The sequence below is a fragment of the Prunus avium genome, chromosome 2 (assembly GCF_965620075.1).
Source record: "Prunus avium chromosome 2, drPruAviu1.hap1.1, whole genome shotgun sequence".
NCBI classification, from domain to species: Eukaryota; Viridiplantae; Streptophyta; class Magnoliopsida; order Rosales; family Rosaceae; genus Prunus; species Prunus avium.
This window is the reverse complement of record NC_142285.1, coordinates 3,839,473-3,894,921: the sequence shown is the minus strand read 5'-3', so window position 1 is coordinate 3,894,921 and position 55,449 is coordinate 3,839,473. Positions and strand designations below refer to the sequence as shown.

Genomic DNA, 55,449 nt, shown 5'->3' with positions numbered 1-55,449 from the left:
AATTAAAGTGGATTTTAAGGATATGGGTTACCCAATTTATTAATGAAATGTCGTTCAACAATAAATAATGATAAGCAAGAATATATACCTCCTTGACCTTAACTAACGAGGAAGGCTGGTATAAATACTAGCCCTCTCTAACAAGGAAAATAAAAGTGAGGGGATACTTGACGTTTTCTCCTCATTGATAACTCTAACAAAGAAATATCACTTTTTGGTTTCATATAGACAGAAAATTAACCCAACTCAAGTGTCAAATATTTCTTCAAGCGAATGGGATCCTGCTACCCTTTTCTAAAAGATGGTTTTAGAATATTTAAAAGCTAAACCTAAATATTTCCCTGAACATCCAGCTCGAGCGTATATGCTTGCCATGCCCAAGTTTTTGTAGCACATTTTTTTGATTTATCAACTTTAAAGAATATATATATATATATATATATATATATATATATATATATATATATATATAATTTCACTATAAATATCAAAATATGCTGGGAAACAAAAGGTAGGCAGTAACAACACACATCTCCACCAACTCAATTTCCTCTGAAACGTGCGAAGGAATTTTCAAATAATTAACTTGGATTTTAAGGATATTTTTGTTACCAGTTTTATATTAATGAATTTCTGCGAGATACCTTCTTAATGCACGAGGAAAAGAAAAGTGCAGGGATACTTGAAACTTGACACATTCTTCTCACTAGCCTCTTCATAAGTGTTTTCACGCCTTTGAGAGGGTTTTAAAAAAAAAAAAATTATTTTGAAAAGTGCTGAATTAGATCCAGATATGAGATTATCTTCAAGAACGAAAGAGAAAGAGAGAAGTAGGAGGAGGCGGTGTTCTCGCCGTCTAGGTGGAGGCGGTGTTCTCGCCGTCTAGGTGGAGGCGGTGTTCTTGCCTTCAAGGTGGAGATAGTGTTGTCACCGACGAGGTGAAGAAGGTATCGCTGCCGGCAAGGTGGGTTGGCTGACGGTGTTGGGTGGGTGGGAGTTTGGTGGATGTTGGTTTTTTTTGTTTAATTTTCAATTTTTTTATGCTTAATTTATTAAAAGTTAACACTATGTATTAAGAGTTGAGTTTGATTAACAAGAAACAGAAAAAGAGTTCAGTGAATAGAGAGGCGTCAAAGAATTAGATAGGGGACAGGTGGGTACAGGAAAAAGAGGGATAGAAGATCTGGACTCCAACAACCCACCCATTGGATAAATCTTTCGCTTCCTGCCTCTTACTCTTAAACCGCAACGTCTATAGTGCACCCGGTGCGCAATTGTTTTAGGGTTAATGATAGTTTAGTACTTTGTAGTTGCACCTTAAGACATGTTAGTTCTTATTTTCTCAGTTTCCGTTAAATCTCTCTTTTAGTTGCTTACGACATGTTAGTTCTTATTTTCTCAGTTTCCGTTAAATCTCTCTTTTAGTTGCTTACATGTCATTGTGAGTTCTAATTTTCGCTTTTTTGTAATTTTAAAATAATTAAAATATTAAAAAACAAATTAAAAAATTAAACAAATAAAAATAGAACCCCATCATCTCTTTCTCTCTCTGCGCTCTACCTCTCCCTTTGTATTTTCTTCTCCCCAACAACCCAGACAACCCCCAGCGTCAGTCGCAACCTAGACCCCACCCCCACCCCAACCGCAACCACAGTCTCACTCCCACCCAGGGCCGGCCCTGAGCCTGGGCACCGAGGGCGACGGCCATGGGCCTCCAATTTTTGGGGCCTCAAAATTTTTTTTTAATATTACTGGAGCCCAAACTTAAATTTTTTTTTATTTATAAAAAACACATATTCTCTTTGCCCATAAAGAGCTTTTCTGCTTCCAAAAATTTTGTCCCTTTCCCACCGTGTTCTCCTCTCTTTTTAGTTGTTAATATATTCCCTCTCCCACGCTCTGTTCTTTGTCTTTGCCCATAAAAAGCATTTCTGCTTCCAAAAAAATTGTCCCTTTCCCACCGTGTTCTCCTCTCTTTTTATTTGTCAATATATAATATATTACCATTTTCTTTTCATTAAAAAAAATATATTACCCTTCTCCTCCCATGCTCTGTTCTCCCAAGTTATATTTTCCCTTCTCTTCTCCGAAGCTCTCTTCTTGTCTGTCTTTGACCCAAAAGAAAAGCTCTCTTAAATTTATTATTTCCAGTTTTTCTCTCATCCCTCTTTTATCTTTGTCTTTGAATTGATCTATCCAAAGAAATATTTGTAGATTTCTTTCTTCTACACTACAGACTCTAAAAGATTATCTGAGTGAGTGAGGATGAGGTAGGTTCGTCAACAATAAATAACCCCATATTTGAATTATTTCCATTATCTTTATACATATTTTTTATATAGATTTGAATTCTTTATACATGTCTTTATACATATTTGTTATATTATTGCAGATGTGCAAGTGCAATATAGATCAATTGAAGTGAAAGCTCTGCAAGAATGAAGCAGTTTAATACAACTTAAGCATAAACCAGGTTGTATTGCTTTTTTTTTTTTATTGCTTAAAATCAGTTTTTTTCCTTTGCTGGTTGAGTTTGGTTGCTTTGTTGGTTGTGTTTGGTTGGTTGCTTTGCTAGTTGTAGTAACAAAAATGGTTAGGAAACATGAATCTGGAAGTCAGAAAAGAAATAAAATGAGAAAAATAGAAAAAATGATTCAAACTCAAAAAGGAGCTCTTGATAAGTTTTTTAAAACTAGTTCTTCAATTGAAGATCCATCTGATGAATTAGTTAATGAATCTCAACAACCAATTAGTCAGGAAGAAGATATGATAGAAAATGAAGAGGTTGATGCCCTCATTGAGAATGAAAATAATCATGCTTTGAATATCTATGATCCAAGAATTTGGGATAACATTGATAACAAAACAAAGGATATTTTAATAGAAAAGGGTCCTGTAAGAGAAAGTAATCTAAAGTTTCCTGTTGATGGGCTCTCTAGGCATTTTTCATATTCTTATTTTACAAGAAAGTTATCAAATGGGGAGGGTCATGATAGAAAATGGCTAGTGTACTCAAAAGATGTGGACAAAGTATATTGTTTTTGTTGTAAGTTATTTAAATCTGTGAAAATTAAAAGTTTGTTGGCAAATGAAGGGCTTAATGACTGGAAACGTTTAAGTGAGAGGCTTAAACAACATGAAACTAGTAGTGAGCATAACAATAACATGACAACTTGGATTGACATGCAAATTAGATTGAAAAAGAATGAAACAATTGATAAAGAGCTACAAGTGCAAATTAAAAAAGAGAAGGAACATTGGAAATTGGTTTTAGTAAGAATAATTTCTGTTGTGAAATGTCTTGCTAAAAGAAATTTAGCTTTTCGTGGAGAGAATGAGAAAATTTACCAAGATAACAATGGTAATTTTTTGGGGCTGCTTGAATTAATTGCGGAATTTGATTTGGTATTGCAAGAGCATTTTAGACGTATTCAGAATGATGAGATTCATTATCACTATCTTAGTCATAAAATTCAAAATGAGTTTATTGGTATGTTAGGCTCCAAGGTTAGAAGTGCTATCATTGAAAAAATCAAAGAGGCAAAATATTTTTCTGTAATACTTGATTGTACTCCGGATGTAAGTAACCATGAGCAAATGACTTTAATAATTCGATGTGTAGATATGTCAAATGCTCCCATAAAGGTAGAAGAGTATTTTTTAGAGTTCTTGAAAGTGGATGATACATCTGGATGTGGGCTTTTTAATGAGTTACAAGCTGTATTACAGTGTCTTACACTTGATATTAATAATGTAAGGGGCCAAGGTTATGATAATGGAGCTAACATGAAGGGGAAAAACAATGGTGTGCAAACAAGGTTTCGGAAAAAAACAATTTGATGAAAATGACCATAAAGAGACATTTCAATCTGCTGAAGAATCTTTTAGGGTTAATTATTTTCTTGTTGTAGTTGATGCTGCAATTTCTTCTTTGAGGAGTAGATTTGAACAATTAGAAATATTTGAAGGCATTTTTGGTTTTTTGTTTGATCCTCAGAATTTATTTCAAATGAATTATATTAGATTGCGTGAATGTTGTAGAAATCTTGAAGCTGCATTAACACATAATAATGAATCTGATATTAATGCTGATGATTTGTTTTCTGAATTGGAAGTGTTACAAATGTATTTACCGAAAGAGACAAAGACAGCCATTGAAGTTCTTGAGTTTGTAAAAGTTGTGGATTGTTTTCCAAATGTCTCAATTGCTTATAGAATTATACTGACTCTGCCAGTAACTGTAGCATCTGCAGAAAGAAGTTTTTCAAAATTAAAATTACTAAAATCTTATTTGCGATCAATTATGTCACAAGAAAGGTTAAATGGATTGGCAATCTTATGTATTGAAAAGAATATGTTGGAAAATATTGATTTTGAAGAGGTTATTGATGATTTTGCTTCTCAAAATGCTAGAAGATCAAGAATTTTTAATGTTGGAAAATATTGATTTAATGTTACTGCTTTTGTGTTTTGATTTATAGATGATGGAGTGGAAGTCAAAGCAGCATTTTGTTTACAATTGAGCCATTTGAGAACTAAGCCCTATTGAAGAGCCACTAAGCCACTTGAGAAGCATTTTGTTGTTTATGGATCATGTACCTAAGCCACTTGAGAAGCATTTTGTTGTTTATGGATCATGTACTTTTGGTTTTTTTTCGTTAGTTGAATGAAATTATTACATTTAGCAACCTTAGTTGTTTTCGGATACTTTGCCCCCCTATTCATAAAAAGAAAAATGAATGAACACATTCAAGAAAAACATATATCTAAGGGCCTCATTTAATTTTTGGCCATGGGCCACCAAAATGTCAGGGCCGGCCCTGATAGTAATCATCAGTAATAATAAGAAATAATATAAAGTAATAATATCAACAGGAAAACGATACATTACAGAACAAAGGAGAGAATCAATGGAAGCATGCATTCTAATATTGAGTTCCAGAATCAGATATTCAAACGACATATATTAAATTAATCAATTCTATTAGATATCATGAAGTTGTAGACAAATAGAAAAAACAGAAGCATTGTTTCACAAAACCAATAGAATAAAGCCTTCAAGGCTTAATGTTTGGGTGCCAGCAGACCTCAATGGAGCGTAATTTCAGTGCCTGGTTTTCATCATCAGACTGTTTAAGCTTTTGTAGTCTCCCCTGCTCTAGATTCAGAGCACTTTCTGCTGCCTTGAGTATGTTACCTGCCATTAAATTGCCCAGTTCATGTATCAGATGGTGGAAAACTTTTGGAAAGAAACAATTGAAAAGCCCATGAAAAGAAAGAGGTGCAAGAAAGTTCTTTTATTTCCCATTTATAGGAGAAATACCTGCCTGGGAAGTGGGAACCAGTTATGGGGTATCAAAGACAGGATACATGCCTAAAGAGGAATTCAACATGAATTCAAGCAAAGAAAAATTTTGCATCGCAAATGAGTAGAAATGGTTAACCACGATTAATTGAGATAGCATAGGTTAGTAGTCGAGCATGTAAGACAAATGCAATGAAAAGTATATACAATGAGCATGTTGGGGTGGAACAACTTACTCAAAGTTCACTGGAACAGCTTTTACTTGAAATGCAAAAAAAACCTTTCGGACACATCAACAAAGAATATTGAAAGCAGTACCATAAAGAGGCCATTGCAGGCACACCATATCTAGAAACTTACCAACAAAACAGTAATTATATAAAAAGGCCAATCAAAAAGACCACAGCTTCTGCTTTAGCTCGTTCTTGTCTTGTCGAAGTTTTTCCTCTTGCAGAGAGTTTTCCTTTCTTTTAGCATCTTCATAAGCTCCATCAATTCTTATTTTTCTTTCTTCTATTTGAGATCTGACTTCATGGTCTCGCTGGACAGCAGCCAAGTGATTATTAAGTGCTTCTGCTCTGCCAGTGATTTAATAATTGTATTATCAATTAGATTAACCTGCAGAGATATTACTGAAACCAAGAAAGAATAAATGAAAGTTGAATTAAGCATTCAGATTTTAAGTTCTCCTTCATATAAAATTTTATATTATGTCCCACAAAAAATATGTTTCCAAACAAAGCTGATCACAAGTAAAGTTATAATGTGGCCAATGGCCAGAATAAATGAAAGTTGAATTAAGCATTCAGATTTTAAGTTCTCCTTCATATAAAATTTTATATTATGTCCCACAAAAAATATGTTTCCAAACAAAGCTGATCACAAGTAAAGTTATAATGTGGCCAATGGCCAAAAGAAAAAAAGAACAATTTTAGTAACAATATGTAGATAGACATTTAAAAGACGCTCCCACAGGATTTCAGAACAGAACAGAATCAAAAAGCTTAAAGAGTGATATGAAGACTTGCTTATTATTGTTGTCCGAAAAAAATCAAGATTTCAAACATAATAAAGCATGGGCTTCTCTACTACCTCTAATAACTGAACTAAACTGATCATCATCCACGATGCAAAGCTGTATATGGAAACATCTACTTACAGAGGTTCCTATCTTGTCTTTGAAAACAAGGTCATCATCCACTAAACTTTGGATCACATCTTTTACAGATTGAGAAATAATACCTTTCTTTGGGCCTGACTTCTCAAGCTCCTTTAGCTAAAATCACCAATAAACATATAAACAGAGCTGTAGAAGTACAATATAAGCTGAAACAGAGCTGTTCACAATGACAAAGAGATTAACCACATTTGAAATTACAGAACTCAATTGAAATCAATTCGAATAGGGTTCGCAAATTAAAATTACAAAAAATTGAATGAATTCATTAAAATTATAGCATTAGGGCGTGATAATACTCACAAGGAAGAAATCTTGAGAGTCGTAAAAGATTTGAAGCATCTTCTCACGCTTCTCATCCACTAGAGAGATGGCGAGCTTGGCAAGCTCGATGAGATGGATGGGGCGAGCTCGGTGACCTAGATAGCGCAAGGGAGATGGCGATCTCGGCGAGTTCCATTACGTGGATGGCACGAGGGGAGATGGTGCTTCAGATATGTAATAGAGATATGAGATTGGAGGCAGAGCTCGGAGACGACGACAACCAAGGGGCTAAAGATGGGTCGCAATCAGTGACCTGTGTCGGCGAGCTCGGTGACGACCACAGAGAACAAGTGGGAGGGAGATTCAGAGAGTTGAGGGTTTCGATTTTCAGAAGGAGGGAGATTCAGAGAGTTTAGGGTTTCGATTTTCAGAAGGAGGGAGAGAGAGGGATGTTCCATTTTCAAAAGGAGGGCGAATTCTGAAATGTTTTGGTCGAGGGTGAATAACTTAAGTGTCCTTTTGTTTTAGCGTGTTTTCAAAGGACGACGTTTGTCAATTCCACACCGTAGTGTTTTTAAAATCAACTGCTTTTAGTGGTGTACTAGATTACATACCACGACTGTTTTTTAAAAAAACCGTCGTTTTTTGAAATACAATGACGGTTTTTAGGTTAACTGTCGTCTAGCTTGTGTCGTTGTTTAACAATTTTGTAGTAGTGCCAAGAATTAACAGAAGATAATATTTGTTTTAATTAGTATTATTTGTTATTATTACATGAATAATATAGATGAATATTCATACATGTAGGAAAATGAAATTTTGCTATTTTTTTGCTTTCAGTATAATGTATATTGGGACAATTATTTGCTATTATCTACTTCTCATACTCAACACATATTGCTTTAGTAAGGATGGGAAAGAATGTGGGAAGTTCATCAAAAGCTCCAGCTACATGGCTTCATAGTAAGGGTGAGGATGTTGATGTACAACAAGAACTTCATAGTCTTCATGACAATGGAACACAAGAGATGGAAGCATTGAGAAATAGAATCGCTACAAGTTTAATGAATGCATCTAATTAGCTTCTTTGATATTGTAGTGATCTATTTGGGCATGTTAAAATTGAACAAGTTTTGTATATTTGTTATGCTAACCCTCTCCGAAGCCCTCAAAACACATTGTTATTATTAATATAACAAGGCTTATTATCACAAAACGTCCCTGATGTTTGCGAAATTATCACATTGCATCTCTAATGTTTTTTTGTATCATTAATGGTCCCTAACGTTAATACATGTACTCTTAAATAGTCATTCTGTCAAAAGAACCGTTAAATCTAGGGGTATAATCGTCAAATCAATCCAAAATTTTATAAAAAAAAATTCTTCCCTTCTCTCTCTCTCTCTGTTTCTCTTTTTTTTTTTCTCCTCTCTTTCCTCCTCTTTTCTTCTTCTTTTCCTTCGCTGTTTCTTCTTTTCTCTCCCTTTTTTTTTCTTCTTTCCTTCTTTGTTCCTCATTTTTCTTTTTTCCTTCTTTCTCTTTTTTTTTTTCTTTTTTTTCTTTTTTTTCTTCCTCTTTCCTTCTCTCGGGGTGGTGATTTGGGTGGCTAGAGTGCTAGGTTGGTGGGCTGTGGAACAGGGCAGGGAGAGAGTTGCAGAGAAAGTACATAGAGGGGCAGCGGTATAAGATCCCACGGTGGTGGTTATGGAGGTCGAGGTGGTGGTTTGGGTGGCTAGAGTGGATGGGTTGGTGGGCTGTGGGAGGGGGCAGGGAGAGAGTTGCAGACAGAGTGGTGGCTTTGGTGGTCGGGGTGGTGGTTTGGGTGGCTAGAGTGGTCGGGGTGGTGGTTTGGGTGGCTAGAGGAGACAAAGAGAGAGAGAGAGAGAGAGAGAGAGAGAAGGGAAGGAAAAAAGAAAGAAAGAAGAAGAGTGAACGGGGCAGGCGGAGAGAAAGAAGAAAGAAGAAAGAAAAGAAGAGAGAAGGGAAGGAAAAAAAAATTGTAGTTTTGGATTGATTTGACGATTATACCCTTGGATTTAACGGTTTTTTTGACAGAGGGACTATTTAAGAGTACCTGTATTAACGTTAGGGACCATTAATGATACAAAAAAACATTAGGGATGCAATGTGATAATTTCGCAAACGTCAGGGATGTTTTGTGATAATAAGCCATATAACAATATTTAGAACTACTTTTGTTACAATATTGATTTATTATTTATGGTAATATATGTGTGCTAATTGTAGATTACAATTTTTGATAAGAAAAAAGTGTAAATTAAAAAAAGAAAAAAAAGTTATGTAGTGAAAGTTGTTTTCTTTTGTTTAAAGTAGAAAAAGAATGAAGAAAAAAACAAAAAAATTTCATCATCATGCCCTTTTCGGTCATTATACATACTAAAAATACTTCTGATAAAAATTTACCAAACACTTTGACTTCTCACAGCAGTTTTTCAAATACAATTTACCAAACGCCTAGCTGCTTTTTTTCACAACTGATTATTTTCGCAGCACAGCAGAAGCAGTTTTTTTTAAAAGCACAGCAATGCCAAACTAGCCCTAAGAACTACCAGATTATGGAAACTCAATCAACAAAGCATTGTCTGAGATACTTGTGGTCTGCCAAGCAAATTATTTATTACGTTTGCGATCATAGTAACTGTTAATTCATGGGATAGCATGTCTCACTACAACAAAATAGTTAAACCACGACACAAAATAGACGACGGTGCATCTTAAAACCGTCGTTATGTTTTAAAAGACGACGGTATTTTTAAAACCGTCATGATATATCATCTTATACACTACTAGCGTTAGATTGATTTTTAAAAGACGACGCTTGTCACTAACAAGCGTCGTCTTTTAAAACACGCTGAACAAAAAAAAGGCCACTTCATTTTTAAAAGACCCGTTACATGGGTCTTATAGAAAGCTTGATAAAGTTAGCAATAAAAAAATAATAATAATAAAAAAGGGTGAAAGTGGTGACCTCAGTATGCATTTTGTATGTGTTTATTCTATGTTCTTGGCTTGTTCTTGGTTGGATTTTTTCTTTGTTATTCACCAAGTTTAGTCACATAACACGAGATTGGGCTTTGATATTGGCTCATTTGATGGACTTTATTTCTTACAAATACTTTTGATTCTCCATTTTATAATCCTTGTATTTGATAAAACCTCTATGATTTGATATGCCTTAGATCCTGAAAGGCTTTGCTTCAAATGCTTCTAGATAGATATTGGTATTGGCCTTGGTTGTCCATCCATATGCATAGCGTTGGCACGTACTCATGAATTTTTTTTTTTTTTTGACATGTATGAAGGAGGAGTCTTGGTATAATGTTGGCATAGTCATTGATGTTTAATTATGTTTCTTTTATTTTCTTGTTTCAGTTTATTCCCTTTATTTTTCATCTTTTCTTAGATGCTATAATTGTCTTTTATCCTTGGCATATCTTTAGGGGGAGAATTATTGTTCAAGTGCACAAGATGATATGATCATGTTTATTATTTTTCTTTCAGTGGTAGCTTTTAGTTTTTGTTTAAGTCCTTAAAAATAAAATAAAATAAAATAAAATTCTTTTGTTTTCAAACATAGTGTCGTTTTGTGCTTCTTGTTTAATTGTGCAGCTAGGCTCTACTTCATGTTACATCTCAAGCTTCGCATGAATATCAGAATTACTAAGATGGACGTATGATAAACTGAATAAGAGGATTGCAGTGTCATTATCAATCCTATCAGTTGCAGACTTGTAGCACAGCATGTTTACAAGAATATTTCTTTGGAAATATGTATGACAAAATGAAGAGCAGAAGACACATAAACAAAGAGGTAACAATCATATATTGTTTATGTAATTGAACCTAAAATTGTGTATGTTGCTCTTGTAGATGACGAATGGATCTTGGCTATGCACGAGGAGACTTTTGCACCCTTTCAGCATCTAGAATCAGACACAGTGATCTTTTCAATCTGTATCTCCTTTAGTCACGACAAGACAAAGTTCCTCAAGGACTTCAATGGTTAATCTTTCTGATTTTTGGTGATAATCATTCTCTCATATTTTTGCCACTTTAATGCAAGCTACTGTTATCCCTCTCTTTTTGGCTTCGGACATCTTGCTATTTCTTGGGCATTAAATTGGTGATTTCATTATGCTATTATATATGCTCCCTTATGTTCTTTCCTCATCCTTTGGATTTCCTGACAAAAAAGGGGAGAGATGGTTGTGTGAAATTATGATAAGAAGGGGGAGAGATTGTGCTGTAGAATTAAGAGGGAGTGATGTTGTAATTTTGTTTTGAATTACATTTCTTTTCCCACATGCTTCACTGGTTTTGTTGTTTCATAATGTGCAGGGATTCAGAACTTCGAGTTTAAGAGTAGGATTTCATTTGTTAAATCCCATGCAATTTCTTTTGAGTTGTAATAGGTGTTTTGTCTAGGAAATGCCAAAGGGGGAGATTGTTAGTATGAAAATTGTGTTGTCATTTCCTAGATTCTAGCATAGGTTGAAAATTAGTGTGTGGAGAATTGTTACTGGACGTTTTGGCACAACTCATTCAACCCCATACTTCCGAGGCATGACTTGACCGATATGAGGAAACTGATTTCAGGTAAATCATGACATAATCATGCTTTCATTTTAGGATTCCTAGTTTGAGTTATTTTCAATCAAGTATTTTTATGTTAATCCTATTTTTATCTCTTGAGATTACTTTCCTAGTTGGACTCTATTTTGATTTAAGTTAAAATATTCCTTTTTATCTCAAACTTGGAGTGCACGTCCTATATCATTCATTGTTTGCTTCATACTATAATTGGTTTCCTTATATTAAGAGATAGGATTGGAAGGTAATTTGAGGCATGCATAAAAGCTGGCGCAATTGATAGAATCAATCAGGTTATATGCAATAATTAATCTCTTAGGCTTTAAAGCAATTCCCTTGACAATGGGTATAAAGATGGCGTGACCTTCTTAGTTTTTATTACAGCTTTCATATTTTGTTTGAGCATCTTAAATTCTTACGAAAGCTGCTGTGCATATATTTGAGATAAATCATCAAGTGTTCCATGTTTACTTGGTGATTTATCAAACACTTTAATCATTCATATTGCATTCATTTGCATTGTTCAGTGACTCATACGGTTGAGGGCATCAAGACCGTGGTGGTAGTTTTCCTCCGGCGCTCTTGAAGTGTTGCGTTCAACATAAGGAGTGTCGAAGATCATCCCGTGACAGAAGTTGAGTTACGAAGAAGTCGGTAAACATTATCTAGAATGTGTCTAGGATAAGTGTGTGAGTACTTCTTATAATCATCGTTCTATAGTGGATTTGTGTTGGACTGAGGAGTCCCGTGGATTTTCCCCAGAGGTGGGGTTTTACCACGTAAAATAATTCTCTACAAATTTCTTTATTTTACGTTCAGCACGTTTCATGATTGATAAGCCATATCAATCCTACTACCGAAGTTTATTTTTTGTTTATTGATTACAATCTTAAATTGGCATATTCACCCCCCTCTAGGCTTTTTTGGTCATCCTACAGGGTAATTTCAGAGTTCTTCCATGGAGAAACTAACTAGGAGAGGAATCGCCTTCCTCAAGCACATGCTGTTTTTGTTTCTGCATGGGAAACGAACAAACCTTTTGGGAAGAGGAAACGAAGAAACCTAATTTAATCGCATGTTGTTTCTGGTTTTTTTATTTATTTATAATAAATTAGACAATGGTATATATATATATATATATATATATAGTTATTCTCTTATCCGGATGTCCGCACGTTATTATCGTGCGGATCCTATTGTAAACAGGCAGGAAAACAGAGATGGGTAGTACAAAATACACTGCGTCCGCACGATAATAAAGTCCGGATGTCCGCATAAGAGAATTTCTGTATATATATATATATATATATATAAATAATATATAATATATAAAAAATTTGGGGCCCCTTAATTGGAGGGCCATGGCCAAGGCCCCTCTTGCCCACCCCCAAGGTCGGCTCTGGTTGGTATCGTTGTTCGGGATTCTGATGGGGACCTTGCTGGTGCAGTGGCTTTGGCTGCCCCTAGTATGCTCTCTGTGTTGGCCACTGAGCTTTATGCTATGGAATCTGGTTTGTCCTTTGCGGCTGATGCTTCATTTGTGCCGTTGATTCTTGAGTTGGACACTCTTATTGCCGTTAACGTTGTGAATTCTGATGCCGTTCGTTTTGCTGAGGAGGGTGGACTAGTGGAAGAAATTCGCACACAACTCTCCTTTCTACCTCAGGTGACCGTTAGACATATCTCTCGCCAAACGAATAAGGTTGCCCACCAAAATTTCAGATTCAGTCTTCGAGACCCTAGCCTTGCGTTTTGGCTGGAGGCCGGTCCTCCTTGGCTCATGGATTGTGTGCGGGCTGATGCTCTATAACATAATGTACCCCTTCTGTCTTTGTGTTGTTTTGGTATGCATGGCATTCTTTCCTACCCGAAGTTTTGTCCCACTGAATTTTATTTGGGAAGGGTTTAACAATGCCACGTATTTAGATATTGTTTCCTTGTAATTGATGGTTGGTGGTAATGAAATCTTAACTTTCCTTTTAAAAAAAAGATATATATTTATAGTTATACACTCAACTACGTACTGCAGTCATGTCAATAAATTAACGTCTCCAAAAGAAAAATTAATTAAAAGGACAAAATAGTAACAAATTGCATGGCTTTGTTTGCTGAAATGATGAATAGACGCTCAATGGTGATAAATTCTAAGGAAATTAAAGCCATTATCGCAAGGACTATCAGCTGACCTATGAACAAGAGCAACCTGATAATCCACAACTCCCTTGAATCCATGAATTAATCGTTGAATGACTAATTACTCACTTTGTAAAAGAGTTCATTGTTTAGATTAACTCTTTCGATAGCTATAATTAATTTTATGAATAATTACAAAACGAATATTATAGAACTATCGATGAATCCAGAAAAAAAAAATACCATTGCTGGAGCAGTGTTGTATGTTGTAACTTGTAAGTGTAACTTTATTGCATGGTTTGGTAATCTTGTCTAGTTGGTTATGTGAATATGTTGCGCACTCACGTATATATTCAATATATATAATCTACACGAAAAAAAAAACATTTGAGCCCAGATTTGAGTCATCAAATTGTGATGTCATGTTAATTGTGGTTCATAATACTTGTTGCATTGGATTATTGCACATTAACTGTTTAATAAAATGCTTGTGTGAACTTCTGATAATTTTGTTATATGCATTGTGAATGATAAAGTTACCTGATACAATGTGTGTTTTGTATAATTTACAAACACCATGTTGCTCAATTGGAAAGCTCTTGTTGAGTTACCAACCAACTTGGGAAGGCTAATCAACTTGCGTCGTCTTAAGTTAAACTATATAAGTTAAAACTTTCATGCTTGTAATTTGATTAACTAGATACCAAAAGTTGAGCCAAACATCCAAAGATTCAATATGGTAATATTACATATGAAAAGGAAGGTCCAAATAAATCCAGTTTTATAATACAACTAAAGATAATAACTAAATTATCTGATCAAAGAGATGCATTGGCAGGATATGAGGCACATATATAATCAGTGATGAAAGCGACGGTAACGAAATTGGTATGGCATGGTATCTTGTAGATGTGCACCGCAACATATCATGTAGTCCTGTCCCTAGCTTCTTGACTTCTGATGATATTCTTCTCAAAGATTATGCAAAATAAAGAATAACAAATTACTATCTATGATTAAAATAGAAAATGCATGTAATGGATATTATGCAAATATTAATGGTTAACTACTACTTTAAAAAATGATGCCATCCTTAGAAGCATTTTAACCAGCCATATATAAATAAGCATTTTCACTAGCCATATATATATATAGACATTTCAAATAAATTCAATTTTTATTTTATTTTTTATTAAATAGTTCATGAGAGTTTAGATTTAAGCGTTTATTATGATTAGAGATTATTTTGTATTATAGTCCATATGATGGGCGTATATCATGGGAATGAGCTTAGGTAAATTAGGGTAATTTTTATTGAGTTACATTTGTGTTATCAGGGTACGTAGTATAATCTTTAAGAACATAGAGCTTAGGTATCAGGGGTTTATGGCTTCTCTGTGCCATTTAGAGACAAAATTATGGTATATAAATTATTCTCTAATGCTTAAACAATAGTAAATCCTGAAAAGAAGTTTAATAATAATAATAATAATAAAATGTGGAGATGGACTAATGACATAAGAAAGATAAGGCAAGGAAAAATAAAAAGCAACGCCAATTCATGAAAATATATTAAGCTATATATATCTTCTACTGATTTTATAGTGACCGACCATAGTGCTTGGTTCAATTGAAAACATACCTTCTTTTCTTTCCACGTGGACGCTTTATAGACACATATCGGCTGCTTATACATATAGAGACTCAGGAGCAAATGCTTTTAATTTGGACACTCATCAACTTCGACTTTCTCCAAGGTTGGCCACTTCAAAGTATAAGCTTGAGAGCAGAAAGATTCAAGTTTGGGTAAATTCTTAAGTTTGATATCATTCAGATGCGGAAATGTCAATTCATCCTCAACACTTTCTCCTCCTCCTTCTACCTCTCCAACAATTTTCTCCATCACCCTACAACTGGAAACTTTTATTGTCTCAAGGCAGGTAAGAAGTTTGGCTATGTACAGTGAAAACAAGTATCTCAAATTGTCACGGCCCATACATACAGTGATTTCAAGTTTCCAAAGCCTGAGCTAACTTGTAAACCCTTTTCCCATATGTGGCTCAGCATTGGTAACGACCCCAACTCCAATTCGCTTAGCTTATCAAATGCTTGAGTAGAAGGGGTTTCCTGAACCAAAAATATCACTTCCAATATATCGCAACTTTCTACATGGAGATTTTCTAGATTGTGGCTAGCACTTGAGGTCTGAAGATTTGCCGGCGTAACCTGCCAAAAGGGTAGAAAAGTAATTGTATATTAATTTGTTAGTGTTTCAATCATAAACATATGGGATATTATATCACATTCTAGAAATCAAGAACGTTGTTTAAAAAAGAAAAATGAATTGTTTATTGTTGAGCTAAGCTAGTTACCAGTATTCGTATAAAAAGAATGTACCAGTATTGTTTATTGTTTAACTAAGCAGTTTAAGTATTGTATATTATCACATTCTAGATATCAATAAGACTGTTTGCGAAAATAATGGTGATCATTTCCCAAATGAAAATGAACAAGTGTTTACAATTGTCATGGGCCGTGCTTAGGCCAAGCCCATTTAACTTTTCTTTTTTATTTTATTTATCATTTATCTTCTGTTTGCGCTAAAACTAGACAGGTAGTATGTAGGCCAACTTAAAGATGAGGTGGATGTTGAGGGTGAGGACCCTCAGTATGTAAGAGCAATCGGTAAATAAATGGACATGCATACAGAAGACAAATGTACGTGGTTCACCCGAATAATGGGCTACGTCCACAGAGAAGTATGTTCTCATTATAATAATGTGTGTATACATTGTACATAGGGTTAGACCCAAGGGGAAGAGGAAGAATACCGAAGGCCGAAGGCAGATGCCGAAGGCTGAGGGCAGATGCCGAAGGCTGCTGGCCGAAGGCTGATGGCCGAAGGCAGATGATCTGGCTGATGGCCGATGATTCGTGGGCTTGTAAATGGGCTCATGGGTAAGCCCATGAGGCCCTAATAGCCTGCCCAACCTCTTTCTTCCTCTCCCTCCTTTGAAGGAGAGGGGTCTTCTTTTATAGGGAAGGGAGAGTCCCCTTCTCTTGTGTTTTGTCGATGTGGGACTCCCTTCCCTTTGCTTGGATTAGCTTGGAAATGCTTGGCCAGATATTGTACAAACAGGAGTCCCCCAAGTTCCCGATTAAGGAGGTACTTCTTGATTGGGGACTTGTAGTCATTAATGCACTGGCCAAGTAATGCTTCAGCTCATTCTTCAGCAGGCTGATAGCTGATGGCCGAAGGCCGAAGGCTGAAGCTGATGGCCGAAGGCTGATGGCCGAAGGCTGAAGCTGATGGCGCCGTCAGGGAGAAGTGTCTCCTGGAAGGTGCCGTTCGGCATGGCTTTGAGAAAAGGCGCTGGAGAAGTGTCTCCTAGAAGGTGCCGTTCGGCTTGGATGAAGGCTAATGCTGATGGCTGAAGGCTGATGGCTGAAGCTGATGGCCGAAGCTGATGGCCGAAGGCTGATGGCCGAAGGCTGAAGCTGATGGCCGAAGCTGATGGCCGAAGGCTGATGGCCGAAGGCTGAAGCTGATGGCGCCGTCAGGGAGAAGTGTCTCCTGGAAGGTGCCGTTCGGCATGGATGAAGGCTGATGCTGATGGCCGAAGGCTGATGGCCAAAGGCTGAAGCTGATGGCCGAAGTTGATGGCCGAAGGCTGATGGCCGAAGGCTGAAGCTGATGGCGCCGTCAGGGAGAAGTGTCTCCTGGAAGGTGCCGTTCGGCATGGCTTTGAGAAAAGGCGCTGGAGAAGTGTCTCCTAGAAGGTGCCGTTTGGCTTGGCTGAAGGCTGAAGCTGAATCATTGGGGGGATGTGAAAACATCTCACGCGCCAAATGATGATGGGTGCCGAAGGCCGAAGGCAGATGCCGAATCATTGGGGGGATGTGAAGACATCGCACGCGCCAAATGATGATGGGGTGCCGAAGGCCAAAGGCAGATGCCGAATCATTAGGGGGATGTGAAGACATCGCACGCGCCGAATGATGATGGGTGCCGAAGGCCGAAGGCAGATGCCGAATCATTGGGGGGATGTGAAGACATCGCACGCGCCAAATGATGATGGGGTGCCGAAGGCCAAAGGCAAATGTCGAATCATTGGGGGGATGTGAAGACATCGCACGCGCCGAATGATGATGGGGTGCCGAAGGCCAAAGGCAGATTGTAGGGGGTTCCGAGGGCATGGCTCAAAAGGGTGCCGAGAGCACTCGTGAAGGAGAACGACATAGCGTTTTGTGTCGCTTCCCACAGACGGCGCCAATCTGTTTGCGCTAAAACTAGACAGGTAGTATGTAGGCCAACTTAAAGATGAGGTGGATGTTGAGGGTGAGGACCCTCAGTATGTAAGAGCAATCGGTAAATAAATGGACATGCATACAGAAGACAAATGTACGTGGTTCACTCGAATAATGGGCTACGTCCACAGAGAAGTATGTTCTCATTATAATAATGTGTGTATACATTGTACATAGGGTTAGACCCAAGGGGAAGAGGAAGAATACCGAAGGCCGAAGGCTGAGGGCAGATGCCGAAGGCTGATGGCCGAAGGCAGATGCCGAAGGCTGCTGGCCGAAGGCTAATGGCCGAAGGCAGATGATTTGGCTGATGGCCGATGATTCGTGGGCTTGTAAATGGGCTCATGGGTAAGCCCATGAGGCCCTAATAGCCTGCCCAACCTCTTTCTTCCTCTCCCTCCTTTGAAGGAGAGGGGTCTTCTTTTATAGGGAAGGGAGAGTCCCCTTCTCTTGTGTTTTGTCGATGTGGGACTCCCTTCCCTTTGCTTGGATTAGCTTGGAAATGCTTGGCCAGATATTGTACAAACATCTTCAATGACATCTGTACCTAAGACCAATTTTCACAAAATAGAAACTAAATATCTTTAGAATAATGACGTACCTCTCTATTTACAGGGCGGGGCAATATTTGAGTAAAGTTGCGAGTAGATGGACGACTTTGTAAGCAAACTAGTGGCACACATCCAAATCCAGATCCAGATCCAGTTGATGATGCACATCCAAATCCTGATTCTTCTCTATCTCTTACATGATCATCACTCAAATTCTTTGCAACTGCTGCAGGCAACTTTTTGCTTACTAGTGCAAAACCCAATGTCTTTAATTTGGGACAATTTCTCAAGTGCATACTTCTCGTGGAGGAGGACCATGCAAAAGAATAGGCATCAGGGCAAAATCTCTCTAGTCTTGGCAACCTATATAGTGCGAAGCTATTGAGTAGTTTGGGAAACAAAGTCATCGCACCACTGCCACCTGTCTCTTTCCCTTCTTCATGGATATTGTCCTCTGTGGAAGCAGCTGCCAGTACTATAGTTTCCATATTCTCACATTCATCTATTTTGAATTCTTGGAGATTCACAAGGAGCTTGTAAATTTCATAGGGGCATAGATATTTCAGACTCGTACAAAGGTGAATTGTTAAAGATCTTACATTTTGAAAACCTTGGAATCCAGGTCGAACGCTCTTCCACAAATGCTCCTTGTGATGTAAAAGAAGAAAAATAGTGTTATTTGATGACAGCTCAATAAATCAATGAGCGGCTTCAGCGTATTACTCACAAAGGCGACAACTTCATGTTCGACTCCTTTGCTCTTTCTACAGAGAAATTATTATATGGTACTTCGTTCACTCATGTGTTATGAGATTAATCGACGACATATAACTTAAAATTTGAGTAATGCATAGAATTAATATTATAAATAATGTCTAATATCCTAAAGCTGTGGCATATGGGTCATATCATAAAGCAATAGTATTGTTATTTTTTTATTTTTAGTAACAAGAAAACAAGTAGCACGGCGCATGGGTCATATCATAATAAAGCTGTTTTTATTTTATTTTATGGTCTGAATAAAGCTGTTTCTGATGGCGTGGCTAATTGCTTATCATGAATTTTAGCACGTGATATTTGTGCTATGGGTACCTACTATATTTTACTCACAGAAGGTAGAATCTCTAGTTGTACATGCTCTAAACTTCAAGTTACTTACCTCCATGCAATCCAAGGCACTCTAAAATCGCTATAAAAATCACATGCAAACAAACACATACATACCTCATTTAAATACCACACTTCAAATGTCTGTAATTGAGAAAATGCTGAGTCATGCCCTTCTAAATCAAATACCACATTGACTACTGGTTCATTGTTTTCTTTTGACCCTTGCTCGCTTGTCAAAGAGTCCTCTGATTGTTGCTCTCTTCTCAAAGAGACCATTTCTAGCTCCTCTAGATTTGGTAACCATGAAATGCAATTTGAAGGAAATAGTGCATTACAACTTGCTCTCACTTGTGCTACTTTTGATTTAAACGAGGTCGACCCAGCAACTTGATTGTCATTCCTAGTCTCTTTCATCTTGTTCACACTTTTATCATTGGGCTTTATAATCTGTACATTAATTAATTCTACATAAATAATGAATTTATACATGAGCCAAAAAGAAAGAAATACATAAGTAATGAACTTCCACCATTTGTCTTATTTCCAAATTGCCTTAATTATATTCCCACATCCTCTGTCATAAATTTTGAGAAATCCTTTTCATACCCACTATTTCCCTCAGTTACTATTTACCAATAAACATTTTTCCCACCACTCAAGATTACCAAGAAACATTTGTCTTATTTCCAAATTGCCTTAAAATCACAATATTTTAATTGAGCTATCAAATGATATCCGATTCAAGTGACTTTTTCAGAGATAATTTTTTATTTAATATCTATAAAATAGTTGCAAAAATTTAAAACATATCTAAAATCTCCAACAGACCAAAAATGATTAAGTTCAACCCAAATAAACTTCGAGAACTGGACCGACAATATCAAGCACAACAAAAGCAGCATATTCCAAAGAGTAACATGTATATACCATTCAAGCATCAAAAGTGTATACATGCATACCTCATAGGCGGAGTCCCTTTGGTTTCCCGTGTAGAAACCACGAAGCTTTCGTAGATAAGAAAACTCCAAAACAGTTAATCTTGGGAAAGTTATCCTGTGAGATGCATCATCATCTTCCATTCTCTCCTTTGATATGATCTCTTCCACTTTAGCACAATATTCAACCTTTAAGCTTTGAAGTTGTACCAAGTTTTGTGCTATGGATAGTGAACATACATATTTTAACTCATCACAATTGTCAATTGCAATGGATCTTAGGTTCATAAAGGAGTGCTTGTCTGGCAGTTTGTCACGACACACAACTTTTAGTTTGTAAACATTGTTGAAGGTAGCTGACTTTAAGATGGGGAAGGCAGGTTGACGACGACGAGTCCAATCTGTTCCATTCATAAGATACTCTATGTTGTTGTCATACATGATTGATAACACTTTCAAGTGTTGAAAGCCCCCTTCATCATCTAACTCCTCAATGACATACTTTAAATTGTATGTGTGGTATAGGCGTAAGTCTTCAGATTGCTTCAAGAAGTATCTAACTGCTCCAATCTCCAAATATTCCTTTACATCACCACGAAGCATCAAACTATTTTCGAATAGATAACCAGGCATTCGATTCTTGAAACTATCTTTTCTGTATGACCAACTAATATTGATAGATACATGAAATCTTATAGGCTGGCTTTTTAAAAGAAACTCATCATTTCGCAACATCTGAACATCAGGGATTTTTATGGCTACGACATTTAAATGATCAGACAGAGACATCACCTCATCAAGGCTTGCCATACTCGTTTCATCCTTGCTTTATATTGCTTGCCCCCAATTGAGAAAGCTTTCGGCCAAGTACAACTCTTCTAATCTCCTCAAGTTGGATAAGACACCATGAGGAATTTCTTCAAGTCCTTTACAATCTGTTGCATCTAGCATCCTTAACCGTTGAAGATGTCCGATTTCTATAGGTAACTTACTGATTTTAGAGCGAGCAAAGCTGAGGATCTCCAAACTCTCCAATCTTCCAATAACATGAGATATGTCTCTCAATTTGCAATCCTATAGACACAAGGTATGAAGGTACTTGGGTTCTCCAAGCGGTAGAGATCTTTTCGAGGCCAAGTAACCTGACATATCCATCCCCAATAAAGCTAAAACCTTGAGTTCTCTCAACCCTTTAAAATGGTTGGAATATTCGGAACTACTGGAGGAATTTTTCAGTTGCAGAAGCTCAAGTTTTGGGCACTCCAAACCATTATTAATATTTTCATCCAATGTAACATCAATTAACGAAATTGCACTACAATGTTCTTGGTTTGTAACTTTTTGTACTCCTAGCCATCCTCCACCTTCACCTTTCGCATCAAACGATCTTACCATAAATCTGTGAGGATCTTTTGAGGAAATTGATATAGCAACATCACGAACTACGTCATGCATTTTGATACATTCTTCCTTTTCACTATCCAGCAACAAAAATCTTCTTTTTAATTTTTCAACAAAAGAATGCACTTTGTCTCTTACATCTTTGACTGTGTTGGTGTTTCTAAAAGTTGCTCGCCCCAACCCATACCTCACCAAATACTCAATCGGAACATCATAATCTTCTGGAAATAAGCAACAAAGTAAAAAGCATGACTTGACTTCATCACTATCCAATTTATCATAACTCAATTTTATGCAAGAATAAACCTCACGTTCCATTCCAGTGATGTTTTCAGGGAGGGAATTTTTCAGTTCTTGCAAGGCAGTATTCCATTCATGCTTGCCATTACTTGGTAGAAGAGCCTTCCCAACAGTTATGATAGCGATGGGTAAACCTTTGCATTCATCAACAATCAATTTTGCAACATGCGACAAATCATGATTATTGTCCAAGGATTCACCTACAGTCGCCCTGAAAAGCTCCCATGCTTCTTCTTTATTTAAGGCTTGGACTTTAAAAATGTCTTTACACCCCATTACTTTACAAACTTCTTCATTCTGAGATTTCAACAAAATTTTGCATCCTTTATAAACTTCATTAGTTGTAGGTCCAACACCAAAAGGGATTCCTACATCCTGTAATTTAAGCTCTGGCCATACATCATCTAATATAATCTGGATTCTTTTACTCTGCTTGATTCTCTCATGTAGACTTGGTGCTCTTCTAGATTCACTTTCCTCGACAAATTTCATACCCAGTGAATCTGCAATGTCAGTTTGAATTGTCCTAATGTTTACAGCTGCGGAGATAGTTGTTATCACAACATCATCAAACAAACTCGTTCCTTCTAATCTCTTGATGATTTCTCTCACCATTGTGGTTTTACCCACACCTCCCATCCCGCAAATCCCAATTATTCTTGTCTTTTCATTCCTCAAAGAACTAAGCACATCACTCATGACATCTTTTCTGGATTCAAAACCCTTAAAACCTTCACTAGAGATTATTAACCCTAGCTGTTGAGGATTGGCAACATTATTGCTCAATTCTTCGCCTAGTTTGAGATCAAGTACACGCTGAGCAATCTTCTTGGCTTTCCTACTTAGCGAATACCGCGATTTCAAACTTGGGCACCACGTTTGCACGTAGGGATCGGCAATGGGCCGGGCTGGGCTAGCCCGGCCCAAGCCTAATGGGCTTGGGCTAGGCCGGGCCGGGTTTATTAGATTAATTAAAATATACGGGCTGGGCCGGGCTAGGCTTTTTCTACAAAATCAAAGCCCGAGCCCGCCCCATGGGCTAGGCTTTTACGGGCTTCATCGGGCCAGGCCAAATGGGCCAAAATGGGCCGGGCCAAATGGGCTAACAATATAAATAAATAAACAGTTTTTTTATAAAATAAATAAAAATTAAAAATTAAAAGAATCTAATTATTTATTTAACCTTGGAGCCCATCATCATGAAGAGCACTTTTGTGCTTTGGATCTCATAAACCCAAAATTGCCCGTGACTAGAAACTCAATAAACAACAAGCTAAGAATGGTCCCCATCCATCAAGCAAAAGACTTAAAAAAAAAAAAACCATTGGAAAGAGAAAGTCATTTCCTTTATACCTGAGGAGGCAGAGAGAGTCGTGGTCAGTGCGGTGGAGAAAAAAAAACAATATAAATATTATAATAGATTTAAATAAAACAAAAGAAAATACTAACAAATATAAATTTAAGGATAAAACTTGTATTAATTTTGTGTTCATCAAATACCCCCAAACCTATATTTTGCTAGTCCTCGAGCAAAAGAAAATAAAAACTAAGTAGAAAAGAGGGAAGGGACGTGTTGGCGCGCAGAGGCAGCTTTCAACATTGAAGCAGAAAACATGGAAAGTAAAAGTAAAGGTAAAGAATTTCTCCCCTCTAAAAACACGAGGTTGCAAAACGCTTGGGAAACAAAGGGATCCGAGAGAAAAGCAAACTCATAAGCCGAAGTCTATATAACCCGTCTCGGTTGAGTTGAGGTTGCATCTGTATTTCATCCTGAAAACTCAGAGTAAAGCATCAATAAGCAAGAAACACAAATCACAATGGCAACCTCACCCACTTCCCTCGATGATCTAAATCTGGAGTTGGCCCTTGCGCCACCATTGGCTCAAGTAAGTGCTCCTCCGAACTCTGTCTTCCCAAACTCCACATATTATCATGGCTCGGCCTCAACCTTTGTTGAGGCCATACCGAACAAGGCAATGCTACTAGGTGGCATGATTGGCACTGGGCTCACACCGGCGGAGCATTGGCAAATAGCACACAGGCCTGATAGGGTTGCGGTAGAGGAGACCCACACGCTGACCATGCACCATGCGGCCTCAGCTACAAATATAGGCCTGCGACTACTGGAGAGGACGCGAGAGTGCGCAGCACTAACTAATGAAGTTGCATCCCTGAAGGCCCAAGTGACAGAATTGCAGAGAAGGCTCTACTTTACCAACCAGCATATAGAAGCACTGCAGAAGAGGAATGCAGATCATGAGGAGCTACTGCAAGTGTTACAAGCTATAGCACATAGAGGCAATTAGCTGATGCCTCAGGTGGCTCAGAATGCAAGTGTTACTACCGTTGTAACTCCACTGTAAATTACTACACCCGTTGTAACTCCACCCATAGTCCACTATAATAAATTATAATTATAATTATACATTATAATCATGGGCCAAGCGGACTGGGCTTTGATGGGCCAAACGGGCCGGGTTTTTATGGGCTTCTCTGGGCCGGGCTAGGCTTTAGACCCCTTAGCCCAAGCCTAGCCCACTCTTTGATGGGCCGGGCTGGCCCATGGCCCATAACGGGCCGGGTTGGGCTTTTTCTCGATGGGCTGGGCCGGGCCTCATGGGCCCGCGAGCCAAATGATGATCCCTAGCTGGAGGAGATAGAGCTAGGGGAAGGGGCGATGTGTTGATGGGGTCCCATAAAAACCCGGCCCGTTTGGCCCATCAAAGCCCAACCCGCTTGGCCCATGATTATAATGTATAATTATAATTATAATTTATTATAGTGGACTATGGGTGGAGTTACAACGGGTGTAGTAATTTACAGTGGAGTTACAACGGTAGTAACACTTGCATTCTGAGCCACCTGAGGCATCAGCTAATTGCCTCTATGTGCTATAGCTTGTAACACTTGCAGTAGCTCCTCATGATCTGCATTCCTCTTCTACAGTGCTTCTATATGCTAGTTGGTAAAGTAGAGCCTTCTCTGCAATTCTGTCACTTGGGCCTTCAGGGATGCAACTTCATTAGTTAGTGCTGCGCACTCTCGCTTCCTCTCCAGTAGTCGCAGGCCTATATTTGTAGCTGAGGCCGCATGGTGCATGGTCAGCGTGTGGGTCTCCTCTACCGCAACCCTATCAGGCCTGTGTCCTATTTGCCAATGCTCCGCCGGTGTGAGCCCAGTGCCAATCATGCCACCTAGTAGCATTGCCTTGTTCGGTATGGCCTCAACAAAGGTTGAGGCCGAGCCATGATAATATGTGGAGTTTGGGAAGACAGAGTTCGGAGGAGCACTTACTTGAGCCAATGGTGGCGCAAGGGCCAACTCCAGATTCAGATCATCGAGGGAAGTGGGTGAGGTTGCCAATGTGATTTGTGTTTCTTGCTTATTGATGCTTTACTCTGAGTTTTCAGGATGAAATACAGACGCAACCTCAACTCAACCGAGACAGGTTATATAGACTTCGTCTTATGAGTTTGCTTTTCTCTCGGATCCCTTTGTTTCCCAAGCGTTTTGCAACCTCGTGTTTTTAGAGGGGAGAAATTCTTTACCTTTACTTTTACTTTCCATGTTTTCTGCTTCAATGTTGAAAGCTGCCTCTACACGCCAACACGTCCCTTCCCTCTTTTCTACTTAGTTTTTATTTTCTTTTGCTCGAGGACTAGCAAAATATAGGTTTGGGGGTATTTGATGAGCACAAAATTAATACAAGTTTTATCCTTAAATTTATATTTGTTAGTATTTTCTTTTGTTTTATTTAAATCTATTATAATATTTATATTGTTTTTTTTTTTCTCCATCGCACTGACCACGACTCTCTCTGCCTCCTCAGGTATAAAGGAAATGGCTTTCTCTTTCCAATGGTTTTTTTTATAAAGTCTTTTGCTTGATGGATAGGGACCATTCTTAGCTTGTTGTTTATTGAGTTTCTAGTCACGGGCAATTTTGGGTTTATGAGATCCAAAGCACAAAAGTGTTGTTCATGATGATGGGCTCCAAGGTTAAATAAATAATTAGATTCTTTTAATTTTTAATTTTTATTTATTTTATAAAAAAAATTGTTTATTTATTTATATTGTTAGCCCATTTGGCCCGGCCCATTTTGGCCCATTTGGCCTGGCCCGATGAAGCCCGTAAAAGCCTAGCCCATGGGGCGGGCTCGGGCTTTGATTTTGTAGAAAAAGCCTAGCCCGGCCCAGCCCGTATATTTTAATTAATCTAATAAACTCGGCCCGGCCTAGCCCAAGCCCATTAGGCTTGGGCCGGGCTAGCCCAGCCCGGCCCATTGCCGATCCCTAATCCTTCCTCATACCAATGAGTTGTGGTCTAGTGGTTGGGGAACCGTTTATTTGGGGTTCGAAACTCATTGAGGTACCTATCTAGCAATTATTGCTAGAGTTTCCTTGCCCGCCAAAGATTGTAGGGTTCGGCAGGTGGGCCCCAGTTTGGAAGCTAAGTCAGCAAAGCTGAAAGTGGGGTTCTGTGTTGTCAAAAAAATAGACCAAAGATTACACAACATTTATCAAACGGGTCTTAGCAACCCCCAGCGAATCATCAGTCAACAGGTTGTTTGGATTGGCAACCTGTTGACTGATGATTCGCTGGGGGTTGCTAAGACCCGTTTGATAAATGTTGTGTAATCTGTGTGTTTTTTCCTTTGGGGTTCTTTAACCCCCTTTTCTCATAAAAAAAAAAAAAAAATAGACCAAAGAAATTCTCAAACGAAAAATGCAACGGTTCAACACCTACAATTTTAATTATGAAAAAGTCAAAGGTAAGCCAATAAAAAACCCAACCAAACAAAGCTCATAGCAATAAAAAACTTCTCAAGACACCCAACCATCACCGCCACAGCCACAGCCACCGCTGGTATCTCTCTCTCTCTTATTTCTGTTTCTCAATTCCTACCTTGACAAACACGTTTGCCAAACACCCACTGCCCACTCCTTGATTTGCTTAAGGTAATGGGGTTCTTAGATCTCTCAATCATCCCATCATCAATGGATTCATATATGATATGATATGATATGATATGCAACCGACGAGATGCTCTGTTTCAATTTAATTTGAAATCCTCCCATCTAATTTCAGGTTGTTTCATGGATGGTGATTTGGTTTCATTAGATTTGAAACTAAGCGTTTCTAGATATGCAACTAAACTTTAGTTTTTATGTCAATCACAGCAGGTTTGAAACGATGATTATGAGCGACGAGGGTGGGGTGGTTTTCTGGGCTTAGGTTCTTGGGGTGTTCTAGGATTTTTTATTTGTTTTTATTTTGTTTAATTTTTAGTCTTTATTTTGACCTTTGAATTATAGTTAACACCGTTAGATTTGTAGAGAACATGTGGGATTTGACTCTAATTATACCAAACTTTAGGGAGTCTAAGTGAAATTCTCCCCTTGTTAAAATGACCCCAGCTTGAGCTTTGGTGTGCCCAGCTGACAAATCTCGTTAGCAGCTCACATCTTTTTATGAAATAGCTTGCGTTTGCTTCATTCAAGTTTGGTCATTGATTTTTTTTTTCCTCACATTGACGATCAATCTTTACATAAAATTACACGTACGGTTACGATTAGAGACATGCAATTATAAAACTTTGACAACTCAATTATAATTTGCTTAAACATTAGATTAGCTGGACACATGCAATGCATTATTTGATGTATCTTAAGTCGTCGCCACTTAATCCCGCTTTACACAAAAGAGTAAAAGAAATCTCAAATCATAACTATGACTTTGGGTGAGTTTAAGAATGAACATGGGATGGGATGGCATAACATCGGGTTTACCATTAATTCCATCCATTCTCTCCTCGCTCCTCCAAATCCAATGATGTGGATCAAAATATAATTAAGCCCCAATCAATCAGTGAGAATGATGTAATTAGGGTAGCTAGCAGTTCATTTGAAAACTCTAATTTCTCTTATAAAAAAACAAAAACAAAAACAAGAAAAGATTAAAAAGTTTGGCACAAACAAATCAGTGGGCCTCTCTCTTCTCGATTATCTTATCTTTTATGCGTCTGAAAAAGGAGAAAAGTCATTTTGTCTATTTGCTTTAGGATTCGTTCATGTTGTCTTGCTTTTGAGTTCAAACCCATCTTTTACAACAAAAATTTTCTCCCTCAAAGTGCAAACCAATGGACTACAAGGACCTACACAAGTGTCACTTTACAGGCAAAGCTGCTCGAGAAAGCAAACACAGCCACTTTTGTGTTGTTCCCCTAGATTAGATTCTCTCTTCTTTTTTCTTTCTCTCTTCTGTCTTAATAATTTAAATTAATTATAGGGCCTAAATCATAGATTATATGCGCCTTAATTAGACCCCTAATGACCTGCTAGCTAGCTGAGAGGGGTTCATCGATCTAGGCGGCCTTGCTCTTAAAAAGAAAAGAGTGTCTAAAATGTCACAAGTGCTTTACTTGGGTCTTAAATCGTGATGATGATTTTACTTACTTGAGCAGCTGATTCCATATTGTTATCATTATCATTATTGGTTCATTCTCCAATTAATTTCACTTTACATAAATTATTTATAAGCAAGCTGCCAAGCACCATGCAATGCATGCAAACGTAGTCCTTTTTAGAAATAAGTATAGTCCGTCTTTGTTTTCTTCTTCCTTTTTTAATAATTCGAGTTGAGTTAAGACTTTAAGTAGAGAGGGCGAGGCCTATCCTTTTTATCAATATTTACTTGGAGTTGAGTTTATTTTATATAAATACCACTGTTATTTCGACTATACTTATATTGTAACACGCGTACAAGATGCATCACGTAACCGTATTACTATAATTTTATAAAATACAATAAACACAAGCTAAACTTGTACTGTATTACGCGTACAAGGTGTACTTAAAAATGTTCATTGATTTTTTTTCCTCACAGTGACTATCAATCTTTTAGGGTTATACTATATTATCATTCTTATTTGCATTTGGTTGATTTTTCAATATTTCATAAACTCGGGCTAAACTTGAGTTTAAGAGCACCTACAATCATGCTCAATAAAAGTTATTTTAGGAGTTCTCTATCAAATTTCAACTCCAACCAAATTTAGAATAAGGTGCAAACACTCTCTCTCTCTCTCTCTCTCTCTCTCTCTCTCTCTCTCCTCAAATTTAGAAGCTCCTAGAGGTCTCCTTATTTTTCAATTCCTCCGTAAAATTTGTCTAAAGAGGTATTTTTCAATTCCTAATCATTTTATGTAATCTTTTATGGATATTATCTATATTTACTTAGAGCATCCACAATGGGCTCCCTAAACCACCTCCTTAGACAAATTTTTGAGAGGAATTGGAAAAATACAACTCCAATCAAAGCTCCACCTCCTAAAATAGGGAGACCTCTAGGAGCTCCTAAATCTGAGGAGGGAAAAAGGACTCCTAGTGGCTCCCTATAATTTAAGGCCGCTTTGTTTTATGCATATTTTAAACTTTTAATTAATACTAACTTTTTTTTTATATAGAGATTGGCCAATTATATTGAATCAAAAATATTTATAGTATTTATGACTCCCTAAACTAGAGAGTATGATTGGAGTTCAAATTTTATAGAGAGCTCCTAAAATAGCTTTTGTGTGTTTCTAGCTATATTTTAACTAAAAAATAGAGAGCATGATTGTAGATGCTCTTAGAAATTAAATTAAATTAATGACGAGATCATTATTGATCGAAATATTCATATTAATAATTCTATGCTTAAACAATAGTCCAATGGATATGAAATAGATAGAGTAAAAAAGTAAATTAGATTCATGAGACCTTGCTCTCTCATCCTCATAGTCAATATAGTTCATAGCCATAGGATTATTAATTGAGTATTGATAATCCATAAAATCTGGGGCATCTTATGTTTGGTTAAATAGGAGGATGATTGTTCTCTAGTCATTCATGTAGAGACACTAAGAAAAGTATGCATGTTCTCGATAGATAGTGAATTTACTAAATGCGATCAATCAAAAGTTCTTTTGTGGAAGTTGTACTTATATGTCAAACAAGAATATTAAGTCGTGTATTATTAAGTTGTACAAGTATGTGTGTGTACAATAAGGCCCATGCAAAGCAACCTAAAGATCCAAGGGTCAGCTCCCTTGATTGTTTTTAAAGAAGAATTAAAAAAATGAGAAAAAATATTTTAAAAACAAACAAAACTTTGTTTTTTCATCTCTATCTTCTAAAGGGACATCGCCCACCTCAAGGTGAACCCCTAGCCCATGCTAGGCGACGAGGCAAAACAGCCCCTCCCCCAATCTAACTTCCAGACGCGGTTCCCACCCTCTGTCTCACCATAGTTGTCGCCCCATATTCCATTTCACTAGGGCTGCAATTTAAAATCGATAGACTGCCAAACCGACCAAACTGAATCGGTTGGTTTGGATTTTTTCACTTAATTTTTTGTCTTGGTCAACAAATCGAACGGAATTGGTTGTGAAGAATGTTTCAAAAAGTGTGCGCCAAAGGGGACTAAAACCCTTAACCTACTTGTTGGAAAGAAATGCTTCTAACACTTGCTTGGGACTGCTTCTCTAGGAAGCACTTCTGCTCACAAGGGCTTCTGGTAAAAGTGCTCTTATTATAAAGATGTTAAATTTTCATAAAAAATCCAATTGCTTCCTAAAAAAGCACTTGTGAGTGCTTCATGAAGAAGCACATAATAGGTTCTTCTCCATAAAGCGCTTCCACGGCCTAGAAACACTTAAAACATTTTATGCCAAATGTTGTCAAAAGTGTTTTTGTTTGTCAGAAAACGCTTTTAACACTCCCAAATAGGCTTACCACTTTTTTGTGAACCCCTAAAATAAAAGTTTAGCATGCACAGTTTTTTTTTACAAATCAAATGTTCTTTGCAATATATCAGCTTCACAGTGGTTTCAAAGAATTTAGGAGCAGTTTCTGTATAGTTTATGCTAGTTTTTGTCATCAATAGTTATGGCAACCCTTTTATATATAAATGTATATTTACTCTAACACTTTGTTGTCAAAGGAAGTGATTTTTATCAAAATAATCAATGTCAAACGAGTACTATTTGATTTCTCCCTCATAGTAAAAAAATACAAAAAAACAAAAGTCAACTAGCCAGCGCATAAGTTCGTGCCAAGAGGTAGTCGGTAATTGAAATTTAAAATGTCTGAGAAAAACAAACCTGGAGTTAGCAACAAATTAGCACTATCCACAATCCGAATGCTCAGTATTCCACTAACGCCATACAACAACTACCTACAAAGACTAGAGAAATAAAGCCAGAAATAAAGATCGATGTATATACATTTGTGTTGTAAGATGAGAGAAATAAAACAAGCAAAAGAAGAAAAGCAATGAAACCGGAGAAAGTAAACAAATAGGCCCTTAGTCCCCAAAATAAAGAAAGAATATTACAAAAGTTACGAACAAGAGTTTTCCTACTAAAGTGTAAAGGAACCACCTATGTTGCACGGACACGGGTACGGCGACACGGGAACCCGACACGGCGACACGGAAAATCTCAAAAAAGTAGGACCTATGTTGCACCGACACGCCAAACTGATGGAGTGTCGGAGTGTCTGACACGCCGACACGTCGACGACACGCCTCCGACACGGTCAACGGCTGGGACACGGTCAAGACACGCCGCCGACACGGTCAAGACACGGCTCCGACACGGTCAAGACACGGCAAGGACCATATTGAAATTTTGAAAATAAAAGTTGGGGTCTAAACGTGATTTTTGAAACTTTGGTGGACTGATTTGAATTATTTTTAAAAATATGGGTTAAAAATAGAAAAAGATTTTTTTAAACCTAAATGAATCTCATCTCACTCACATTTTCAGCCTTTAGTTCATATACGCAGCAGCTCTTCTCCTGCGCAGCTCCTCCTTTTCTCCAGCTTTTGCAAAGGTAAGTATCTTTTCAATTTTTTTTCCCTTTGTTTTTCAAATTCTTTTATTTATGTTCTCTATCTCTATTTTGTTTTCTTATCTCCCTCTTCACAGTAGTAGAAGAGTTAGATTTGGTGGTGAGGTGAAGATTATTTCTTCTGTTTTTTTGAGAGAAACACAACAAGAAGGACGATTCTTTCTTGCAAATCGTGACCAAGAAGGACGATTCCTTCTTGCAAACTCAGGTTAGGCTTCACAGATTTTTAATTTTGTTTCTCTGTTTTGATGTGTTTTTTGTGTGTGGGTATTTTGTATGATTGTACCTGTTTGGAGCTTTTTTTTTATTTTTAATAAAAGTTTTGTTATTAGTTGTTGAGTATATTTGAATTTGGTTTGTTTATAACAAGAAATGAAAGGGATTAAAGCAATGAAATAAAAGAAGAAACAAGAATGAAAACTACAACACGGTTGCAAAATTTAAAAAAAATTAAAAAAAAACAAAACAGAAACCACACAGAACACTAAACCCTAACAAACAGTCCTTAACAAAACACAAACCTTAACGCTTTAGAAAAGAAAACAAAGAAATGTTGTCAGAAGAGGACAGCCGAAATAAAACAAAGCAAACACACTTCCCAAACTGAAATAAAGCACCAGAAAACATGGAGAGGGGAAAAAATAGAGTGAAAGTAGACCCCGAATCTCTCATTAGCATATGTGTATTTAAACCACGCCCGGTAAGCTGATGATACCATGCCTTTCTTCCTGCAAACACAAGGAAAACCATCAAATAGTCCAGAAACAAAACAATGGTATCCTCAGGTATGCTCATTGATGACCTCGACCTTGAGTTATCACTTGCACAACCAAATGCCCATATAAGGGCTCCTCCAACCCCTGTCTTCCCAAACTCTTCTTATCACCATGGCTCGACCTCAAACTTCTCTGAGACGGTGCCGAGTAGAGCAATGCTACGGGGTGGCATGATTGGCACTCGGCTAACACCGGCGGAGCATTGGCATATAGCACACAGGCCTGATATGGTTGCGGTAGAGGAGTCCCACGCGCTGACCATGCACCATGCGGCCTCGGCTACAAATTTAGGCCTGCGACTACTGGCGAGGACGCGAGAGTGCGCAGCACTAACTGATGAAGTGGCGTCCCTGAAGGCCCAAGTGACAGAATTACAGAGAAGGCTCGACTTTACCAACCAGCATATAGAAACACTACAGAAGAGGAATGTAGATCATGAAGAGCTACTGCAAGTGTTACAAGCTATAGCAGATGGAGGCAATTAGCAGATGCCTCAGGTGGAGTTGACCATTTTTCAACGTTTGGCTTTGCAGTTACTTGGCCAATCTTGTTCCTCCTCTTGTTGTGAAAGAAATTGGATTTATGTTGAAGAAGATTTAGAGTTATATCATTTATGTTTTATTTTGTGGTATATTAATTATTATGTATGGATGATGAACATGAGTTATTTATTTTGTTTTATGGAATTATGTGACATTAAAATATTGAGAATTAATTATTATTTTAAGATTTTCGGGAACCCGACACGGCGACACGGGAACCCGACACGGCAACACGGAAAATCTCAAAAAAGTAGGACACGGCGACACCGAAAATCTTAAAATAATAATTAATTCTCAATATTTTAATGTCACATAATTCCATAAAACAAAATAAATAACTCATGTTCATCATCCATACATAATAATTAATATACCACAAAATAAAACATAAATGATATAACTCTCAATCTTCTTCAACATAAATCCAATTTCTTTCACAACAAGAGGAGGAACAAGGTTGGCCAAGTAACTGCAAAGCCAAACATTGAAAAATGGTCAACTCCACCTGAGGCATCTGCTATAGCTTGTAACACTTGCAGTAGCTCTTCACGATCTACATTCCTCTGCTGTAGTGTTTCTATATGCTGGTTGGTAAAGTCGAGCCTTCTCTGCAATTCTGTCACTTGGGCCTTCAGGGACGCCACTTCATCAGTTAGTGCTGCGCACTCTCGCGTCCTCGCCAGTAGTCGCAGGCCTAAATTTGTAGTCGAGGCCGCATGGTGCATGGTCAGCGCGTGGGACTCCTCTACCGCAACCTTATCAGGCCTGTGTGCTATATGCCAATGCTCCGCCGGTGTTAGCCGAGTGCCAATCATGCCACCCCATAGCATTGCTCTACTCGGCACCGCCTCAGAGAAGTGTGAGGTCGAGCCATGGTGATAGGAAGAGTTTGGGAAGACAAGGGTTGGAGGAGCCCTTATATGGGCATTTGGTTGTGCAAGTGATAACTCAAGGTCGAGGTCATCAATGAGCATACCTGAGGATACCATTGTTTTGTTTCTGGACTATTTGATGGTTTTCCTTGTGTTTGCAGGAAGAAAGGCATGGTATAATCAGCTTACCGGGGCGTGGTTTAAATACACATATGCTGATGAGAGATTCGGGGTCTACTTTCACTCTATTTTTTCCCCTCTCCATGTTTTCCCCTCTCCATGTTTTCTGGTGCTTTATTTCAGTTTGGGAAGTGTGTTTGCTTTGTTTTATTTCGGCTGTCCTCTTCTGACAACATTTCTTTGTTTTCTTTTCTAAAGCGTTAAGGTTTGTGTTTTGTTAAGGACTGTTTGTTAGGATTTAGTGTTCTGTGTGGTTTCTGTTTTGTTTTTTTTTAATTTTTTTTTAATTTTGCAACCGTGTTGTAGTTTTCATTCTTGTTTCTTCTTTTATTTCATTGCTTTAATCCCTTTCATTTCTTGTTATAAACAAACCAAATTCAAATATACTCAACAACTAATAACAAAACTTTTATTAAAAATTAAAAAAAAAGCTCCAAACAGATACAATCATACAAAATACCCACACACAAAAAACACATCAAAACAGAGAAACAAAATTAAAAATCTGTGAAGCCTAACCTGAGTTTGCAAGAAGGAATTGTCCTTCTTGGTCACAATTTGCAAGAAAGAATCGTCCTTCTTGTTGTGTTTCTCTTAAAAAAAACATAAGAAATAATCTTCACCTCACCACCAAATCTAACTCTTCTACTACTGTGAAGAGGGAGATAAGAAAACAAAATAGAGATAGAGAACATAAATAAAAGAATTTGAAAAACAAAGGGAAACAAAATTGAAAAGATACTTACCTTTGCAAAAGCTGGAGAAAAGGAGGAGCTGCTCAGGAGAAGAGCTGCTGCGTATATGAACTGAAGGCTGAAAATGTGAGTGAGATGAGATTCATTTAGGTTTTAAAAAATCTTTTTCCATTTTTAACCCATATTTTAAAAAATATTTCAAATCAGTCCACCAAAGTTTCAAAAATCACGTTTAGACCCCAACTTTTATTTTCAAAATTTCAATATGGTCCCTGCCGTGTCTTGACCGTGTCGGAGCCGTGTCTTGACCGTGTCGGCGGCGTGTCTTGACCGTGTCCCAGCCGTTGACCGTGTCGGAGGCGTGTCGGAGGCGTGTCGGAGACGTGTCGGCGTGTCGGCGTGTCGGACACTCCGACACTCCATCAGTTTGGCGTGTCAGTGCAACATAGGGAACCACTCGTGTTTTGCTCACCCAACAAAAAAAATAAATAGTAAAGAAAATAAAGAAAAACTAAAGTGTTAATTAGGCAATGACAAACATTGCAGTTTTCGCACACAGCAATATATGTTAAAACATAGAGAATATTGAGAGGAGAGAGTGGAAAGTGTAGAGAGAATGAGAGTTGTAGAATATTTTCTGATTTTCACTTATTTCTTCATTACTTACAATCAACATATATATAGTTTCCTAAAACATTTATTACAATAGTCAAGCCCCCCAAGTTAGGCAACCTTTGAATTCCCAAGGTCAAGTCTACAAAGTTAGGCAACCAAACCATTGTAGGTGCCAACCATTGTAGGTGCCAAACTAATCCTCATTAATTGACTAGCCACATTAATTGACTAATAGACAACATAGCTAACACTCCCCCTCAAGTTGGTGCATAGATATCACCAATGCCCAACTTGATCAGTGAGTTGTGGAATAATATGCTAGAAACAGCTTTTGTCAATATATCTGCCAGCTGGTCTTCGGACTTGACAAACGAAAGCTGAATTTCAGAGCAGGAGCCAAGCGACCAGTCTCCAAGAGCCCAGCGACCGGTCTTCAGAGAATCCTGAAGAAGAAATTCAAACCTGCCCAAAAGCGACTGGTCGCCAGGAGCCCAGCGACCGGTGGTTAGAGAATCTTGAAGAAGAATTTCGAACCTGCCCAAAAGCCACCGATCCCCAGGAGCCCAGCAATCGGTCGTCAGAAAATCCTGAAGGAGAATTTCGAACCTGTCCAAAAACGACCGGTCGCCAGGAACCCAGCGACCGGTTGTCAGAAAGTCCTGAAGAAGAATTTCAAATCTGCCAAAAAGAGACCGGTCGCCAGGAGCCCAGCGACCGATCGCTGGGCTCTTGGAGACTGGTCGCTTGGCTCCTGCTCCGAAATTCAGCTTCCGTTTGTCAAGTCCGAAGACCAGCTGTCAGATATATTGACAAAAGCTGTTTCTAGCAGAGTATTCCACAACTCACTGATCAAGTTGGGCATTGGTGATATCTATGCACCAACTTGAGGGGGAGTGTTAGCTATTTTGTCTGTTAGTCAATTAATGTGGCTAGTCAATTAATGAGGATTAGTTTGGCACCTACAATGTTTGGCACCTACAATGGTTTGGTTGCCTAACTTTGTAGACTTGACCTTGGGAATTCAAAGGTTGCCTAACTTGGGGGGCTTGACTATTGTAATAAATGTTGTAGAATATTTTCTAGTTTTCATTTATTTCTTCATTACTTACAATCAACATATATATAGTTTCCTAAAACTTTAAATTTTTTTTTTTCTTCAAGATTCTCTGACGACCGGTCGCTGGGATCCTGGCGACCGGTCGCTTTTGGGCAGGTTTGAATTTCTTCTTCAGGATTCTCTGACGACCGATCACTGGGCTCTTGGAGACTGGTTGCTTGGCTCCTGCTCCGAAATTCAACTTCATTGCTTGGGTTTGTTTTGCTCCAATCTTCAAGTCCTTGAATTCCCAGAGCCTCTTTGTTCATTATGCCCTTTTGAGGCATAGAGTTGGACATCGGATCATGGAAGAACATCTCCGACTCCATAAAGGTGACATCCAAAGTGACATACGTACGACGGCTGGAGGGGTGATAACACCGGTATCCTTTCTGATGAGCAGCATAGCCTACGAAAACACATCTGAGAGCACATGGATCAAGTTTGCCACATTGATTCTTATGAAGGTGAACAAATGCCACACAACCAAAGACTCGGGGCGGAAGCATTTGAACGGAGGGCAAGGGCCCATGTTGGGCAAGTGCTTGTAAGGGAGTCTGGAAGTCTAAAACTTTGGAAGGCATTCGGTTGATGAGGTAGACTGCGGTGACTATAGCATCATCCCAATGGTGACGAGGAACATGAGCTCCAATCAGAAGGGCTCGTGCTGTTTCAAGGAGGTGTCGGTTTTTCCGTTCCGCAACACCATTTTGTTGCGGTGTTTGAGGACAAGTTGTCTCATGAATCATGCCTTGCATCTGGAAGTATGTTTGAAAGTCATGATTGACATATTCGCCCCCATTGTCGGAGCGAAGAACTCGGATCTTGGTAGAGAACTGAGTTTCAATATGTCTGTGGAAAGACTGAAACATAGTAAACACTTCATTTTTATTCCTTATCAAGTACAACCATGTCATACGAGTACAATCATCCACAAATGTCACAAACCACCGAAAGCCAGAATGAGAAGTTATAGGTGAGGGCCCCCAAACATCAGAGTGAATTAACTTAAACGGAGTAATACTCTTACTTGAACTTAATGGTAGGGCACACGGTGACTTTTAGCCAAAATGCAAATGTCACATTTGAAGTCAAAGTCCTTGAAATCTGATAATAAGTTTGGTAGAATATGCTTCATATATCCAAAGGATGGATGCCCCAATCGACGGTGCCACAACCAGACTTGCCTTTGTTTGATATCATGTGTCACATTGTGAGCCATGCCTGTACTGAGATCCTCCATATAATATAGCCCCCCTCTCATAGTACCACGACCAATAATCTCATTAGTGTGAATATCCTGAAGTAAACAAAAACTCGGGTAGATTAATACACAACAATTCAATTGTTCAGTAATCTGACTAACTGACATTAGCTTATTTGATAGAGATGGAACAAGTAAAGTATTAGATAATGAAAGAGAGGATGAGAGAGCCACAGTGCCAGCCCCTGTCACAGGAGAAGTAACTCCATTGGCATTAGCAATACTAGTTCGTCTGGGTTGACTAGTACTCAGAAAATCATCAGGATCAAATGTCATATGATCGGTTGCGCCAGACTCAATTATCCAGCCCGTTGAATTTCTATCATCCGAAGTATGGAATACATAGCCAGAGTCACCACTTGTAGCTTCATATCTCTTTTGATCTTTTTCATATCGTGTAGTTTCAGTCGGGGTCGAGGTCTGGATCATCGGGGTCGGTTGGTTGGGTCGGCAGCAACACCTAGTCCAGGTGAGGCCAATTGGTCGGGTCGGTGTCTGGGTCGGGATCGGTGTCGTCAATGCTTCTAGGTAGGTAGGTTGAGAAGGGTTGGTGGTGCTATTTCCAGCAGGGAAAAAAACATCTTCCCCCATGGAGGTAGCGAAGATTCAGAACAAGAGTCAGCAATTCCAAGATCGCTGCTCTGATATCATGTTAAAACATAGAGAATATTGAGAGGAGAGAGTGGAAAGTGTAGAGAGAATGAGAGTTGTAGAATATTTTCTGATTTGCACTTATTTCTTCATTACTTACAATCAACATATATATAGTTTCCTAAAACATTTATTACAATAGTCAAGCCCCCCAAGTTAGGCAACCTTTGAATTCCCAAGGTCAAGTCTACAAAGTTAGGCAACCAAACCATTGTAGGTGTCAACCATTGTAGGTGCCAAACTAATCCTCATTAATTGACTAGCCACATTAATTGACTAATAGACAACATAGCTAACAATATATACTATGTCATACATACACAAAAATACATGTCCGGGAGTGAATCCTCCTACCTGGAATCCAAAGCTGATGTCTCACTTGCATTCTGCACCTTTGAACTCAAATTGTTCTTGCTTGGGCAACTGATTCCTAGTCGAACATTTCAAAAATGTCACTAAAAATCCTTATTTGCAATTTAGTCGTTATAACTGGCTTTAATTGCACTTTAGTCCTCACACTTGTCAATAATTTCACTTTTGTCCTTATACTTTCTTTATTTTTTTTACTGTGGCATGGCCCCTATACTTTTTCCAATACATTTCAGTCTTCAAACTTATCCATAATTTCACTTTGGACCTTATATTTTCCTTTATTTGCACTTTGGCACTTATACTTATTTTAAATTATCTTCTGGTCCTTTCACTTTCAAAACCGGCTTGGGCCAACAACTCAGATACAAATTTCCAGAAATCAAAGCATCTTAAAACTTTACCTTAATATTGGTCCGAAATCCTGGGTGAAGCTCCCAAAGAGAAATAACCAACTCAAACAACACTTGAAAACTAACAAAAGCTTGTTTCAGGTGTACCATGCTGAAAAGACTTCTGAACAACCTTCATGAAGGAAGCATTGTCATCTGAGCAAGGGAAAAGTGACATACAAGAGTGAATAAGGTACTGTACAGTGATAATAGCAGAATCTGAGGAAGTGACGAACATGCTTACCACAGACATAGCTAGAGTAGTTAGATTGCTCTGAGTTTTGGATATGTCATATTTCTCCAATTGAGGCACAACCTTAGAGAAGGACATTTTGTCAAACAAGCACTGGAGATGAAAGAAAACTGTTGAAAACCGAGCTGCAGAAAACTCACCAGTCGTGGATAAACACAGAAATGTCATAGCCGATTCGAGGTAGCTAGACCGATCTGATGATGCTCATTTTTGGATAAGTTATAGTATTCGAGCAGATGCACAACTTTGATGAAGGAAGTTTTCTGATTTGAGCTTTCAAAATCGGACTTCTAGAGTGATAAATAGTACCCACGAGTTTGGGCTTTATGAAGAAGAAGAAGAAGAAGAGGATGAACGTTGGTGGTGATAGGAAAATGAAAGAGTAAAGGAGCAGAAGAGGAATAAAAAGAAGAATGTGTCGGCAGCCTTGACCCCAAAAAAAAAAAAAAAAAAAAAGTGTGGGCAGCCCATGTGTGAACAGTACCCACTTGTTGATTGATGGTTACAACAGAGAAAGCTACATTGATTTTTCGCAACTTTTCCAAAAGATGGAGATAAAGATGAAGTTATGAGTGAACAAAACTTTTCACCTCTGCATTTTGGTCATTTCAGAATCTCTAGTCAAAAATTTTCAGTCTGTTTCAATGAAACTGTTTCTCATTTCAGCATACAGACACCATTTCCTCATCCAAAATGAAAAGATGTCATCAAACTCGTCTGGTGCCCTTTCCATGATGTTGCTAGTTTCCGTAATTCTCCGAGCTCTATAAAATTTGTAACTTGCTTTGAAATCTTAGATGGGCTCAACAAGGAACTGTATTGCATCAGCTTTGCCATTAGCTTCAATGAAGTTACTGACGAAAGCAGAGAATGCTTGATGAAACTAGCTAACTTGTGAAAGAACAAAAGGAATAAAAGGAAAAGAGAAACTCATGCTTCGAAACTGTAAATTCAATAAGAATTATTTTTAATGTTACCAAAAAACAATAAAGAACTTTTTCTTTTCAAGAAGTATTATTTTAAATAAAGTATTCTTACTTGTACCGTTTTAAAAACATATTTTTACTTGTATAGGTTTAAAACCATTTGGTAAAAATGCACAATCATTTGAAAAAAATAACTCCTAATACGAGGCTTATGCTGTATTACCAAGTCAAGAGTAGCCTGAGTCTTTTTCTCATCAAGGAGCTCAGTAAAGAAACTGGGCCAGAAATCCTCTGGCCAGGATGGGCCACTGCTTCTATTGCAATTATGGCAGCAGCGGTGACTAGGGCTGGGCACCTATACCGTATATACCGAAATCGTATCAATACCGTGTCATATCATACAATTTTATACCGTACTGTACGGCCATCGAATTAATACGGTATCATACCGTATCGTACCAATCTTGTATGACACGGGTGCGGTAGCATATATTAGCCACCGTTTGCCACCGTACCGTACCGAATAGTAACAAAAACAAAAATATACGCGAGTTTTACTCGAGCTCTCACCTAGACTCTTGAACTCTCCTCCCACTCCCAGCCAGCTCTCTCTTTCTCTCAAACTCTCGATCTTTCTCAATCCCCCTCAATCGATCGAACCATTCTGAAGCTCATCTCATCCAGCCAGAAGCCCAACTTTATCGGTATAGACCTCATCCCATCCTCTCTGTAATAAAACAAGGTCATCACACCCTATGTGGGTGAGTGGGAGATGTAATAAAACAATGATTATGCACTAATCCTTGTTTTATGGCACTACACAAATTAAGGCACTTAGCCTTGTTTTATGGCACTACACTAATCCTTGTTTTAAGGCACTACCAACTTAAGCACTAGTGTATGTTTTATGCTCTCTTGAGATGAGCTAAAACAACTCCTATAAATAGATGGAGTGTGTGCAAGTGAAGAAGTGATGAGAAGCATTAGTGCATACTCTCTAAGTTGGTGTGTGTGAGACAAGAAGTGTGAGTGCATATCAAAGAGTTGTAGTGAGTTTTACACCCACAAAGAGAGAAACCTCATATCTCCCTAAACACTCTCCTTTAGGCAATTCACCAAGAGCCTTGGTCTTGGGTACGTGGAATCAATGGAGTAACTTTCATAGCCAATCCAACGACCTTGGAGACGAAGAACGTGTAGAATCTTGTTGGCGTGTTCGTGACGTGGAAGCATCACGGTGGGCTAGTAATTGCAAGCGGTTTTTCACTTGGAATCTTCCACAAGGTATGCAGTACCTTATTCCGAATATATATTAACGCTTATTAACACTCTCTCGATAGAGAACTCACCCTCTCTCTCGACTTCCTCTCTCTCTCTCTCTCCCCCAAAGCAAAGCTGTTGAGAGTTAAACCAAGCTAAAGAGGAATCCAAAGCTACTGATGTAAGAGCATGATGTCGGGTGGTATATTTTGTTTATTGGCTCAATGAGCTACTGTTATTTCACCCATGCTGTCGGTTGTTGTCCCAATACAACTTTTCTCTTTTTGCTGGAAAGTCTGTCTCTCAAAGAGACGTTGTCTCTATTTTGTAATGAGTGTTGTAGCAAACTATTATCATTTTTTGAATGTGAACTTATCAGACGTGCTTCAGCTTTTCTTCTCCATTTTTCTCTCTGAGTTTCTTGCGTTTGTCTTCTTCCCTTCTTTTCTTCTTCCGTGTCTGTGAGTTTTTACTTGCTTGCTGTGTTGTTTGGTTTGTTTGTCTTGAGCTAGCTGGTGTTAGTTTTTAGTTTTTTCTACAAAAGCGACCTCGCCCTCTCTCTTTCCCTGGAATTCTAACCTAACCCCATCGAATTTCATACAAAATTTGTGATAGCTCTGGATGATTTTAAGGTAAAGCTACTATATCTGGTTTGAATGTATGAAAGGAAAGAACTTTTTCGGTAGTTTGATTTCAATGGAGGTACGATAATTATGTTTTTGATATGTTGATCTCTGCAGTTGTGGTTTGAAGGATCTACTGTTGTGCTTTGAGGATCTGTTTAAATGAATTTGTATCTATTTTATTTTATTCAAATATTTTGGACTCATAATTTGCTTCTCTGTTTTTTTGCTTGCATTACCCTTTATATTTGAATATGTTTATTTGAGATATACATATATATATATATATATATATATATATATACATGTCCTGTTTTGCTCCTGTGGATTATTAATCTTGAATTTTTCCATGGTTTGTAATAAGTATAATTTCGATTTCTTACTCTCTGTATATATATACATGTCCTGTTTTGGTTCATTTTTGAGGTGTGTTATTTTGATACCGAAATGGTACCGTACCATATCGATACCGATTTGGTACGGTATGATACGGTACCAACTTTGGCAAACCATAATCCCATACCGTACCATATCGGTTTTAATTTCCGGTATCGGTAGCGGTACGAGCCCAATACCGTACCGTACCGTGCCCACCCCTAGCGGTGACTCTTTTCCAACTGATTTTCAAGACCTAATTTCTTTGTGAAATGATTCTTTTACCCTTGGACAAAAAGAAAAAAAAAACCCCTTTGAGATGGGGAAAGAGAGACGAAGGGATGAATATTAGATAGGTAGGGTAGTAGATGTTGACAAATATGAGAGGTGTGGAAAACAAGAGGCAAATTGTGCAAAACAAGACAATAAAGTGAAAGGGTAAAAAAAAAGGGCAAGTTATTGGCGTGAAAGAGAAGAGGTAGCAATTTTACTTCATTTATTTATTTGTATTTTTTATGGAGTAATGGGTAAATGATATGATTAATTGCAAGTGGACAAAATCGCTCAAATTAATATAATGGTAAATAGAGTATCGTTCCAATAAGGATCAAGTTAATCTAGTAAATACTAGAGTGATTTATTTCTAATTATATTTGAATTAAACGATAAGAGGATTAAAATGACGAAAATGTAATTAAGCAAATAAAATAAGAATAAGTAAACAATGTAAAAAATGAAAACAAAGATGATAAAGCACTAGGACACCGATTTCACCTAGCTTAATCCCACCCAAATCCTTCTAGCTTGTCAATCCTAATTACCTAACATGTTGATAATCGTTTTCCCTTATCTCACAAATACTCTCTTTCGAGTTATATTGATGGTGTTTCGTACCGTCAACCCACTCTATTCCTAGTTATGGATTTAGATGGTTAATAACCCATTAAGATTTGCGGAAAACATTAAAGACTACACAAACCATAACCTAATCTTCCGAGTTGCTACGTAATTTATGGTACTTGTTACAAGAAGCTATTTATTAGGCATCTCCTTCTGGTCTCAACCCAATTCTTCTAATCATACAATTAATGGCGAATTAATTGAAAGCATTAAGAATGGTAACAAGCACTCGACATGAATAGATAAATAAAATTAACAATATCAAAGAATTTGAGTATTCATAGCTAGGCTACATCGTAGCCCTAGTAAAAGAAATTGGTTCATGAAAAACTTATTGAGAAACATGATGATTGATGAAGACATGGAAGGTACTGAATTCTCCAAAACGTACAAGATATTTGATTTTGCGCTTGATTAAGTAACTTGCTGAGTTGGATCATAGTCAACGGGTTTTATTTAGAAAAAAACAGAATTTTATTCAAACAACAGTAAAGAGATGAGTTGTAGTTGAGGAAAATTGACTTTCAAAAGGTTAAGCTAAATAGATGGGTTATAGTTGAAAATACAAGGTGTCAAACATTATTGTTGTGAAAATGGAGATATGATTACTATTTCGGTTTGATGGGTTAAGTGCATAGACTCAATTAAAACCTAGTGGAACTGATTAGTTCTAATCTAATTCTTTCATACTTGTGTTGGAATCACCTTCTCTGTCGATAAATAAAATTTAAAAACAAAAAACTACTTATACAAATGTTTAAAAATAGGATTTCTTCTTTAAATACCACAAAAAACAAGAAAGACGATGTTTGCACTAAAACTAGATGGGTAGTAAGTAGGCCAACTTAAAGATGAGGTGGATGCTGAAGGTGAGGACCCTCAGTATGTAAGAGCATTCGATAAGTAAATGGACATGCATACATAAGACAAATGTACGTGGTTCACCCGAATAATGGGCTACGTCCACGGAGAAGTATGTTCTCATTACGATAATTTGTGTATACATTGCACATAGGGTTAGACCCAAGGGGAAGAAGAAGAATGCCAAAGGCTGAAGGCTGAAGGTAGGAAGGCTGGAGGCTGAAGGCTGAAGGCTGAGAATCTGGCTGAAGGCCAATGATCCGTGGGCTTGTAAATGGGCTCATGGGTAAACCCATAGGGCCCCAGTAGCCTGCCTAACTCCTCTTTTCTTTCTCCTCCTTTCTTTCTCCTCTCCTCTTCTTGAAGGAGAGGGGTCTTCTTTTATAAGTGAGGAAGAGTCCCCTCCTCTTGTGTTTTGTCGATGTGGGACTCCCTTCCCTTTGGCTTTGGGAGTGTTTGGGAGTGCTTGGCCAGATATTGTACAAACAGGAGTCCCCCAAGTTCCCGATTAAGGAGGCACTTCTTGATTGGGGACTTGTAGTCAACAATGCACTGGCCAAGTAATGTTTCAGCTCATTCTTCCCTTTTCATTGTACGCAGCATCAATGTGGAGTTGTTGAGTCAGTTCTTCATTGGTGCTGTTTGGCATGTAAACTAGGCGCCGTAAAGGAGAAGTGTTTCATGGGGGGTGTCGTTCGGCAAGGTGATGTAGAAGCTGCCAGAAGCTTGGAAGCTGATGCCGGAAGCTTGGAAGCTTGGAAGCTGATGCCGGAAGCTTGGAAGCTTGGAAGCTGATGCCGGAAGCTTGGAAGCTGCCGTAAAGGAAAAATGTCTCCAGGGATGCCGTTCGGCATGTGGGTTTGGCGCCGTAAAGGAGAAGTATCTTCTGGGGGGTGCCGTTCGGCAAGGTGGGCTAGAAGCTGCCACAAGCCTGGAAGCTGATGCCGGAAGCTTGGAAGCTGATGCCGAAAGCTTGGAAGCTGATGCCGGAAGCTTGGAAGCTGCCGTAAGCTTGGGAGCTACCGTAAAGGAAAAATGTCTCCATGGATGCCGTTCGGCATGTGGGCTTGGCGCCGTAAAGGAGAAGTATCTCCTGGGGGGGTGCCGTTCAACAAGGTGGGGCAGAAGCTGCCAGAAGCCTGGAAGCTGATGCCGGAAGCTCGGAAGCTGATGCCGGAAGCTTGGAAGCTGATGCCGGAAGCTTGGAAGCTGCCGTAAGCTTGGGAGCTGCCGTAAAGGAAAAATGTCTCCAGGGATGCCGTTCGGCATGTGGGCTTGGCGCCGTAAAGGAGAAGTATCTCCTAGGGGGGGTGTCGTTCAGCAAGGTGGGGCAGAAGCTGCCAGAAGCCTGGAAGCTGATGCCGGAAGCTTGGAAGCTGCCGTAAGCTTGGGAGCTGCCGTAAAGGAAAAATGTCTCCAGGGATGCCGTTCGGCATGTGGGCTTTGAAGGAATTTCAAAACATTTTTCCAAAGTTCATTTGAATATTAAACATGCATTTAATCAAATTAATCGCAGTGGAAGTCTAAGGTGGTTGTTTAAATTCAAAAACAAAACTTCTTCCAAGTATCTTAAGCCATGAACATTGATATGTTTTTCATAAATGAAAATTCAAGAGAAAGGATAAGATCTAATTACCCTTGAAGCAATTATATGAACCAATTTTTGTTTGGTTTTCTCTTGATGATTTCCTCTTTGTTGATCTCCTATTTGATCTTTGATCTTTGCTCCTTGATATTTCTCCTCCATGTGAGCCACAAAAGTATATGGCCTCTAAGTCTCCACACCAATGGAACCTTGAGATGAGAAGAAGTATCTTGAGAATACTTGGATGCTAGTGCAAGATTCTCAAGATTGGTTTTAATCTAAACCACTTTGAAAGATGAAAGTGTTTCACTCTTGAAAACTCTCTTTTTCTCTCTTTGATCTCCCAAACCCATTTGGTTGATGTTGGATTGTGTTTTTGTGTTAATGAGCTTATGGAAACAATTCCCATACATACTTACTTAAGCATTTTCGGCCAAAACCCATTGGGCTTCCAAAATTGGGTCTTATGACACTTAAACCATAATATTTAGGTGTCTTAAGCCCTTGGGCTTGATACCCAACCATTTGGGTTTCCCGTTAACTATTACCGAGGCCCAAATACGTTTTTACACGTATTAAATCATCAACATCAAATCAATCAAATTGATTTCCTCATTCTCATTTGTATTACTCAAAGTTAACCATTTAAGGTATGCGATCCATTAGGTTCTAATTAGCAAGGTAGTGGGAAAATATAAGAACTCTTTCTAACCAACTGGAATTAAAACCCCTTTTTAATTCTTCCTTTATTTAGATCGATCACAATCAATCCTAGGACTTCCACAAGCCAAGAGTGACATCTAGCAATATATCAAGGCTACCCAAGCTAACCAGAATAGATGAAGAACCTATTCAGTTGGAATTGCAATGCAATACGGTCCTTCTCTTATACAATGTTTCAAATCATATTATTAGGGTACGGATTGTTTATGTCAAACCCCTAATATGATTTACAACCTCATGTGATTCAAAAGAACATGATTAAGAACAACTTTCTAAATCAAGCTCAAAATACTTTGGCCAAAGATTTACTGAATCACATCTTGAAACATTCTCCTTCTTTATCGAAAGTAGAGATTCCTTATTGTACATTCACATGCCCCTATGATGAATTAAGAGATCCCAACAACACTTAAGACAAATCTTTTACGGCTTGCCTTTAAGAGCTATCAAAGATCAATAACGCATCACAGGACAACCATGATGCCTCAGGTCTAAGGACTAATTTGCATTATTGCAACTATGAGTTCTTGTTTGACATATAGATAAATATTCCATACGAGAACTACAGTTGATCGCGTTCAGTGTACTCATTCAATAATGAGCACCCACATACTTGTATTAGTGTCAACTACACAAATGGTTTGAGACTAACCATCCTCCCAATTGAGCATACATAATATGTGCTAATCTTGACGGTTTATCAATGCCCATTTGATAAGCTATGATTAGGAACATTTTGGGATGCTACGGTTAGAGATTAAAGGCCTCCCGAATCTAATCTTCTTTAGATTACTTTATCTCTTATTTAGCATACCTTGGACATTTGTTTCTTTACACGATGTAAAAGATAACAAAATAAATTTGCCCTTTATATATCATATACGAAATGTATTCTAAGGAGATCACATCAAATGTATTGGCTCTTAGGGCACATTTCTAACAGGCTTGACGCCGTAAAGGAGAAGTATCTCATGGGGGGTGCCGTTCGGCAAGGTGGGCTAGAAGCTGCCAGAAGCCTGGAAGCTGATGCTGAAAGCTTGGAAGCTGATGTCGGAAGCTTGGAAACTGATGCCGGAAGCTTGGAAGTTGTCGTAAGCTTGGGAGCTGCCGTAAAGGAAAAATGTCTCCAGGGATGCCATTCGGCATGTGGGCTTGGCGCCGTAAAGGAGAAGTATCTCCTGGGGGGGGGTGCCGTTCAGCAAGGTGGGGCAGAAACTGCCAGAAGCCTGGAAGCTGATGCCGGAAGCTTGGAAGCTGATGCCGGAAGCTTGGAAGCTTGGAAGCTGATGCCGGAAGCTTGGACTTGCTGCCGTAAGCTTGGGAGCACTGCTGTATGCTTTGGAGTCGCTGCCGGAAGCTTGGCAAAGAGTAGGTGTAGTAATTTAGAAAAGGCATAATTATTAAGTAATGGATACTCACATAATTTTGGAGTGCCGAATGATGATGGGGGATGTACAAGGCATCGAGCGCGCAGAATCATCTGAGAATACCAAAGGCAGACGCCGAATCATTGGGGAGATGTGAAGACATCGTACGCGCCGAATGATGTAAGGGTGCCGAAGGCAGAGGCCGAATCATTGGGGGATGTGAGGACATCGCACGCCGAATGATGCAAGGGTGCCGAAGGAAGATGCCGAATCATTGGGGAGATGTGAGGACATCGCACGCCGAATGATGCAAGGGTGCCGAAGGAAGATGCCGAATCATTGGGGAGATGTGAAGACATCGTACGCGCCGAATGATGCAAGGGTGCCGAAGTCAGATGCTGAATCATTGGGGGATGTGAAGACATCGCACGCCGAATGATGCAAGGGTGCCGAAGGCAGATGCCGAATCATTGGGGGATGTGAAGATATCGCACGCCGAATGATGCAATGGTGCCGAAGGCAAATGCCGAATCATTGGGGGATGTGAAGACATCGCGCGCCGAATGATGCAAGGGTGCCGAAGGGGCACTTGTTGTAGGCTGCCGAGAGCACTCGAAAAGGAGAACGACATAGCGTTTTGTGTCGTTTCCCACAGACGGCGCCAATCTGTTTGCGCTAAAACTATATGGGTAGTATGAAGGCCAACTTAAAGATGAGGTGGATGCTGAAGGTGAGGACCCTCAGTGTGTAAGAGCATTCGATAAGTAAATGGACATGCATACATAAGACAAATGTACGTGGTTCACCCGAATAATGGGCTACGTCCATGGAGAAGTATGTTCTCATTACAATAATGTGTGTATACATTGCACATAGGGTTAGACCCAGGGGGAAGAAGAAGAATGCCGAAGGCTGAAGGCTAAAGGTAGGAAGTCTGGAGGCTGAAGGCTGAAGGCTGATGATCTGGCTGAAGGCCAATGATCCGTGGGCTTGTAAATGGGCTCATGGGTAAACCCATGGGGCCCCAGTAGCCTGCCTAACTCCTCTTTTCTTTCTCCTCCTTTCTTTCTCCTCTCCTCTTCTTGAAGGAGAGGGGTCTTCTTTTATAAGTGAGGAAGAGTCCCCTCCTCTTGTGTTTTGTCGATGTGGGACTCCCTTCCCTTTGGCTTGGGAGTGTTTGGGAGTGCTTGGCTAGATATTGTACAAACAGACGAGAGGGAAAAGTTGCATCTATCCCGTGCCCATGAGCTCTTAAACCACTTTAGAATATGTTATTTTTCCAATGTGGGATCTTCAGTCCTAACATTCCATCATGCTTTCGTACTCAACTATCGGTATTCAATGACTCGATATCATGCCCATACATAACACCGATCATCTTAATTTAGCCTATAGGTCACCCTTGTCGTGGAATTGGGCCCAGTTGCGTGGTGAAACAAGGTTTTGATACCAAATGTTAAGAACTCTTAGATAGAACTTGTCCCTAAAAAACGGCTTGTAAGGGAAGAGTGCCCATGAGTTCTTAAACCACTCTAAAATATGCTTATTTTTCCAATGTGGGATCTTGAGTCCTAACACTAACCTTGACGCTTTTACACTGGAGTTTCTTTGGTCCTATGTGCGTATCAATGGAGGTACACCTTGTGCACTTATTGTTGCTGATGGACTCCTCTGTAATGCGTTTGTGACTGACGTTTGTGTGTATAAATACAATCTATTGTCTTTCTCTAATTAAATAATTTTAAATTTTAAATTTTAAAAAAAAAAAACAAGAAAGACAATGTTAACATGACCCGCAGTGTTTTTATACAGGGTAATACTAGGCTTATCACATTTTTATACTACATTGTGTACCACCTTTTTAATAGAGGTGAAGCCCACCAATACAATGAGACTCACCTCTATTTAGAGAGATGATATACAATGTGGTATAAAAATGTGATAAGCCTAACATCTTCCTTTTATAAAAGCAAAATAAAACATTATCCACTCCGAGCCGAAAAGCTAAGCTACTACCATACCATGGCAAGGCTTCTCGTCTCCAACACAGCCTCTCTCACTCTCTCTCCACCAGCCCCGTCCTCACGTGCTCTACTCAACCCCCCGCACGTGCCCAAATCGCCGGCGACTCGATTTTCCGGCCGGAAAGCCAGAGGCCTAACGGTGGTGACATGTGCCGGTCCCACCACGAACCAGTACGTGTTCGCATTCGTTATGCCACTCTCTCTGATCGCTGTCACTGTCTTCACCTCCTTGAGAATCGCCGATAAGCTCAACGAAGACTTTCTTGAAGAGGTTTGTGAAATTTCTGCAGCTGGGTTTTTGTCTTTTTTTGCATGCGGCTTAATGCTTCTGAGATGTTAAAGTTCATGTGGGTTTTGGGTTTTGTTGAAGATTGCAAGCGGTTTTATATTTCTTTTCGTTTTTGTGGTGATTGGAATGAGCAAGATTGCCAATGATTTCTTTCACATAGAATATAAAATTTGGCAATTGAACTGCCAGGCAAGCCTTCAATGGCTAGAATATAAAATGTGTCGTTTTGCTCTGTCATGATGTTTTTTTTACTCTTATGTACTCTGTTTTGCTCTGGTAGTTTTCTCATTATGTTTAAATTTTGATGTCGTAATCACCCCGACATGGAACAATAACGAAAATTAGGAGCTTTTATCAACTTGTTCCTCTGAAATGTAAAATGCATATTCACATATAATCTCAATTTTGTTTAAAATCATGATTTCGGCATTGTCTGATGGCATGTTCTTAGAGACATGTTATTAGATGTGCCTTAAAAAGAATACTCGGTTTAAAATTAAGATATTTATCCTTTTTCTGTGCTTATATCTTCTGCTGCTGTTTTGACAGAAGCTTTTAGCTTTGTTTTCTAAATATTCCATATTGTAATGGGAACAATCTTATGTTTTCCTCTTTTCTTTAATGTAAAAAACTATCTTTGGAACCCCTAGGTGAACAGGAGGGGCTGGAAAGTGAGAGTTTTGCAAATACTGCTAAAAATAGAGTAATTTCATAATCTGTTTGTTTGCGATGTTCTTTTTCTTTTTCTCCAATTAGTTGTTATGTTTATGAACTATGAACTACCAGATTCTGGAAACTCAGTCAACAAATCATTGTCCGAGATACTTGTGGTCTGCCAAGCAAATTATTTATTACATTTGCGATTATAGTAACTGTTAATTCATGGGATAGCACGTCTGTTCTTCACAGCTTGACTTTTGTTGGTCTCACATTATAATTAGCCTTCGAAGAAAATTATGCCACAAGAAATATGGAAAACCTGCTGCAAATTGTCATTATCCTGACTGCTTATATTTTCGTATGCGCGAATGTGTTGTTTTTTTTTCTCTCTATATTTTTGTAAGTAGGTCGTGATGTTTGTATTGTTTATGTAGATTGCAATTAACCAAGCGATCAGGGAAACTGATGAGGATGATGTAGTTGACATGTCTATAGAGGAAAAATCTGCCCTTCCACGAACACGCAACCGACCCAAAAGGGAAGTCTAGACTTTCTGTTTGCTGCTTGGTAAGGTTTAGTTTTATATTTCAGATCAGCGTGAAGTCGTGAATGGTGATTCTTTGAATGTAAGGGAAAGAAGGGGATGCAGGGAAACTTATAGGCTTTGACAATTTTCTATGTCTAATGGCACCTTCTCTTTCTTCCTTGAGAATCAGAGTGCATGCATTGTGTTTCTATTGTTTGTAAAAAGAAATATGGAATGAATATATAGAGTTTGCATAATAGGCAGAGGAGGTTTTGCTGTTAGTGTTTCCGATAAGCTTTTTGGTTCCTAGCAGAAGTGACAATCCCACCTGAAGGATTTTACAGACAGTATTCATATAGATCAATAGAATGATTTCTTTAAATTTCGAATCCTCGTAATTGAAATTATTGTCAATTCTGAATTTTTTTTAATAATTTATTTCAAGACGCAGAATACAAAGTAGAAAAGGTTCATGAAATAAACCTGCTATGCCAAAACTCAAAAGTCGCCTTGAATATTGCGCATTACATGAAATTGGCGTTGCAGTCGCAGTTTCTCTCACAAATTAACATTTCAGATCTGTCATCTTTGACCTATTGCAAAAAAAAATTAGGAAACATCAACTCCTGCATGTTCAGCCCATCACTGATATTGAAATGGGAACTTGGAGTTTGCCTTGAGAGAAATATCTCCCCCTGCTATCAACGGAATATCAAGCCTCATTGACTTTCTTACAAAAACAACAATAATTTGATTGATAGACAAATAACCATGTAAACGGCTTAGACCTGTAACACAGAATGGAAGTTCTGAACTAGGTTTTCTTCTCCGCATATATCAAGAATCAGCCTGCTGTTGTGAAAATGGACAAACACTTTCACTCACTCCCCTAATGATCTTGTTGTTGATGGACTTTGTGACACACACAAGAATGGATGAATCACACACACACACACTTGAGAAACCAACCAAGCACAAAGTGACACAAGTATTTTAGAGGTTCAGCAATTGCCTACATCTTCTTGGTGATCCCCTTGAGAAATTCACTAATGAAAGAATAAGTTACAACTTTGGTTTACAAAGAAACCCCCTTAGAACTCTATTCTCTCCCAAGCTCTCTTTTCTCTCTCACCCCTTTGCTCAACACTTGATACACTTGTGAACACTCTTCACAACTCTTGGTGTTCCCCCCCCCCCTTTGGTGTCTAGACTACTCAAGACTCAACTCAGCTCTCTCTTGAACTGATTGCCCTCTCTCTCTTCCTCCCTTGGTGAGATAACCTCCCTTTGAACACAATAGCTCCCAGCTACTTGACAACTTTGAGATTAACCACACAATTTCTGTCTTGCTTCCTCTTCCCTTTAATACACAAGCCTTTGGACTTCAGAAGAGACTCCTTCTTTCCTCCCACGTTCTGCCCTTGGTTACCTAACATGGACCACAACTTGGGCAGACCAAAGGCTAGGCATTGATAGCTGCAACTTCAGCCACCCTATCTAGAGCTATAGGGTAGGTACTCTTTGAAACAAGTCAACTATCCTCATTCAATGGTGCTCCAGCTTTTCCAGCACCTTGCTAGACCTCCTAGAACCCATAACACACCTTAGAGGCCCGAGGGATTAGGTAGGGAACCAATACATGTGAAATGCACCTTGAAAAACGCATGGAAAAACGACACAGCACGTCTGGCGACCGGTCGCACGTTCCTGGCGACCGGTCACATTGCAATCTGTCTGAAAGCGACCGGTCGCTTGCACCTTGCGACCGGTCGCTGGTCACGATTTCCAGCTTCTCCTCCAGACTTCGAATCTGCTTCAAAACGACCGGTTGCAAATACCCAGCGACCGGTCGCTTCCTCCTTCACTTGCATACTTAATGTGAGCCATTTTTCCAACACCTGCCCCATCCACATCCATATGCGGGCCTCTCTGCTGCCCTGAAACTTTTTCAACCCATCATCTCCCCCGTTTGAGCCTTCCATTATTGGTAACTTGAAGATAACTTTAACACCTCTTTGCGCTTAATCTCTGATAAACAAAATATTCTTGATTCTTTTCCAAAATATGCCGAGCTAAAGCACAATCTAGAAAGAAAGAAAAAAAAAAACAAAGAAGAAGCAAGAATCAGCTTGCTAAAGCACATTGACAATAAAGGATCTCACTAGGTTTAAAACAAGGCTTTGGAGAACTAAACTGACCTGTTGGAGAAGTTATGAGACATTGAAAAAACAAACATCACTCATGATGCCCGCTGATATGAAGCCTCATAACACTTCCCTGGAAAGGTGCACCATCTGCCACTCTGAAGACTACAACCACAAATACATACAGATCTTAATTGCAGTGTTCACCCGATACAACTTCCTGCATTAAAAGCAAATTGCAACAGAAGGTACGTACTCTCTGTTGGGAAAATGGCTCACCTAAGGATACAAGGTTGGTTTTGGCGCTGAAAGGAAGATTTTGAATCTGCCTAAAAGCGACCGGTCGCTAGGCATTTGCGACCGGTCGTTTTGAAGCAGATTCGAAGTCTGGAGCAACATCAACGAGCGACCGGTCGCCAGTTCTTTGCGACCGGTCGCAGGAAGCTAGCGACCGGTCGCTTAGCATTTGTGACCGGTCGTTTAGAAGCAGATTCAAGGTCTGGAGAAAAAACCAAAAGCGACCGGTCGCCAGTTCCTGGCGACCGGTTGTCCCAATCGTGCTGTGACGATTTCTTACGCGTTTTCAACAGTGTTTTCAATGGCTATCGCTTTCCACAAGATTTCAGAGGCTTAGTGGGTCACTTCTGAGTTAAATGAACGTTGACTACCTGCTGGATAGTTGGGAGAGCACTCATGGTTAATTGGTTATCTTATTTCAAAGATATCACTCTCCATTTTCTGGTGTAAGTGGGAGGTGGCTGAGTTGGATTCTATTTACCTACTTGATCTGACATTTAGTCTAAGTGGTGACTAAAGGGAAGAACGTGGAGGACAAGCTGATATCTTATCTCTTGTCTATTGGCTTGTGTAGGAAATGGGGTGAAGTAAGATAACTCAAGAGGAGAAAACAAGTTGAATAATTGTAAGTGGAAGAAGCTGGTATTCCAAGTTGAGTTAGAGCTGAAGTTTTAGGTGTGTGTTCAGAAAAACTAAGGGGAGAGCAAGAGAGTTCTCTAAGTGTATCAAGGTGTTGAGCAAGGGTGTGAGAGAAACAGATTGTGAGGGTAGTGTTCTAAGGGGGTTTCCTTTGTAAACCAAAGTTGTAACCTATCTTCATTAGTGAAATTTCTCAAGGTGATCACCAAAGAGGATGTAGGCAATTTGCTGAACCTCTATAAACACTTGTGTCATTTGTGCTTGGTTAATTTCTGTGTGTGTGTGTAAGACTCATCCATCATTGAGTTCTTTGTCCAAAGTCCATCAACAACAAGATCTTAAAAGGGCAGTGAGTTAGTCATTAATTCTCAACAAGTGGTATCAGAGCTGTGTTTGGCAGCTGGAGCTAGTTCTTCTCTTGGAGTGCTAGTGTGTTGAAGATGGCAAGTGACATGGAAGCTGAGAGTGGTAGCAGTTCACAGCATATGAAGCCACCACAGGCAGCAAGTATGAAGGTGGAGTTAAAGCCTTTCACAGGGAAGGAGAACTTCACTCTT

At 38.8% G+C, this 55,449-nt stretch overlaps 3 protein-coding genes and 2 long non-coding RNA genes across 20 annotated transcripts; 2 read left to right on the top strand and 3 right to left on the bottom strand.

The window, feature by feature from the left end:
• The first annotated feature begins 1,675 nt into the window (after positions 1-1,675).
• LOC148296277 (uncharacterized) lies at positions 1,676-4,802 on the top strand. Its single transcript, XR_015833979.1, has 3 exons — positions 1,676-2,270; positions 2,393-2,473; positions 4,482-4,802. It is a non-coding gene; the product is annotated as an uncharacterized LOC148296277 (long non-coding RNA).
• Positions 4,803-4,900: 98 nt separating this feature from the next.
• On the bottom strand, positions 4,901-7,286 carry LOC110767114 (uncharacterized). 2 transcript variants are annotated; one of them, XR_015833978.1, is made up of 4 exons: positions 6,786-7,286; positions 6,548-6,642; positions 5,666-5,883; positions 4,901-5,197 (listed from the first exon to the last, which is right to left on the bottom strand). It is a non-coding gene; the product is annotated as an uncharacterized LOC110767114 (long non-coding RNA). The 2 variants fall into 2 exon arrangements; XR_015833977.1 differs by having other exon boundaries at positions 4,901-5,883.
• Positions 7,287-14,212: 6,926 nt separating this feature from the next.
• LOC110767111 (uncharacterized) lies at positions 14,213-40,101 on the bottom strand. Of its 15 annotated transcripts, XR_015833968.1 has the most exons (7): positions 39,834-40,086; positions 39,685-39,756; positions 39,453-39,596; positions 39,034-39,109; positions 37,795-38,064; positions 31,238-31,320; positions 15,266-15,716 (listed from the first exon to the last, which is right to left on the bottom strand). XR_015833968.1 is itself a non-coding variant. In XM_088249351.1 (5 exons), the coding sequence occupies exons 1-5, from the start codon at positions 21,202-21,204 to the stop codon at positions 15,211-15,213; spliced, it is 1,578 nt and encodes a 525-aa protein (XP_088105477.1). In that variant the 5' UTR covers positions 21,205-21,455; the 3' UTR covers positions 14,477-15,210. The 15 variants fall into 15 exon arrangements, 4 of the variants coding, with proteins under 4 accessions (XP_088105477.1, XP_088105476.1, XP_088105478.1 ...); XR_015833967.1 differs by lacking the exons at positions 31,238-31,320; positions 37,795-38,064; positions 39,034-39,109; ... (1 more) ...; positions 39,685-39,756; positions 39,834-40,086 and adding exons at positions 14,213-14,458; positions 18,949-18,996; positions 19,574-19,906; positions 20,419-21,455 and having other exon boundaries at positions 15,133-15,403; positions 15,493-15,716; XR_015833970.1 differs by lacking the exon at positions 37,795-38,064 and having other exon boundaries at positions 15,263-15,716.
• Positions 21,467-23,802, bottom strand: LOC148296276 (putative disease resistance protein At4g27220). Its single transcript, XM_088249354.1, has one exon. The coding sequence runs from the start codon at positions 22,792-22,794 to the stop codon at positions 21,469-21,471; it is 1,326 nt and encodes a 441-aa protein (XP_088105480.1). The 5' UTR covers positions 22,795-23,802; the 3' UTR covers positions 21,467-21,468.
• A 10,217-nt stretch (positions 40,102-50,318) lies between the features above and the next one.
• Positions 50,319-52,201, top strand: LOC148296275 (uncharacterized). The gene is made up of 2 exons (XM_088249586.1): positions 50,319-50,608; positions 51,721-52,201. The coding sequence occupies exons 1-2, from the start codon at positions 50,336-50,338 to the stop codon at positions 51,832-51,834; spliced, it is 387 nt and encodes a 128-aa protein (XP_088105712.1). The 5' UTR covers positions 50,319-50,335; the 3' UTR covers positions 51,835-52,201.
• The last annotated feature ends 3,248 nt before the right edge of the window (positions 52,202-55,449 follow it).

Bases quoted from the DNA above. Each gene is read 5' to 3' on its own strand.
- LOC110767111 (XM_088249350.1), bottom strand. From the start codon at position 21,204: ATGGCAAGCCTTGATGAGGTGATGTCTCTGTCTGATCATTTAAATGTC. The intron at 19,907-20,418 runs GTATGCATGTAT...ATTAATGTACAG, and splicing joins AAAGGGACTCCGCCTATGAG to ATTATAAAGCCCAATGATAA. The intron at 18,997-19,573 runs GTATGTATGTGT...TTACATCACAAG, and splicing joins AAGTGTGGTATTTAAATGAG to GAGCATTTGTGGAAGAGCGT.
- LOC148296276 (XM_088249354.1), bottom strand. From the start codon at position 22,794: ATGAGTGATGTGCTTAGTTCTTTGAGGAATGAAAAGACAAGAATAATT.
- LOC148296275 (XM_088249586.1), top strand. From the start codon at position 50,336: ATGGCAAGGCTTCTCGTCTCCAACACAGCCTCTCTCACTCTCTCTCCA. The intron at 50,609-51,720 runs GTTTGTGAAATT...TTGTTTATGTAG, and splicing joins ACGAAGACTTTCTTGAAGAG to ATTGCAATTAACCAAGCGAT.